This window comes from Benincasa hispida, chromosome 12, assembly GCF_009727055.1.
Source record: "Benincasa hispida cultivar B227 chromosome 12, ASM972705v1, whole genome shotgun sequence".
Lineage (NCBI taxonomy): Eukaryota > Viridiplantae > Streptophyta > Magnoliopsida > Cucurbitales > Cucurbitaceae > Benincasa > Benincasa hispida.
Window position 1 is genome coordinate 50,871,146 of NC_052360.1, and position 72,089 is coordinate 50,943,234.

The 72,089-nt window shown below is 34.4% G+C and overlaps 4 protein-coding genes across 4 annotated transcripts; 2 read left to right on the plus strand and 2 right to left on the minus strand.

Annotated features, from left to right (window-relative positions):
- The first annotated feature begins 20,322 nt into the window (after window positions 1–20,322).
- LOC120092493 (60S ribosomal protein L23) lies at window positions 20,323–22,378 on the plus strand. Its single transcript, XM_039050591.1, has 4 exons — window positions 20,323–20,481; window positions 20,754–21,038; window positions 21,958–21,999; window positions 22,094–22,378. Exons 1-4 carry the CDS (start codon window positions 20,469–20,471, stop codon window positions 22,174–22,176), a joined length of 423 nt encoding a protein of 140 aa, XP_038906519.1. The 5' UTR covers window positions 20,323–20,468; the 3' UTR covers window positions 22,177–22,378.
- Window positions 22,379–23,319: 941 nt separating this feature from the next.
- LOC120068493 (peroxygenase-like) lies at window positions 23,320–25,967 on the minus strand. Its single transcript, XM_039020278.1, has 6 exons — window positions 25,859–25,967; window positions 25,616–25,765; window positions 24,275–24,360; window positions 24,093–24,187; window positions 23,712–23,837; window positions 23,320–23,618 (listed from the first exon to the last, which is right to left on the minus strand). Exons 1-6 carry the CDS (start codon window positions 25,965–25,967, stop codon window positions 23,465–23,467), a joined length of 720 nt encoding a protein of 239 aa, XP_038876206.1. The 3' UTR covers window positions 23,320–23,464.
- A 1,869-nt stretch (window positions 25,968–27,836) lies between these two features.
- LOC120068216 (eukaryotic translation initiation factor) lies at window positions 27,837–30,010 on the plus strand. The gene is made up of 5 exons (XM_039019924.1): window positions 27,837–28,131; window positions 28,418–28,586; window positions 28,689–28,814; window positions 29,617–29,682; window positions 29,774–30,010. The coding sequence occupies exons 1-5, from the start codon at window positions 27,935–27,937 to the stop codon at window positions 29,819–29,821; spliced, it is 606 nt and encodes a 201-aa protein (XP_038875852.1). The 5' UTR covers window positions 27,837–27,934; the 3' UTR covers window positions 29,822–30,010.
- A 143-nt stretch (window positions 30,011–30,153) lies between these two features.
- LOC120068217 (protein PROTON GRADIENT REGULATION 5, chloroplastic-like) lies at window positions 30,154–31,534 on the minus strand. Its single transcript, XM_039019925.1, has 2 exons — window positions 31,075–31,534; window positions 30,154–30,393 (listed from the first exon to the last, which is right to left on the minus strand). Exons 1-2 carry the CDS (start codon window positions 31,351–31,353, stop codon window positions 30,289–30,291), a joined length of 384 nt encoding a protein of 127 aa, XP_038875853.1. The 5' UTR covers window positions 31,354–31,534; the 3' UTR covers window positions 30,154–30,288.
- Between the last annotated feature and the right edge of the window lie 40,555 nt (window positions 31,535–72,089).

Here is a 72,089-nt window from a genome sequence, read left to right on the forward strand (position 1 = left end):
CCTCCGAGATTACCTCTTGTTTCTTAAGTCTCATTGATCCTCTAATGAACAATTGGTTTGTGATCCGATCAACAAACCGAATGCCTCTCGAGCCAATGAGAGGGTGGAGCCCCTTGTTCAAGACCCAAAGTCAGCACTTAAGGGAACAACCTCTCTACTATCCATAAAAGCGGGTAGGAGTGAATTCCATCTTGCACCCTATGTCCTTAGCTATCTACCCATTCTTACCCCTGAAATGGAGGTTTATTGAGCTTGCGCTATTGAACCAACCCTCACCTATGCAAATCTAAGTACAATCCCAAATAAACAGGAGTTCATAGTTACTTAAGATTAATGTCAAGTTACCTAGGTCATCGCTTTGGAATAGTCAGGCTTAAATAGTAAACAGCGTTATAAAGTAAGAGTGACTGATTTCGCGGTCTAATCTTGTACATAGATTATCTCATCAAGATTACCATTCAAAAAGGTAGTCTTGACATCCCTTTTCCATATTTCATAGTTATAATATGTGGCACTGAACAAGAAAGGCTTGCCCATCACCCGAATGAGAGGGATCCTGAGGACATGAAAGTTGGATTTGGAAGTTGTTCCAAACATGACCTTTTCCATCATCCTTTATTGTGATAATAGAAATGTTGTAGCAAATCCCAAGGAGCCTCGAAATCACAAACGAGGAAAACATAATGAGCACAAATACCATCTCATTAGGGAGATTGTGCAACGAGGAGATGTGATTGTCACAAAGATCGCTTCGGAGCACAATATTGCTGATCCATTTATAAAGGTTCTCACGGCTAAAGTTTTTTAGAGTCACCTGGAAAGTTTGGGTCTACGGGACATAAGTCATCTAATCTAGGGCATGTTAGAAATGTCCTAGAACTCGCAGTTCGTAAATTTCGTGTTAAACATTCTATTTATCAATAAAATATTATTGAGTATCTTATTTGATAAAGTTGTTGATATTGCATTCTACTATGAAAATCCAATAAACATATTCATGGCTATAGTATGAATACTTTAACTCTATGTAGTGACATAAACAGGATCAAGTTAATAGTATATAGCCTAAATGGTTTAAAAGTATATGGATGAAATTGGATATCTCATCTTTGTAACACTATTGGATGCGGCCCATTTTGTGTAGGTAATGTAAATGATGTGATCCACAGATCATTCATGTAGAGACATGTGAGTGGGGGCATCCTATGCAATGAGTTTGCATAAAGACTAGACCACAAAATAGTCCCTTTTCTTTATAATGACCGTTTACTGTTAAAACTGACTATTTCATACTAAAGTAACCTAAGATAACACGATCTTAATCCTGAGCTAACTATGAACTCCTGTTTATTTAGGATTGTTCTTTGATTTGCATGGATGAAAGTAGTCCAACAACACTACTCAATAAACCTTCCATTTTGGGGATAAGACCAGATAGATAACTGGGGACATAGCCTTGCGAGATGAAATTCACTCCTACCCATCTTAGGGTTAGCAGATAAGTTGTTCTCTTAAGTGTTGAATCCTGATCTTGAACAATCGGGGCCCCGCCCTCTCATGATAGAGAGGGATATGATTCGTAAGTGGTATTATGAATCAGTTGTTCATTAGAAGGTCAGTGGGAGCTTAAGGAACAATATGTATTTTCAGGAGAAACGGTAATTTTGACCCAACTGTAAATATGAACAACATGTGAAGGATCGACTTACTGATTATGGTTAACATGGACAAAAATACATCTACAGTGAGGAGGGTGCAACTATCGAGTTATAGTGTGTGTCTTGATAGTTAATGAAAAGTAATTAATTCGGTTTAAATAGTTTAACTAATTGATTACAAATCGTTGGAGCTCATGATCTGTAGGTCCAGTAGGTCCCTCTTCTAGCTCATAAATTAGAATAATAAATTGAATAATTTAGTGGATGAATATTAAATTTAGGGTTATGAATTTGAAATGTTCAAATTCAGTTTTAGGGTTTTTCAATTGATTGTATATGATGCAATTAAAACATTTAATTTAATTAAAATTAAAACGAGATTGGAGAATCAATTAATATTTAAATTATGATTTAAATATTAATTACATGAATTTGAATCATATTGGTGGAATTGATGTTTTATTAATTTAATATTAAGATATTAAATTAGTTTTATTTAAATTAATTAATTTTGAATCAATTATATAAAACTAAATTTTAAATAAAATAGTTTTATTTAAATGAAAAATCAATTTTTAAATTGTTTTCGAGTTAGTGGGTTTTTCCCAAAAATTGAAAAAATCCACTAACTTCGTTTATAGTGTTTTATCACCAAAATCCACCATGAGTTCTTCAATTAATACTAAGTATGAGCTGCCCTATATTTACCCATCTTCTAATGCATGAATTAAGTCTATATAAAGAAGCTTCATGCATGGAATTTGTGAGAACTCTGAGTTCTTTATCTAAGTTGCTAAAAAACTGAAACCCTACTACACCCTCTCTCTAGTTCATCTTCAATTCAACTTGATTAGAGTGTTTCCACCACACATTCCTTCTTGATCATAGTGGAGAAGATCTTGTTGGTGGCTAGCTTAAATTTGTGGAGATTCTGCTGAAAACGTGAAGAGAACTACAAAGGTATTGTCATGTTCAAACCCTCTTATGAAAAGCTCATGAGTAGCATGTTTAAAATTCCAATTAAATGTAGTTTAAGTGCTTATTGATTATGAATTCTTCTGTTACATGTTATATTACTCCTTCAGGGAAAGTGGGAGCTTTTATTGGATATATTGCATGTCTTAGTTTATTGTATTGTATTTGATACTATACTTCTCACTCGCTTTAAGACAAGTGAGAGATTGTTAGATTTGGTGTCCTAAATCTCATATACCTTATAGTTTGTAAAAAAAAAAAAGTATATATTTAATAAAATAAGAGGTATTTTATTTGACATTTAGATTGCATTAATTCATCCAATAAACTAAGATCTGAGGTTATATGATGTCACTTGAACAGTTGTGATAGACATATAAGTGGTTCATGTTCAAGTTATAACATAAAAGGTTTGTAGTAATGGATAAGGTTGGGTACCTTATCCTGGTAATACTACAGATACGACCCACTTTGTAATTGTTACATGAGTTATAAATGTTACAGGCAATATGAATCATATTGTTCATGTAGAGACATGAGTGGAGGTATCCTGCATAAAGAGTTTATGCAAGATCGGACTACGAAATGATTGGTTTCTCTTTATAACACCGTTACTTGAAGAAACCAACATTTCACCCGGATGACCATAGGTGACTAGACCCTAATCATGAGTGAGTTGTGAACTCCTGTCTATGAGGGAAATCCTTTGATCAGTATGGGTGAAAGTGGCCAAGTTAGCCGACCTAACAAGCCTACCAATTTAGCGATTTGTCCGAGTAAGGAGCTAGAAACACACTTACACAAGAAGAAATTCACACCTTCTTGATCATAGAGAAAGTAGATAAATTGCTCCCTTAACAGCTGATTTCGGGTCTTAAACAATTAGGTCTCAACTTCTCACTAGCTTGAGAGGTGTTAGTTTATAGTTGGACTATAAACTGTTTGCTACGTGGTTTATGATCTTTCATGTGGTCTTCCTCTAAAAATGTAGCGTTTGTCGATAAAAAAAAAAAAAAAGACACACTCTATTTTCTTAAGGGCCACACACATTCTCTTGGCCTGAGAGGTGTTCACACATAGTTGGACTATGTTGTATTATTCATTAGAAGAATCAGTGGTACTTAAGGAGTGAGATGTAACTACAAGGGCAAAACGGTAAATTGGCCCATTTGTACTTACGAGCATCTGTGAAGGATCATCATATTCATAATTGGTTATATTCAATGGACACATAAATATATATGTGGTGAGAAGAGTTCAGCTATTGGTCTTTAATGGAATCATTGACAGTTAATGGATGGTGAATCTCATGGCTAAAGAGTTTAGTCAGCTATTCACGTACTGTTGGAGCTTCGAGCCACAGGTCCATTAGGTCACCTGGGTAGCTTGGATAAAGTCGAGGACCAGTGTTTGGATTAATTTGAAATGTTCAAATTGACAAGAGGAAGTACAATTATATATGATATAATTAGAATGGTTAATTATATATGATATAATTAGCTAAATGTATGAGATACATTATTTTGGAGGAAATTAGATATAAATATGATTTATATCAAGTAGAGGAAAAATACTATAGTAGATATATGATATCAAACTATAGGATATAAATATAATATGATTATATTTATTAAATAAATGAATTGATTAATTATTTAATAATTAACCAATTTTTTCACGTATAACGTGGGAACGTGGGCTGCGAAGGTTAAGGTAACCACGGGTTGAAATTTGAAAATCATTTTCATTTTAGTGAAGAATTCATTCGTGCAATTCGAAATCTCGCACCCCAAAAGAAACCGTGAAAGATCGATCGCCGAGAGCTTATATGATAGATTCTCTTTCGTCTAAACGATCATATAATTCACGCGTTCCCTAAACGATCGTATACTACTTTCCTAAACGATCGTCCAGTTTTCCCTAAATGATCATGTAGTTTTACTATACGATAAGCATCCCTGCAATACGATAGCAGCGTTCTTCTTGTGCGCGCTTGTCGTCTACACGATACCCTTTCCTCCATCCTCTACCAAACTCACCATAGCCCACACTTTGAGTTTTTGATGCCGAGGTTACCTGGCTTTCCCTGGTGGTGGTGTTGTCCCCGAATCCTTGTTTGTGTACATTTGGATCGTGTAGTAACAGTTGAGAGACTCATCGAGTGCTGGTAGATCGGTGGAGTTTTCCGCTGTTGTGGGTTCACACAAAAGAAGATCGTCTTCCTCTGGTATGAACCCTTTTCTCTATATTTTATCGTATTCTTAGCATGTTGTTTATAAGTTTATTATGCATAACTGTTAGTATATAATGTATATCGTTTATATTCCGGTCACTATGAAATCGAAGCGATCTAAGCCCGCTCATGGAACTCTCATATTGAGATCCTTCATAACCAACAAATTGGCACAACCTTGAACGAGGTTCCAACTTCTTAGGATTTGTCACTAAAAAATGTGTAGGACAACCCCAGATTTTGAAGTAATGTAAATTCAGTTTATGCCCCCTTCATAACTCAAAAGGTATTTCAGAAACACTCTTTGAAGGAACATTGTTCAAGATGTGAACTGCATATCCCCAAAACGAGTTAGGCAATTGAGCCTAGCTCATCATAGAATGAACCATATCTAATAAGGTTCTATTTCTTCTTTCTGATATACTGTTATGCATAGGTGTACCAGGTACTGAGAGTTGGGATTGAATTCCATGTTCTATCAAAGTCTTGAAATTCTAAATCTATGTACTCTCCGCCCCAATCAGATCAAAGTGTTTTGATTGTTTTACCTAATAGGTTTTCAACTTCAGCCTTATACTCTTTAAATTTTTCAAAAGCTTCAGACTTATGTTTCATTAGGTATAAGTAACCATACCTCAAATAATCATCTATAAAAGAGATGAAGTATTCTTACCCTCCTCTAGCCTTTACATTCATCGGACCACAAAGATCCAAATGTATGAGCTCTAAGGGCTTTTTGGCTCTGTAACCTTTTCCACTAAAAGACCTTTTAGTCATTTTTCCTTCGAGACAGGATTCATATGGAGGTAATAAATCATCTTCTAACTTGCTTAGAAGTCCATTTTTTTTTATCAATCTCCCGATCCTATCAAGATTTATCTGGCCTAATCTTAAATTTCAAAGGTACGTATCATTGTTACTTTGAGAAATTCTTCGCCTTTTAGTTTAAGTATTAGCAATTTTAAATATCTCATGATTTAAAAGTGCTTTTGATTCAGTTGGTCTCAACACATATAAGTTGTCTTATAATTTAATTGAACAAATAGTCACACCATTTTTCATAATGAATGCTTCATTTGAATTAAAAGAAACTAAGTATGATTATTCAATTAAACAAGAAATAGAAACAAGATTCTTTTTCATCTTGGGAACAATGTATAAGTTTTCTAAGAACAAAAATATATTTCCAAAAGACAACTTAGTAGCTCCCATTGCACAAGCTGAAATAACGTCTCCCATTCCAACTTTGAGTGTCATTTCACCATTTTCTAGCTTCTGGAAGGAACTAATTCCCTGTAAAGAAGAATACACGTGATTTGTGGCTCCTGAATCAAGTATCTAGGCATCATGGTCATTTTCCACTAAACGAGTTTCCAGAATTAGTAAATCATATTTACCTTCCTTCTCTTTCTTCTTCTCAGCAAGTTATTTGGGGCAATTGTGTTTCCAATAACCATCCACATTACAGTGGAAGTGTTTGTCCTTGTCAGCCTTAGCTTTTCCCTTACCTTTGCCAGCAGCGGGACCCTTCCCCTTCCCTTCTTTCTTTTTCTGGGTCTTCTTAGTACCAGAAGTCGAAGGAATGGACTTAGTTCTAGAGGATGAACCCTTATAGAACTTTTTGGAATAGGCAACATTTGCCTCTTCTTCTACTGGTCCCTTATCTTTCATAAGAGACTAAAAAGTTTGTAAATCATTTAGAAGGGTAGTCAGATTGTATTGTATTTTGTTCATTACTACATTGTTGTGGAACTGAAGAAAACTCTTAGAGAAAGATTCCAAAATAAAGTACACCTAACTTTGCTCGTCTATGACCGCACCATTCATTTCGACAACATTGAAATGGACCATTAGATCGAGAACATATTCTTACTGATTGGTTCTTTTAAATGTGCACAATATAAATGTACTTGAAAGCCTCGTGTCGGATCTAAGCAGACGGTTGTCCAAACATCTCTTGGAAGGACTCCATGATCTAACATGCAATCATCATGGCCTTATGCTTCTTGGTAAGAACGTCAAATTGACTTTCCAAGATGTAGAGTCAAGCCTTATCATTGGCCTTCGTCCAACGGTCATAAGTATCCTTCAATGTTTGAGATGCATTTCGAGCGGGGACTGAAGGATATTCCTGTTGGGTTTTATGTCCTAAAACTCGTAGTTTGTAAACATTAGAACTTATTTTGAGAATTAAATAAAGTTGTTGTTGAATATATTGTTTTTTAGAAATCCAATAAACCTAAGTCCCTTGACAATTATATGAGTACTTGAACTTTATGTGGAGACATACAAGTGGATCAGGTTCGAATAAATAGTCAAAATGATCTATAGTATATGAAAATGTTGGTTCCTTATTCTGGTAACACTATTGGATGCGACCTACTCTGTAGTTGTTACAAAGAGTTGTAAACTGCTACATACGAAGTGATCTTAATTCGTGTATATTGAGACATAAGAAGTGGGGGTGTCCTGTGCAAATGATTTTTGTGCAAGATCGAACCATGAAACTTGTCACTCTTACTTTATAATGTTGTTTACTGTTTAAGACTAACAATTTCAAAGCGATTACCTAGGTAACTTAACCTTAATCCTGAGCTAACTATGAACTTCTGTTTGTTCGGGATTATCCTTTGATCTGCAAATGGTGAGAGTAGACCAATTGCCTCTGCTCAATAAGCTTACCATTTTGGGGATAAGACCGGATGAATAGCTGGGAATATAGGGTGCAAGAGGGAATTCACTCCTAACCAATTAGGGTTAGTAGAGAGGTTGTTCCCTTTAAGTGCTGATTTTGGGTCTTACACAAGAGGCCTCGCCCTCTCATTGGCCTGAGAGGGATTCGATTTGTTGATTAGATCACAAATCAATTGTTCATTAGGGGATCAATGGTACTTAAGGAACAAGAGGTAATTTCGGGGGTAAAACAGATATTCGACCCAACCGTTATTATGAGTAACCTGTGAAGGGTTAACTTACTAATCATGGTTATATCGAGTAGACATAATATATCTACAATGAGGGGAGTTCAGCTATGGGCTTTATTGGAATCACCCATTAGTTAACGAATGTGGGTTAGATCGGTCTAATGAGTTTAGCCGATTAATCTCGGATCGTTGGAACCCATGATCTGTAGGTCTGCGAGTTCCCCCTACTAGCTCATAAATGGGTACGCTTTGGGGTAGCTTGAGAAATTAATTTGAAATGTTCAAATTAAACGGAACAAGAGAAAAAATATTTAAATATGATTTAAATATATAAAGATGATTATTGTGCAAAAAATAATTTAATATTTGATATTTAAATTAATTATTTTTAATTGATTTATGAAATTAATTTAAGAAAATCAAATTTTAAATTAAAATGATTTAAAAGTCATTTTGTATTTTAAAAATGAAATGGAAAAATCGTTTTTGCATGGCACATAATGGAAAAAGAGTATTTTCCATTATCATCATCTTTTATGCTCACACACAAATCATGATCTTCTCATTCTTGATTATCCAAGCATGAGCTGCAAGCCATACACTTAATCTCTTTACATGTTCATCTTGATATATATAGAAGTTTGGAGTTGTTGGAGAAGGAAAAAAAAAAGAGATGAATACAGAATTTTGAGAGAAAAATCGTGGTGAAGAAGAAGCTGTCTACTTCAACATGCTGCTGTGAGCTTCCATTGTTTCTCCACATCTACAAGCTGTTCTTGAGCCCCAAACTCTGCCTAAAGCTCCAAGAGCATAATAGGGAAGGTTTGAGGTGGTTCACGTTGATATCCAGTGAAGACAATAGCTGAACAACGATTTTCTTGAAGAGTTCTTCAAAGGTATGTTCTGAAAATCCATTTTTATGAACAACATGCTTTAGTTTTTGCCAAAATTAGTGAATTAGAATGTTTATGGATTCTTGATTCTTCCACTGCATGTTGTTTAACAGTAACAATTCCTTCATTAAGACAAACCCCAAATCATCAACATTCATAATCATATTCAGGTTAGATTTCCACGTGTATAGTTTTCACCAGTTAATTTCTCATTTTTAAGCAAAGATATGATTGTGGAAGACATACTGAAACATATAACAATTAATTGACCTTATTAGTTATCTTTATCATAACTCATTACTTAATTATACAATCAATTTAGCAAAAATACATGTAATAAAAAAACCATAATTAAACTATTGACTTCAGTTTTTGCAACAATACTTCAAAGATTTAGAGCAACAGCCACCGAAGGTTGATTAGCTACTCCTCCCCTAAATTGAAACAATCTCAGTCAATCACTAATACCAGAATAATTCTTATTCCTATAGTTTTTAGCTACCTTTGTTTCAGTCAATAATTCATTAACAGACTTAACTCCTCCCATAAGTGTAACCCTCCCATTTTTGGATCCCAGAAGTACGCTTCAATAGGTTGCCGAAGGGAAGACAACTGTTGAAGATTAACCTAAGAAACCCTATCCATTACTGAAGTTTGCATTGTTTCACCCCTATGATGAGGCCCTCCGAAGGGATGGTCGCTCTAGGAATGACACGCATGCGGACCATAGGAATCTCACGATGCAACCTAATGGTAGAGACCATGGGATACGTTGACACGCGTCCCTCTCCCACTTATTATGAATACTTTCCCCATTCACCTTGTTATTGACCCATGCAAATATTCTCCGAAGGAGGCTGCTCCCAAGGCGATACAAAGCCAAGCATGAATCTCACGGTATGAACTCTTGGGGACGGTGGTGCTGAAATTTGATATATTGTATATACCAACTTCCTCCCACTAAAGTATTCTAATAGTTTATTAGGATTTGATTATACTTAGTTAAAACCCTGGCTAATGAATTTTTCTAAGTCCTTTACATTTGCTCAATATAACATTTATATTGAATGGTTTAACAATACTTGATTTCATTTATTAAACTTTTTTGATAAAATCAATCATTTATTGCATGCTTATAAAATACTTGCCCAATTCACCTTCTAGGCCGGTTCCCAGGTGGAGGTATTCCATTTCCGTCAGCTTAAATACTCCCTCCTAGACAGAACCTTCCTTAGAGAAAGGTCCCTTATGGGAAATTATTTTATAAATTTAATCTTTTATTGAAATTCATTTTAATCCTATTAAAAAAATTTAAAGATTAACCAATTTTTAATCCCATTAGAAATAACATAAGCCAATTTTAAACAATTTAAAATAAATTGGACCTATGTTTGCATGCAATCTAGATTAAGATTTAATCAATTTCGTTAATACTATAACTATTTATAAATTAATTAATTATCAAATCTATAAAAATATTATGCATTCACATATATCATTCCATTATTTATTAGAACAGTTTTAATATATAGTATGATGCATGGACATGCTTAGGCTAATCATACATCATTAACATAACTCTTATATTATGATGCATGAGCATGCTAATTTAATCATACATCTAAAAAATATAACCTTTTATATTTAATCATGATGCATGTACAAGTTTATCCTAAGGTGGGTATTTTTAATTTATATGACATACATTATGTAATATGAATTCATATAATAAATAATTTAAAACATACATTTAATGCTTAATTAAATTAAATAGCAAAAATTGGACCGATTTTGGCACCCTAATGCAAAAAATAATTTATTAAATTAATATAATTATTATNGGACAGATTTTGGCATCCTAATACAAAATTAATTTATTAAATCAATCTATCTGTTATATTAATTTAATTAATTAATATAAAATAAAATTACAAAAAAGCAACTTAGGTTAAAAAATGCAGCAGCCAAAGGATGTCTCGCACGTGCCACAACTGCTTTGTCCATCTTTGGAGTGTTGCAACGTTGTAACGCTGCAATTGCAGTGTCGCGACGTTGTGCGATAGGTTGCTGCAATTGTCCTGTAAATTAAATTCTTAGCTCCATACACCAGCTTATAGTCCCTCGTTCTCCTAAGATACTTGAAGATGTTCTTAACCGCTGTCCAGTGGTCTAACCCTGGATTGGACTGGTACGTACTGACAATTCCCACTGCATAACAAATGTTTGATTAAAGGATTTGGAAAAGCAAATATTACTTTGCCTATAGGAACGAAATTTACAATTGACAATGCATTGTTCTCTAGTCAATCAAAGAGAAATCTACTTAGTTTTAAAGATATATATTGCAATGGTTATCATATTGAGACTGATAAAAAGAATAATATGGAGTATCTTTATATCATATTTACTCTCTCATATAAAAAACGTATATTGGAAGAGTTGTCTGCTTTATCTTCTAGATATTATACTCATGTACGAGTAATTGAAATATATGCAACAATGAACCTGAAGTTCATAAATCCAGATATATTTTCTATTTGGTATGATAGCTTAGGCCATTTAAGGTCTATAATGATAAGAAGAATTATTGAGAATTCAAATGGACATCTATTGAAGTGCCTAAAGATTCTTCAATCTAATGAATTATCATATGATGCTTGTTCTTAAAGAAAAATAATCATTAGACCATCACCAGTCAAAGTGGGGACTGAATCACCTATATTTTTAGAACGAATTCATGGTAATATATGTAGACCTATTAACCCACCAAGTGGACCATTTAAATATTTCATGGTATTAATAGACGTATCCAGCAGATACTCACACGTGTGGTTATTATCAAGTTGAAATTTTGTATTTGCAAGATTACTTGCTCAAATAATTAAGTTCATAATACAATTTTATGATTGTACAATTGAGACCATTCGTCTTAATGATGTTGGTGAATTTACATCTCAAGCTTTTGATAATTATTGTATGTTAATTGGAATAAGTATTGAACATCCTGTAGCTCATGTTCATACTAAAAATGGTTTAGCATAATCATTCATAAAATGTTTTCCATTAAATGCAAGACCATTACTTATGAGAGCTAAGCTTCCTACATCTATATGGAGACATGTTATTAAGAAGTTAGAAAAAGAAATTACATGGAATGCATCGTTATTGTCTCATTTAGATCCTCATACAGATCAATGTGAACTTGAAGTTTAGAAGATGATTCGTTTGCAAAATATAGCAAATCAGTTATCAGATGCATTTGTAGATGCAAAGAAAGTAACTAAGTCATATATACCAGTTGCAAAATTTCCATCGAAAATTGAGCGAGTTGTTACTAGTGAGTCCAGTGAAGGAAATCTTATTCAAGAGCACCGTTGAGCGGAAGCAAGATCTTTTCGAACCCATTGTGAAACAATAAACGCATTCACATACAACCACAGTTATGCATTATATAGAAAATTACAACATGCTTTCTTCTCAAATACAGAGGGAATCAAGTGACATAACTTTGAAAAACTCTTCTTCATGGATTCCCTCGATCTACACCGGTCACGCGTCCCAGCAAACTCTAAACGATCATGAATGCAACGAATAATCAGTGAAATCACGAACTGTCTGATCCTCGAACGGCAACCCACGATACTACCACTCGGTTACCTTGGTATTCTTAGAGTGGGAATCCAGGAGGTGTGGGCTCTATGTGAATTTGGTAGAGGGAATGAGGATGTATATGATCGAGTTAAACGATCGAGTAAGTGGGAGAAAGTGTAGTCTATCGTATAGACACCAGGTACTCGATCGTCTAGTAACGATGAGCAATCGTCTAACAAACTTGCTTGGTCATTTACTCTCTCAAAAGGGCTATCGTATAGCTTTCTTTCACTCGATCGATTGGTATGCAATAATGCTACGATTATTCAAAAAATGAAAACTCTTTTCATTTTATTCTTCAGTTATTAAAACTGAAAATAACCTCTCACTTGCACGGTTAATGGAGAAAAGAAAATAACCAACTAACAATTATCTCATAATTGTTTTTATTATAAATAAATATAATAACTAATTTATCATATTATATTTATAACCTATAGTTTTAATATCACATCATATGTAATATTTAAACCATAGTTCTTTTTTCCTTTATTTAATATAAATCATATTTATATTAATTCCTTCAATTAATGTATTTAATACATCAAATCAATTATATCACATATAATTGAACCAATTTAATTATATCATATATAATCAAATTCCCTCTTGTTAATTTGAACACTTCAAACTAACCTAAAAATTGATTCTCAACTTGAATCCATTGAGCTACCAAGGAGACCTTATGGACCTGTAGCTTCAAGCTCCAACGGTACGTGAATAACTGACTAAACACTTTAATCACGATATCCACCACCCGTTAATTGTCGGGCACTCCACTAAAGACTGACAGCTACACTCTTCGCACTATAGACATATTTCTATGTTCATTGGATATAACCAATCAACAGTACGATAATCCTTCACAGATCGCTCGTAAGTACAGTTGGGCCAATTTACCATTTTGCTCCTATAGTTACATCTAACTTCTTAAGTACTATTGATTCCTCTAATGAACAATACATCATAGTCCTACTATGAGTGAACACTTCTCGGGTCATGAGAAAATGTGTGACGCCACATGTTCAAGCCCCAGATCAGCCCTGAAGGGAGCAATCTATCTACTTACCCCTGCTTTGGAGAAGGAGTGAATTCCGTCTTGTGTAGCTGAGTTCCCAGCTCTCCAATAAGACGAATTCCTAAAGTGGTAGGTTTGAGTCGGTGATCTGGCCACTCGTACCCATGCAAATCAAAGGACCACTCTCATAGGCAAGAGTTCCCAACTCACTCAAGATTAAGGTCATGTTACCTATGGTCATTTCTAGTGAAATGAAAGTCTCTATCATGAATGACATTATATAACGAGACTAAACATTTCATGATCCAGTCTATACAAACTCCTTTGTATAGGATACCCCCACTCGCATGTCTCCACATGAATAATCAGGATCAGACTATTTGTAGCACTTTACAACACTTGTAACATCTACAAAGTAGGCAATATCTGTATTGTCACCAGGATAAGGTTTCCCTTCTTTATCCATATACTACAGACCATTTAGGTTATCACTTAAGGCATGATCCACTTGTATGTCTCCACATACATGCTTAAGTTATAACAATAACCAGGGATTTTAGTTTATTGGTTTGTGGTTAATGCAACTAAAATATCTCATATTTTATAGACAATAGTGAAGAAAATATCTCATATTATTACATCACAAATGTTTTTTCATACACGTGTTTACAAACTACAGGACTCTACGAGATTTAAGGCATCAACCCCAACATCTAAAATACGCCAGAAGCATGGTAGACCAACGAGTTCCAAAGATAAAAATCCTAGAAAATGAAAAATAATTAATAGTAAAAAAGACTTGGTTAAGTATATAAATACCCATGAAGAATCCTTGGCATGACTAGTGAGGAAAGTGAAATATGTAAAGATAATAATGAGATTTCAATAAACTATGTCATGACAGAAAAAAGATGGAATCAAACTAATGTAGTTATTGACAACGTTTTTGCGTATAATGTTGCTCTTAATATTATATTTGAAAGTGAGGATCTTGAACCAAAATCTGTTGAAAAATATCGACATAGAAAAGATTGGCTTCAATGGAAGGAAGTAATCGAGGCAAAATTAAACTCACTTTTAAATCGTTAAGTTTTTGGACCAACGGTCCGAACACTAGAAGTTGTCAAACTTGTGGGATACAAATGAGTATTTGTGAGAAAAAGAAATGAAAATAATCTGGTTACAAGATATAAAGTAAGACTAGTTGCACAAGGTTTCTCACAAAGACCTAATATTGATTATGAGGAGACATATTCTCCAATGGTGGATGCAATTTGTAACGATCTGACTTCTTAGGACTTATACTAGGCCGTTATTACATGAAAGCATGAATCTCAAAATGACTCTCTCATAAATTTTAACCAAAATCAAAATAATTTTATTAAATATATAGTTTTTTTAAAATCTAAACAACTGAAAATATTTGATCGAGGTCTCTTTGAAATAAAAGTTTAAAATAAATTTCATGAAACTTTATAAATAAAATTTTTAAACAATGGAACTCTAAGTTCAAACATCGAGATTGGAATTTAAAACATTAAAACATGAAAACATGAGCAAAAACATCTCTCTGATCCCAATGGAACGGTCACGGATTCCTTCTGTCACTCGCCAGTATGTCCTTTCTCTTACCTGAAAACATAACATAAGAAAGAATGAGTATAAAATACTCAGTAAGTAACCCCACTACCGGGGTCAGGTTAAGCATTTATGTCCAAAAAATGCAACATTTCTAGTGAGACATGCAAAAACCTCTACTTATCATGGTGACCATCTAGTGAATAATTTAACCCAGCCTGGTGAGATGTATACTTAAACCTCTGGTGAAATCTTGAAAGAGATCACTAACCTCTAGTGAAGTCTCGAAGAAGATCACTAACATCTGGTTAATCCCGAAGGAGAGACTAACCTCTGGGGAATCCCATAAGAAACACAAACCTCTAGTTAAATCCGGAAGGAGATTACTAACCTCTGGTAAAATCCCAAAGGAGATCACTAACCTCTAGTGTACTTAAAGGAAACATAAACCTCTAGTGAAATCTCGAAGAGATCACTAACCTCTGATGAATCTTGAAGGAAACACAAATCTCTGGTGAAATTTCAAAGGAGATCACAAACCTCTAGTGAATCCCGTAGGAAACACAAACCTCTAGGGAAATCCCGAAGGAGATCACAAACCTCTAGTGGGTACATGACTACGGATAGGAGCAACTATCACTAACATAACATAAATGTCATGCATCATAAAACATAGTCTTATACATGAATCATAACATAAATCTCATACATCCTCATACATGTCAAATAAGATCTAGCTCTTGCTCATACATTCTTGTAAAGTATCTTATAAAACAAGATCATGCTCATACTCATAACATACATCAAATAGAACAGTCATGTATTCATATATCTTCTCTAAACAGGCATCATGATTACTCAGTCTTAGAGCCATTAAAATTATCCTACTTGTAACGCCCGACACAAAGGCGGTTCTAGTAGTAAAATTACCTACCTTGGAATTAAGTCCAAAAAGCTAGCAATTTAACTTTGCAAAATCTTGAATCCTAAATAAATAAATAAAAACATAAACCAAAATTAAATCCAATGTTTAGGGCAAAATTCCAATCACAACTTAACACAAACGTCTCCATACAACTTACCCAACATGTAGTTTGACTCAAAACCACTTCGAAGTGTCAAAATCAACATGATCCAACAATTATATCACCATAATCAACCTTTTAATCTAATGGACAACAACTTTAGACCTTCTAATCCAACCTCCAAAAATTACAATTAAAACAAAAGTTAAGCCAATACTTAGTGGGTATCCAAAAAATCTCAACCAAGACCTCAAACCTTACAAAAAAGGACGCTGGACAACTTAAATCTTGTCGAAAAGCACCTTGAGAGTTTGTATAACCCAATTTCAATATCAAAATAATATAGATAAGCCAAAACTTAAACCAAAATTTGATGGGTATTCAAGATCTTCTAAGAAAACCTATAACAAACCAAATAACTTATCCAAAATATCAATTCTGGCGACAATGGCGCTAGCGACGGTGGTCAACCATAGACGGGCGATGGGCGCTACTATCGTACGACACAAATTGTTTAGGCTAGTGACTGGTAGTGAGGGTCTTGCATGAGGAGGGTTTGCGAGAGTGAGAGAGAATGAGGGTTTTCAGTTTTATTGATTCTATTTAGCAACGATTACGGACAAATCAGAGCTCTAAACAACGATCCAACATTCAAATGAGACTCTATATGTCCCAAATAAACTGACAAAATTTTAGCATGATCCAATGGTTCAAGCTCCAGAAATCGGCAATTTTATGGAAGTTGTCACTAAAAATCCGAACTATTATCTTTCTCTCTGATTTTCCCTCTCTTTTCACCCTTCTTTAATTTCAAATATCCCAATTTTTTTCATTTTTTTTTTCAGAATTTTAAAAGATAAATCAAATATTTTATCACAATATCTCCAAAATCTCCAAAGATTTTATCAAATTAATAAATCAATTAACTTCTCAAATTACCTTAATTTAGGCTCCAAAAATCAAAATTAAAGGGCATAAAATCCATAAATTTGATACAAATTAAATCCTTCCAAATATTTAAACCAATTTAAAACCACATAAAATTAATTATCTCCTTAATTGTTTTAAGTTGGCTCCAAAATCTAAAAATTGGAGGAAATTAAAGCCCAACAATTTAAGATAATTAACCCTAATTTATCTGGAACTCGGGATGTTACACAATTACAATAAGATATTTAATTGGTTTGATTGTGTATGAAAGTCTGGACATGCATCTTATGGATATAGTTGTAGCATATTATATGGATCCCTTGACAATGATATTTATATGAGAATCCCAGAAGAATTTAAGATACATGAATCATATAAATCAAATTCCCGGGAATTGTATTCAGTAAGTTATAGAGATCATTATATGGATTGAAATAATCAGGTCGAATGTGATACAATCGCCTGAGTGGATACTTGTTGAAAGAAGAATATTAAAATAATCCAATATACCTGTGTGTTTTTATATATAAAAAAAAAATCACAATCAGGATTTGCTATTATAACTATATATGTTGACGATTTAAATATAATTGGAACTCCTGAAGAGCTTTAAAAGGCAATAGAATATCTTAACAAAAAAATTTGAGATGAAAGATCTTGGAAAAACAAAATTTTGTCTTGGCTTGCAAATTGAGCATTTAGCAGATGAGATATTTGTTCATCAGTCAACTTATACAGGAAAAATTTTGAAAAGATTTTATATGGACAAAGTACATCAATTGAACATTCTAATGGAAGTTCGTTCACTATATGTGAAGAAATATATATTTCTACCTCAAGATGATAGTGAAGAACTTCTTGGTTCTATATCTTAGTGCAATTGGTGCACATATGTATCTTGCTAATAATACAAGACCATATATTACATTTTTAGTAAATTTATTAGCAAGATATAATTCTTTTCCAACAAAAAGATATTGGAACAAAATTAAGCGTATACTCCGTTATCTTCGAGGAACAATCGACATGAGTTTGTTTTATTCCTATAAATCAAATTTTGATCTAGTTGGTTATGCAGATTTTGGATATTTATCTGATCCACACAAAGTTAGATCTCAAATAGATTATCTATTCACATGTGGAGAAACTATTGTATCATGAAGATCAGTCAAATAAACCATAATAGCCATTTCTTCGAATCATGTTGAAATCCATATAATCCACGAGGCTAATTGAGAATGTGTAGGGCTAAGATCAATGACTCAGCATACTTGTGGAACATGTGGTTTATCTTCTAATAAAAAATCTTCCAACAATATTATACGAAGACAGCACATGTTGCATAGCCCAAATCAAATGAGGATATATTAAAGGAGATAGAACAAAACATATTTCACCGAAGCTTTTCTACACTCTTAATCTTGAAGAAAATGGCAACATCACCGTATAACAAATTTGTTCAAAAGAGAACCTGGCAGAATTATTTACAAAGGCATTACCTACTACAACTTTTGAAAAAATGGTGCACAACATTGGAATGCGGTGACTCAGAGATCTCAAGTGATGTTTCCATGAGCGAGAGTAAATATACTTTTTAAAAGTATAAATTATATGAAATACGTACTTTTTTTCCCTTCACTAGGATTTTTCCCCATGGGATTTTTTCCTAGTAAGGTTTTAGTGACATATTTTTTTATATATAATAGACATCTAAGAGGGAGTATTATAAATATTATAATAATAATAGATGTCCATTAGTGTCAGAGCTTCGTGTCCTAAAAGAACAAATGATATTCTCCTACTACTCGAATGTATGTTTGAACATGCAATCCATGTGTTATGAGCACACATTCTTAGGGCCTGTTTGGGGGCCAATATCCTATGGGTGGAGATGATATGGCCTCTATATCACCATTTGCCCCACTGATATACCATCTTCCATTTTCACTTCCTTCAACATGTGTACAGTAACCCCCATTTAACAAGTCTCTCAGCTTCTCCACCCTTACTTCCTATGTCTCCTCCCTCCTCATACTTGATCGTCACCCTCGTCATTCTCTCCTTCCTTCCTATGGCCCACATACGTTTTTATTTCTTTATTCTTTTCTTGAGTTTATTTCATTATACTTCAGGTGTAATTTTTTTCCACTATATCCATTTTATTAAGAAACCATGGTATTTCAATCTAATTTCATGCACCAATTTTTTTTTACCTTCAATTTACATACATCGTTTTTTCCTCAAACGTCCTGTGATAGAGTATATTAATAATTTATTATTTATAAATTATGTCATTCAAGTTTTCATTTTTATTTGCTTAGTATATCAATTATTTATCTATATAATGCCCATTAAAAAAATCACAATATTTTGGATTAAATCTTGTACCCAATTTCCCAAAAAAAAAAAAAAAAAATCTCTTCATATACAACATCAATATTCAAAATTTACTATTCAAAAGCTCATTAAAAAATCTCAATGGAAAACTCATCCGTGAATATATATGAGAAAAGCCTCAACGAAATCCATAAAATCAAACATAAGCAAATTTTTTTTTTTTTAAATGCCTCACTAAAATAATTAATTGACCATTCATAACCCTTAAGTTCTTATAGTTTTTAAAAATTAAATCTATAAATACTACTTTCACTAGTTTATTTTTATTTTTTATTTGTCTTACTTTTAAAAACTCTTTTCAAAGTTCAAGTCATGATTGAAAATTATGTATATATATTTAGTATTAAAAAAGTGGAAAATTTTTTTAGAAATAAAGTTGGTACATTCATCCCTGAATTAGAATTAAATTTCGTTGACTAATTACGATTAATATTAAATTTTGACTAAGTTTTTTTAAATAACAATAATAAAGAATTATTTAAAAGACAATGATTGAATACAAAAAACTAAATTATATAATAATTGAATTATAAGATTAAAAAAAACATTGTTCATATAAGCAAATAAACATATGAATTCAGACATAACAACTCTGCACACCCAACACACAAACATATGAAGTCAGACAACACAACTCTGCACCCAAACATCAGAACTCCCCAAACATCATAATTCTTAGACATCTTATATCATCTCCTCCAAACAGCCTCTTACTGTCTAACTAATTTAATCTCCTACTTACCAATTCTCCTATTACGGGTCATTTTATGGATTTTATAAGGTGGTGGAGATTGGTGAGAAATTCCAATTGTTTAGAAAGAAAATTAGAAAAAATTACATAATTTCATGATTTTCTTATTTTCTTTAAGTTATTTATTTATATCATTTTATTAGTTATTTATATTATATGTTATTATTATATTATATTATATTTTATTGATATCTGTGTTTCAACTGTGTCCCCATTCACAACAACTTCCATATTCTCGTCGAGATTTTTTTTCCCCGAAAGCATCGACATTAATAATTTAAGCTTTGAATTTACCCAAAAATTAAAAATAATCATAATTTATTCGAATTTGGGCCCTAGGAAAGAAGAGATCTAACAAACCCTAGATATCCCGTCTGTATATAAATGCCCACAAAACCCTAAATTTCTCTCAGTTTCTCGTTTCAGCCGGCAAAAATGTCGAAGCGAGGTAAGCACACCCTTACGCCCTTCTTCTTCTTTCTTCGCAGTTTCACCATCTAGGTTTTAGGTTTTCGTTTTCGTTTATCTCGTGTTCTCGCCGACATATCATGTACTACTTTCATTTACTTCGGAAGTATCCGTCTCTGGGCTTTTTTTAATTGAATCTGCATCGAACCCACAATTTCTAACGGAGATTTGTTAAACTTTGGGGAAAATTGATCGATTTGCTATTTGTGAAATCTGGAATTTATTTGATCGATTTGTTTCTTGTTGGTGCAGGGCGCGGAGGATCTGCAGGTAACAAGTTTAGGATGTCACTGGGTCTACCGGTGGCGGCGACGGTGAATTGTGCCGACAACACTGGAGCCAAGAACTTGTACATTATCTCAGTGAAGGGTATCAAGGGACGTTTGAACAGATTGCCATCGGCTTGTGTGGGAGACATGGTTATGGCCACTGTCAAAAAGGGAAAGCCCGATCTCAGGAAGAAGGTCCTTCCTGCTGTCATTGTCAGGCAGCGCAAGCCATGGCGCCGAAAGGATGGGGTTTTCATGTACTTCGAAGGTATACCTTTTTTTCCTTTTGGTAGTTGACTCTGCTCGGTTTACTTTGTTTGTTTTAGAAAGCTTTATGATACACATGTTTGAACTTGATCCGGATATTTGACTGTTGACGTTTGCCATCCATGACCAGAGAGATGCAATGCATAGTTTTTGTCTTTGAACTCCTGTGTTACAGGATCATTCTGTCTAGTTAAGCTTTATTTGTGTCTTTAAAGCTTTTTGTTATTACTGGTTGCCTTCCTGAATTGTGGTTGCATGCACTTGTTCAAACCTGAGAATTCCATGATTAACATGTCTGTCAGCTAGATAGTTCTGGGTAGTCAATTTATTTTGCATATCTAGTTTGTTTCTGTGAAGAATAGATATCAAACATATCCAGGTTTGAGTTCCATAGGTATTTATTTACTTTCCACAGGTTATGCACTTTACGGTGGCCTATAGTATACTAGACTTCCTTGTTTTAGAATAATTATGAAGGATGGTGTTTTTTTTTGGGGAAAAACTTAAGTGGTAAAAGTAGCAAAAAAGTTCAAAGCAATCTGTTTTCTGTTAATTTGATTAATAAGTACCTAAGTTTTCCGTTTATCCTCATCTGTTTCCCAGGCATAAGTCAGGTATCCTCCTTATTGTAATGGTTGATACAGTTACGAGTCTGGTAAATTGACAGTGTTCATCGTTGTGGATGTGTTGAAGCTTTCGTGCTCATATCTGCTCCATGTGGACAGGACATTGTTTATTTAGAAATGCTTTCATCCTTGATCTCATTCTGCCCTTTAGTATCATCTGCTTTAAACAATGGATTTCATCCGCATGGAAATTTTGCTCTAAGACTTCTCTATGTCATTTTCAGTTCTTTGTTTTGGAATGGAGCTATTAGAGTACAATTTACTAATTTTGAAATATATATTGTGCCTATGCAGATAATGCAGGAGTAATTGTGAACCCTAAAGGTGAAATGAAAGGTATGGTCCACTCGTAGGAAAAAGATGAGAATGCTGCTTTTCTTTTAATTTCACATTTCCAGATTATGAAGTATGTTTGTTGCTAATGTTACAGGTTCTGCAATTACTGGTCCTATCGGAAAGGAGTGTGCGGATTTATGGCCTAGGATCGCCAGCGCAGCCAATGCTATTGTTTAGACTGTTATTCTAGAGTTCAAATCTTCTTGCTTCTGTGGTTATAACAGCTCGTCAGTTTTGATATCTCAGTGTTATAGTACTAATTTATTACTCTTTGATTGTGAGATCTGATGGAATATTTTTGGAACAATGAATTAGATTTTGAGTTGGAGGTATTTTCTCACTTTCATATCTCATGGATGTGTCTTGATTCAGTTTATAACTAACTAGCAATCATCTCAGGTAATTTGCTCTTTAATTGCCTGCGTTTGCTTTAGTTATAGGTTACGTTCCTTCTTTACTGTAGCCAACATTTGCAATGAAATCTTCTCTCTCATTCGTTATTTTTAAAGTCTAGCAGATCCCAGTTATATATTCCATTTATATCATACATCTCACTCGAACGTATCCCAGTTTTTTTGTCTCACTGGAATGCATCTTGATTTAAAATCAGTTGGAGTTGAGCTTGTTGATTTGTCTAATTATAGAGGGCTGGGATTAAATTGATATTTAGAATTCAAATTTATAGATATATAGGCGATTATCGATGTATTTTCAATTTGTAATGAGAGATTCAATATTTTTATAAAATGCAAAGTTAATATCATAAAAAATAGAAATTGACTTGTCAATTAAAGATTAGTGACTAAACAAGTTAGAGGCCTAAGAACCCTTTGATAACCCATTGAACTATTTAAAAACAATAACCAAACATATTTTTTGTTTTTGAAAAATAGAAAAACCATAAACAACAATCAAGATGACAATCTTAATAAAATGTTGCTGTGGTGCGAACTAAATCTGTGTTTGTGTGTTGGACTTTTTTCACCTAGGCTGTGTTAGTTTTTGAATTGCACACAATGCAGTACTGTATCCAAGATTTTCCCTTATGTTGAACTTTTGGTTATGTTGATTTTTTTTTGGTTGTGTTGAAGTTTTGTTTGTGCCCGAGGTCTTTCTTCATTTATTGAAATTAAATAGTAAAAAAATCATGTTACCCGATAGGAAAGAAGAAATAGAAAAATGTATGTAGAAAGCCAGAGAAACAACAAGCCCCGTAAAAGCATCTCATACGTAATAAATCCCTAAACTCAAGACATTAGACATACACGAATGACATGAAAAGGGCAACACACAACAACGAAAGACGACGTAACGCACCGCTTTACAATTACACAACCAAAGCAGCTCTTATTTTGGTTTTTCGTCTTTGGTTGCACAATCTTATATCAGTAATTTACAGAGGCAACATAAGTAGTACTAGTATATTGCCTGAGAGTTTTGAGTTGGAGACTAATTAATGTCTTTGTCAATACATCTTGTATTGAGCACTCATATTCATCTTTGCACAATACTCAAACAAGCTCCCATCATAACATCTCCTTATAGCCTCTTTCGACAGAAACCCGTCCTCGTCCCTAGCCAGGACATACAGCACGAACCATTCGAGTTTTGATGCGATCCTACACTCCAGATTCAACATGACATTGAGCTGAAATGAATTGTATTTATAAATGAAAGAGCAAAGATTAGTATAATGGGACCAATAACCATACCATCCGTAGGGATCGAAAGCTAGACGGTTGGCTTCAGTCATATCCCATAGCTCGCCAAGGGACAGCTTGTCTGGGTGCGTTCTTGCGTACTTGCTGAATATGTTCTCAAAATTTGCCGCCACATACCTACTCATTCATAAATTCGTGTTAAATAACTCAATTTTAACTTCCAGTCTCACAACTCTACACCTCAAACACAAGTCAGACTCGATAACTCTAGTGAACGCTCCAAACAACTCAAGAAGGTCTATTTAGTTAACAATCCCAAATAGTTGTGGAAGTTTCTATTTTTAGACTGCTTACCCTGAAAATATTAAAAATATTGAAAAAGAAGTAATTAATAATTAGAGATATTATAAGATGTAAAAATGCGTTAGATACCTTCCTTCAGTGTCATAAGTTCCAGTGTCGCTGCCATGTTTATCTTTGTGAATGTTGTAAATGTAGATTGGAAAGAAAGGTGATGGGATCCATCCCTACAAATTTAATCAAATTATCAAGTCTCTATTTGATTCCAATAATTTATAATTAAGTTAGATTAGTTACTTAAATTAATCACTTACTTGTTGAGTACGATAGCTCATGGCCATATTTATTATAACGGCCATAACTAGGGACATTATCATGTTGAATCCAATCGCTCTTAGCCCTGAAAAACAATTTCCATTTCGATTTTTTGATTTTAGAATGAAATTTTCTTTAGTCAAATTCTAAATACTCAAAAGTTCTTGTGGCTTTCACTTCTTTAAAAGATTAATTAATTTTGTAATAAAGGCCTTGGATAAGGTTTTGATTTTACTCTGCAAATTTGGGGTGATAAGGATAAATTGCAAAAACTACCCTGATGTATGGTAACAATGGTAATTACACCTTCAAACTTAAGGGTAAAAATTGACCCTCCAAACTTTCACCCTTTAATTTAAGTAGTTGCAAAAATTGGACCTCAAAATATTTAAGGATAAAAATGGAGCCCTTAAATTTATACCATTGTTAAAATTGGGCCTCCAAACTTGAAAACCTTTAGAATTTGACCCCTAAACAACATTTAATTTTAAAATAAAATAAAAATTACCCTTAAACTTATAGAAATATCAGAACGCCAAAAAAATTATCACAAGCAACTAACGCAATAGATACAAAAAAGAAAAGAGGAGGGGTGGGGGGGCCTGGGGGGGGGATCACAATTTATGTTTTTTCTGTGTGTATAATAGAGCTTATTTTATTTATTTTATTTTATTTTATTTATTTATTGCTCTTGATTTGTTTGTGTGAATTCCGCTTGATCATTTTGTGGAAGTTGTAGAAGTTGAAATTGGATTATGTGATAAGAAATCCCAATCAATTTTAACGAATCAATCGTAATTGGTCTGACCGCTCAAGTTTAATTTTTCAAATTAAATATTTAAAGGTCAAATTGCAAGTTCGGAACCCTAATTTTGAGGTTCAATTTTTATGGTCAACTTCTACAACTATCTAAGTTAGAGGGTCTAATTAACATTTAGATAAGTTTGAGGCTTAATTTACTAAATAAGAAGGTTAAAACATTCTCTCTATTTTTGACAATTTATTTACTACATTTGGACAAATTGCAATTTAGATAGTTTCAATAAATTTGGACAAATTTATTTACTACATTTTCAATAAAGTAACAAATTTTAAAATTAATCCCACTAGTTTATGTTCTTTTTTATTAGATGAAGGTTATTATTGATTAAAAAGTTTCAATACAACTTCATTTTAAGATTTTTATATAATATATATATATATATATATATATATTATATGCATGCAACACTCTCAATGTTCCATCTTCTTAAATTACCTATGGAGCCACCAGGAAAGAGTTTCTGATATCATCTTAAAACAAACTATACATATATATATTAGTGTCAGAAAAATTTTACCAACATAAGTCTCCCAAGGGTAAACGATGCCATTATCATCTTGGTCGAAGAAGGCGACATGTTGCTGAAGTACGGTCATTCCATAGTGCTTATGCCCCACCGTCCCCGTCGGGTGGCTCGAGTCCGGCGCCACCAACGCCCTCGCCAAATCTTACCATCGTCATCATCACCATTATTATTTCGAAACCAAAACCAATCTAGTAAAAACATGTTTTAAGAGTGATTTTGAAGATTGACACTCACATGGCTTGGAGATTGTGGTTTCGAGGTCGTTGCGAACCCTTCGCTCTCGAGTCACCGGTGCAAACCGAGCCTCGGTGGCGTTGACTTCGTTTTCCATTGATAAAGCCATGGCGGAGAGAGATTATATAATTGCAGAGTGGCTGCAGCAGCGGCGGCGGCGATGGATGAGAGTGTGGAGGTTGTAATGTTTTGGGAGATTTTATAAATAAAGAAGGATTGAGGTGGCTTTGTGGTGTGCCAACATATTATGTTTGGTGCAGCCTCATTTCGACACGACCCATCTTTCCTTCGCCGCTCCAGCTATTATTTATTTCTCTCTCTCTCTCTCTTTTTCGATAACATCCACACCATTCCTCAACAAATATATATATATATATATATATATTTATTAAATTTGAGATGGTTACACCTCCCCAGACTAGTATATTATAAAATCATTGTTGTTACTTATTACTTTCTGGCCTACTACAATATTTCTTATTTCTAATACGGGGTAGAGGTTGTGAGAGGTACCGGTGTGTCATCAGCATTCTGTATTCGAATTGGCTGACTTGTTTGTGAGCGGAAACAGAGATTATAGTCTTATTATAGTTGGGTTATAATAGTTTGTATTTGGGGCATAAGTTATTTTAGTTTTGATTATAATAGTATGTTTTTTAGGTGTAAACTATTTTAATTTGAGAAAGAAATAATAAATACTGTAGCAAAAAATAAAAAAATGATGAATGTAAAATAGTAACAAATAGTAAATACTATAGTAAATGAGAGTTTTGAAATAGTGTTAACTGTAGTTAATTGGAGAATAAAGAATATTTACTATAGTTAGAGATGATTATTATAATCTTAGGAGAGTTCTTGCTCCAAATGTGCTCTTAATTTTTAAATTTTGAATTTAATTTTAACTTAGTTCCGATTTGAGTTTTATTTCAACATGATCTATATGTTTCAAAATATTATATTTGAATCTCCAATTTTTTTTAATTAAATATTGACTTCAGCCTTTAATGTTAATGTCTATTAATTAATTTAAAATAATTATGAAATAAAATTTTAAAATTAATTTTAATAGTGATGAAAAAATTGTAAAATTTAATTAATTGTAATTCTTTTAAATTAATTGATAAATATTAACACTAAAGACTAAACGCGAGTTTTTAGTGAGAAAAAATAACGTTAAAAGGGTAAACTTGAAACATGGAACCAAATTGAAATAAAACTCTAATCTTAAAAAGGAAAAAAAATTAAATTTGTAACATTTTGGAATTTGTAGTAAAGTTGAAACCAAAATCAAAACTTGAAAGATTAGAAGAGTAACTTTTTGGAAAAAAAAAAAAAGAAGAAAATATTGTTAAATGAAAAGAAAATTAAAAAATTGTACTAAGTAAAAATATGTTATGTGATATTTTTTAAGATTAATTACTTTTTAACTCTTATTAAATAATCAATGTCAATAGTTAAGATCGACTAATTGTCAAAGAAACTTATAGACTATTTCAAATCATTCCTTAAATCTCAATGATTAGTACCTTTTGAAACTTAAGTATCAAATAGCTACTAACTTGAAAATTTAGACACCACCAATGTATCTTGTCGTTACTATTTATTTTTTGTTAAATATATCATGTATTATCAATGTCAATCGTCCTATTGTGAGTTAATTAACGGTCAAAGAAATTTATAGACTATTTAGAATCATTCCTTAAATCCCTGCAATTAAAATGTGAAATTTCAAGTACCAAATAGACATTGACTTCAAAATTTGGAGACAAATGCTGACTATTTTGTCATCGTTTATTTTTTATTTGTTCCTTTTTTTGGTAAAAATTTTACGGGCCATGGGCTTGGGTATAGGAGCTGGGTCCAAAGTTTTGGGCCTAGGGCTTTTGTCAAAAGCTGGGGTCAGTCTCCGCCTATCGAATCCGAGAAGACGAATTGCTGTACAGAAAAAAACCCAATCTACGAAGTTTGAACTTTAAAGCATAAAACTTCGTTTCTACTTTGTCCATTCATCGATAATTTCCCTTTTCTTACCCCCAATTTGTCCAAGGAAAAGGGGGTATTTTCAGCGCCCAAGATATGGCCGGTGAGGTAACGGTGGAGGGTGCTGCGGCGGCGGTCGCCACAGAATTAGCCGATTCCAATCAGCAGTCCCATAAATTGGAGAGAAAATGGACCTTTTGGTTTGATAACCAGTCCAGGCCGAAGCAAGGTGCTGCTTGGGGCACCTCTCTGCGCAAGGTCTATACCTTCGACACCGTCGAAGAATTTTGGTGGTAAGTTTTTCGATCCTCTTCTCCATCGATGTTTAAATTTGGAGGTAGGTGGCGCTAATCTATGTTTTGGTAGATTAGGGCATAGCTCCGTTGATGTTAATTTTGCCCTACTGGGTTTTGAGGAGATCTGTTTCATTCATATATATGTTTTTCTTTGAATTTTACGGTGTGGGTTGTGTTTTCGTTTTTCTTTGAAGTTGAACCCTGATTTAGTTCGAGTGAATTAGAAAAATCCCAGTAGACCAGATTCTTTATCTACGATTTGTGATTTCGGGCTTTTATGCAGTTTGTACGATCAGTTATTCAAGCCGAGCAAGTTGCCGGCTAATGCAGATTTTCACCTGTTCAAATCTGGAGTTGAACCGAAATGGGAAGATCCTGAGTGCGCTAATGGAGGAAAATGGACTGTCACCAGCAGTAGAAAGGCTAACCTCGATAGCATGTGGCTGGAAACGGTATAGAAACCTTAGATATTATTTTCATTCTATGCTGCTAAAGTTTATTGTTTGCCGCATGAACTAATTTGGTCTGAAACTGCATATCTTTGTTATGGATAGTTGATGGCTTTGATTGGGGAACAATTCGAGGAGTCTGATGAGATCTGCGGCGTAGTTGCCAGTGTGCGCCAGAGGCAGGACAAACTTGCCCTGTGGACCAAGACAGCAACAAATGAAGCTGCTCAGGTTTGGCCTTATTTCTTATTTGTACTGTGCTGCGTTTGCACATTTTGTTGATTTTGTATATAGTAGTATGTATGGCACCGTAAGCCCGCCATCGACGAGATTATTGCATCTTCTCAGCACAAACTTCATTCACTATCATCTTATCTCTGAGACTCTGGTTTGGTTCTTCTTGCCAACTATGATCCTTTATGAAATCCTATTTCATGTTCATGCATTTCTGAGATGATGTCCTGTTGTCTGCTTATATGAACTAATGAAAGTTATGGTTCTTGTCGTGAATCTTTTGATGTATGGATTACCAAATGTGATGTATGAATCTTTTATTTTAGCACCGTTTTGGGCTGTCTTTTTTGGATTGGCTTTCTTTGTTTATTCTGAAATTTGGCTTCTCTAAACATAAAGTTTTGCTCAATTTCGTACATGTGTTAAGGATTACTGTACTTAATGTTAATGCACTTTTTCTTGTTTTTTTTCGTATCGTTCATCTATTTCCTTAGATGGAGAGTCATTGCATGAATAATATGTTGCGTTTATCTTCTCAAATAATTTTATTACATGACATTTAGAACCCAAGTTTAACCTCAATCAGTAAGGGACTAGAGGGAGAATGTTCTAGGCTTTGGCTGATTCACTTTACCAGTGGTATTCCGTCTTTTTGTTGTTTTGCAAGTCGAATTTTTAAGCAGAGATGACTTCAGGAAATAGGAAATAACTAGCTTTGCTCCTTTTCTTCAGCATTTTATAACTTGTTTTAAGTAAATATCAGACACTCTGTGACTCATTCTATTACTATTCGGTGCAGATGAGCATCGGTAGGAAATGGAAGGAGATTATCGACGTCACCGACAAGATTTCCTTCAGCTTTCACGTAAGCTTTCAGTTTGATGGTCGTTGACAAATTTCTCTTCCATTCTTCCCATTTCTTCAATTAAATCTGTATTTGTTTTGCTTGGTTACAGGAGGATTTGAGAAGGGAAAAGTCAGCAAAAGCTCGATACAGTGTTTGATCAATTGATCATGTTGAGCTGCTAAATTTTGAGGAAGATGCTAAACATTATATTTTGACATACTCGTCATTGTTACATTTCTTTTTTTTGGGTTTGTTTTTTATTCCAAGACAAATCAATTAAGATCTTCCATGTTTTGAATGTTCAGATTTTTCCTTCAATGTAGTAGCCTTGTCAATTTATTATTTAGATCCATTCCTATTGAGAAATGAAGCAATATACTAATATTATGTATAATTGTATTGTATGTTTCCATAATCATCTTAAGAGAGCAGCAGCTTGTGATGGGTGTTTCATTTTGAATATTGATTACAGAAAAATGAAGCATCTCCTGTGTCTAAATGGGTGTTTCATTCTAAAGTGTGTTTTAAGAAAATAATATTACAGCTGATGAACTGAATGGAATAGAAAGCAGGAGAGGAGATAAGAAGAAGGGAAGAGATTGAAATTCCAGTTGTGATGAAATCTCAGGCAAGGAACCCAAGTCTTTCTCCATTCTTCTTGGCCAGCCTGATTAGCCCTTGTCTTTGCTTTCCATCTGCTCCAATTGATTTGCAAAATTCTGTGATTACCTGAGAAACAACACCACTTCCACATCACTACATTTAAGTTCATGTTTACCCCAAAGGTAAAGTAATAAATGAAAGGTAATCTAAAAAGTAGGATCTAATGTATTATGTTTATTGTTGTTTACCATGTTTTTGTACTTATAATGATATGTGAGGTTCATCATCCAATATGTAATAAAATATGCAAATTGATTAACTAATGGAGGGTGATCAATCAATTTGTGTTTTAAAACTATGTTAGCATTGCTGTCAGTACAAGAATGAATCTACCATATTTACTGATATCTTTATCATTAATGGTCAAATGGTAACGATAAATGTGGTACATTCATAATTGTAACCAACTACTTTCGCGATTTAAATCCATTTCGATTCCGATGAAATTCTATAACACCAATTTTTATTATGGATTGGTAAATGTGTCCTAAGAGTAATCTTAACTATGTTACTCTACTCTCAAGTTTTGGATGTGTTTTATGAAATCGTAAGACTCCAGGAGGAGTTTAACGACTCCGAATGATAGAATGGTGCGGTAGTGATCTAGAATTAATTTGTGTTCTTGTTTTTTTTCTCTTTGGGTAGGGAAATATTCTTGTAGGTTATTTAGCTTGTTGGATTTAGGCAAATAAAAAGCTAGAAAACTAACAAATTGAGCTATAGGGGGGAAAAAAAACAAAAAAGTACCTGGGAATGCAAGGCAATTGCTTTGCCTCTAAGCTGATTGAAGCGCTTCTTACCGATGATATTCCGAGTAACCACAACCAATGGCGCAAAAACCCCTTTCCCTTCATTCACGTTCTTCATCATCGGCCGGAATCTCACCGGTTTCCCCATTCCCACTTGCACCGGCCCCTGCTTAGCCACCAGCGCCGCGTAGTCCTCTCCAGCCACCGCAGACCCCCATCCTCCAAAGAAAGAAGAGGAACAGCACAATCCCGTTGCAGAAATGGAAGTCGCCGCCATTGAAACAGCTTCTTCCTCGACGTACAATTGAGTTCCAACTCCTCCTCCCTCTGTATGCTTCTCTATTTGTTATTTGGATGCGAATTGTGGGTAATGGAAATTGGAGATTGAGAGAGAAGGTTATGAGCCACACATTTGGTTAGGGTTTTGGCGTTTAGTTTCAAAAGCAGAGATGTGAATCGAATTGAATTGAAAATTGAATATGTTCGTGTAATTGATTGCTTCCTACGGTCCATAATTACTAAGAAAGAAAACCAGCGTTGTTGAATTGTATTCGAAAAGGGGCCCTGTCTTCTGGTAATCTTATCGCCGTGGCTCTTTCTCCGCCGCGAAGAAGATGACACGGCCCCATTTCAGGATTTTATTTTTATTAATTTTATTTTTAAGGTGTTCATAAATTTGAGATGGATTCTTCTATTTTGATACCTAGGTTTGGAAATTGACTCTCTCCTTAAAAAAAAAAAAAAAAAAGTATAGCTCCATATATTTCGAATACAAAATTGTAATTATTATTAAAATAAAAATAATAATGAGAATTTATCATAAAAGTTGTATACAATATACATACACTATTTTTCAAAGATATATATACACTATTTAAAAAAAAAAATGTATATATACGTGGCCATTTGGCCTATCAACTTCTTAAATTGGTGTAGACAACTCAACTTTTATAGTAAACACTATTGAAGTTTACATAGTTATCGCGTAGTTTTTTTTTTTTTTGCTACTTTTCGTATTTATCGATAAACTCTATATTCCCTTCTATTTTTATTTTTTATATTTATTGAATAACTCCATATTTTCAACAATATTTATGTACAACCTATGTTACACCTAAGTCTCATACTCTCTATTCCTCTCCACACTAAAAAATAGTATTCTATTAATTTTTTTAAAAAATAAATTGTCGCATGACATTTTTAATTGGGTGAAGTTGGGGCTTCACAATAAATGGGTACATCTTAAGCTGGCTACTTTTCACAGTTATCAAGTAACTTCATCTTAATAACTCTACACCTCAAACATAAAATTACTAACTCCAATATATTAATTTCACTCGTTGGACCAAACGACCTTTAAACATGTTTTTTAACATTGTTTTTTAATAGGTTAAAAAAAGTATCCATAAACTTTTATGAAAACAATAAATTAGTCTCTAAATTTCAATGGGTGAAAATTTAGTACTTTTACTTAAAAGTTGTAATGATATAGTTTTAATTGTGGAAAATTTGATTTTTTTTAAGATTTGATGAAATATAGATCGATAAATGGGTTATAAAGAGATGATGTTTATCAATTTTCTTTACTATGTCAAAATGACTTAGTGTGTTCTATAAATCTTGAAGTCAAATGTTCAATTTCTTCACCTCACATATCGCGGAAAAAAATATATATATATCTTTACTATAATTTGACATATAATTTTGAAGATTTTTCTTTTTAAATTGGAGAAAAAATGTTATAAATTTGGAGGTGTAGAGACTCAATTATTCCATGCTAAAATTTAAGGATCAAATTGTTCCAAACTAAAGTTAAGAAATTAAGACTTTGTTTTTTTATTATTTGGTTTTTGAAAATTAAATTTATAGGCATATTTTTTTTGTGCTTTATTATATGTTTTTCATCAATATTTTAAAAAATCAAACAAAGTTTTGAAAACTAGAAAAAAAAAGTAATTTTTAGAAACATGTGTTTTTAAATTTGAAATTTGGCTAAAATTTTAAGTGGCAGATGAAAACCATAGTAGATTAAAGAAACAAATAATTAAAACAAATAGCAAACGAGCCTAAATTACTAAAATTGAGAATTTTTTGTGTTGGATTTATGATGCCCATAATTTTGGGAAAAAAAATTGAATTTTGTACTTATATACATAGGGAATTTGAATTTGAATGGGATTGTTTGTGTTGGCTCATTAACATGGCTTTATCTCTAATAAGTGGGGAGCATATATTGCGTAACCTATAATCAGAAAAGATCACATCTTAAATTTGTGTTATTCAAGTGTTTCGCTGTGGACGTGGCTTTATCTCTAATATGTAGAGAGCGTATATTGAGTAACCTACAATGAGAAAAGAACACGTCTCAAATTTGTGTTATTCAAGTGTTTCGTTGTTTTTTCCACATCTCCATTTAATGCTTCATTTTTTTTGGGACAAATTGTAAATGTTGAGAGTAATGATCATATATAAGAATTAAATACACTAGCAACCTAATTACACTTCAACTAGAAACAATGCATTCAAATATATAATATTCAAACTCAAATGTAAATCATATGGTCTAATAAAGCTTTGATATAGAAATAACCAAAGACTTGAAAAAAATATTTAAAATCTTTGGGGATTCAAAAATGTAATCAAGACACGCTTTTGATGAATGTTGTTCTGAAGATAATTATTCGCTCTGTATGGGCTATAAGTAAACTATAATGATCATCTCAATAAGATACAATGACTAACTCCGGTAGAACTCTGGTAAAACTGTAACCTTGAATTACTTGGATCTGACAGAATCTTGAATACTTACTCTCAACTCAACTCAACTCAAGATCAAAAGAAAGAAAGAATGAAATTTAATTTGGAATGAAATGCTACAAATGAAGAAACAAGTTGCTATTTATAGGCTAATAACTTAGGCCCCATTTGATAACGTTCTCGCTTCTTGTTTCTTGTTTCTGTTTCTCATTTTTTTAAGAAACTGATTTAACTGTATTCATTTCTATTTTTTTATAATTTCATAAATGTTTCTAAAAATTGGATAAAATTTGATAAACTACAAAAAGTAGTTTCTCTTATTTTGTTTCTATTTTATTTAAAGTTGTTTTTAAAATATATTAAATTGTAGACTTGGTTAATTGGTGACGAAACTTGCTCCAAATATTTTATAACTTCATGTTATTTTATTTTTCTCTTTCTTTTATATTTCATTTTTTTCTCTCTATATATATTTTATATTTCTTTTATACTTGTTTCTTTCTTTTATTTTTATTTATTTCCTTCATTATTTTATATCTATATGTTAATTTAATTTTTAATTTTTAATTTTTAAATATTTAGATTTATATATTATTTAGATTTTTTTTTTTTCAAATTTTCAAATGAGTTGTTTTCAAATATAGGAAAATGAACTAAGTATTTATAAATATAGCAAATTTAATTTTGACTTTTTAAGTATTTAGATTTATACATTATTTTGATTTTCAAAAGGGTTGTTTTCAAATATAAGAAGATGAACCAAAATATTTACAAATATAACACAATTATATTGTTTATCTGCGATAAACCGCGATAAACTAATATGTGTGTCTATCTGTGTCAGTCACAAATAATAATCTATCGCAGATAGACTATGATATTTTACTATTATTTGTAAATATTTTCAGCTGTTTTGTCGTTCAAAATAATTTCCCTTTTCAATATGTATATATAACTATTTCTTGAATTTTAAATTTTAAATTTGCAATATGAATTTATATATATATATATATATATATATATATATATATTTAAATTTTATTTTTAAAAATTTCTTATATATGAAACCAATTATAATTCTACATTATCTAAATTTTGTTTATTAAGATATTCATTTAGGTTCATTTAAATATTTTTACATAATACTATAATTGAGTTAGATTTGAGACTACATCATTTAAAATTTAAAACAAATAACTTGACTGAGAAATAATATTGTAAACCAAATTTTAGCAACATATGAATGATAAACAATTGTATTATAGTTATTAATTTTACATCGGGACTTATGTATATTTGATAATTATTTTTTTATATTTTGATGCATGCTATATATATTTTATTTTATATAATTAGATTATATTTAAACTATAAAATATGAGAAAAAATGTAAAGACAAAAAAATACAAGAAACGAGAAATAAGAATAGTTATCAAACAAGTTTCCGTTTTTTTTTTCCTTTCAAGAAACAGGAGACAAGAATAGTTATCAAACATATTTCTATTTATTATTCTAAAAAAGAAGGAAACGGGAAATAAGAAACGAGTAAATATACTTTTTAAAAGTATAAATTATATGAAAGATGTACTTTTTTCCCTCACTATGATTTTAGTTCAAGTGGGAGTTTGTTGAATTTTATGCCCTAAAACTCGTGGATAGTGAATGCAATTAAATGACCGTCATTAATAAATAGTTATTAATGTTGATATTTTATTTAATTTTGTCTTATGGACCCTAAAATCCAATAAACTAACATTCTAGGTTGTCTTATATGTCTTGAATATATGTAGAGACATATAGGAATCGATGTTCAAGATACAACCTAAAAAGTCTATAGTATAGGGGTAAGGTTGGGTACCTTATCCTGGTAATACTATGGATACGACCCACTTTGTATTTGATACAAATGCAGTGATTCAATGCGTACGTGTAGGAGACACGCGAGTGAAGGTATCTTGGGCAATGAGTTTGCACAAGACCAGACCATGAAATAGTAACCACTAGATGTAACTCCGTTGGCTAGTTAAGTTTCTATTTCAATAGGATGACCTACACAACTTAGTCTTACTCTTGGGTATATTATGAACTCTTGTTCACGAGGGATTGTCCTTTGATTTGAATAGGTGAGAGTGGCAAGTTTGCCGACTCAATAGGCCTACCATTTTGGGGATAAGACCGAGTGGGTAGCTGGGAACATAATCATACAAGATGGATTTTACTTCTTCCTGACTTTAGGGTAAGTAGACAAGTGTTCCCTTAAGTGCTGTCTCCGGACTTAAACAAAAGGCCCTACCCTTTCGCTGGCCCGAGAGGGATTTTTATTTAATGGTTGGACCATAAAAAGGTTGTTCATTAGAAGAGCATTGATACTTAAGGATGTAGAGGTAACCCAGGGGTAAAATAGTAATTTGACCTAGCTAGTGTTATGAACACTCATGAAAGACTAATTTGCTATTATATATCCGTGGACACAAAAGTATATCTGTAGTGAGAAGAGTATAGTTGTGGGTCTTTAGTGAAGTGTACCCACAGTTAATGAATATATGAGTTTAGCCAATTAATCTTACATCGTTAGAGCTTCTGATCTGCAGATCCATTAGATCCCCTTTCTAACTTGTAAATTAATCTTACATTGTTAGAGCTTCTGATTTGCAGATCCATTAGGTCCCCTTCCTAGCTTGCAAAGAGTATTGAGATAATTTGCCATTAAATTGAATTTGAAATGTTCAAATTCAATTTAATGGCAAATTATCTCAATACATGTTGATATATTTTAATATAAATTTTAATTTTAGACTTTATTATTAATTTTGGATATGATTCAAAATTAATAAATGAGAGAATGAAATATTAATTTAATATGAATAAGATTCATATTGAAAACTATAGGTTAAAAATAATATGCATTGGATACACATTAAAACTATAGGTTAAATGAGAGAAATATATTTGAATATGATTCAAATGAGAAATTTATATTTAATTGGATAATTAATTAATTATTTTATTTAATTGAATTTTGAATTTAATTAAATTGATTAAATCAAAACTATAGGTTAAAATTAATGCATATTAGATGCGCATTAAAACTACAGGTTATGTGAGAAGGTACCATTTAAATATGATTTAAATGGTTATTGTTTTTATTTGTTTAATTAAACTAAATAAATAGTTTTATTTAATTAAACTAAATAAATAATTTTATTTAATCTTAATTAAATAAAATGTAACTCCCCACATAAAGGAGTTAATAGAGACATTAGATGAATTCCATGTTTCCTCACTTTCACCCTCTCTCTCCCATTCTCTTTGTATCAAACAAAAGAAAAAAAAGTAGAGAAGGTCACTTTGAAGATACAAACATTCTGACCACACTTGAAGATTGAAGTCATTTAAAGATACAAGCATTCTTCTAAGACTCCAAGCTCAAGAACATCCACATGCTCCGCTTCTATACATCAGGCGTACGCATTCAACTGAGAGAGAATCAGAGCATCAAGTCAACATCAACATCAACACCAACTCAAGTTCAACTCTACAAAACAAGTTTCTCGGAAAGCCTTGTGAGAACACTAATCCTCCAAGAAGATCATCAAACCCAAAGGTCGATCATCCAAGAAGATTAACAAGCCCAAAGGTCGATCATCCAAGAAGATCAACAAGCCAAAAGGTCGATCATCCAAGAAGATCATCAAGCCCAAAGGCCGATCATCCAAGAAAATCAACAAGCCTAAAGACCGATCATCCAACAAGATAAACCAACTTAAAAATTAAATTTTATTTTAAACGCATCAAAGAATTATATATTAGAGATTATACATGCTATACTGAAATCAAAACAAATACAAAAGTTCAATTTCCACGAAATAAGTTTCTCTGGAAGCCTCATGTGAACAAATTGGCACACCTGATATGACCTCTCTACCTTTCATTTGTCTCTCAACATCCAAACAAATCAATGGCACCAAAGAAAGGTGCATCTAAGGTAACTGCTGCAAGCGACTCCTACACGGGACCTGCCACCCGTAATCGTTCAAAGGAGGTGATGTAAAAGCAAAAGCAAAGTTCTGTCATCACGCACAACATCCTGAGGCAGATGACAAAATTTCCTAAAGGCAAGATTGTCATCAAGGAGAATCCCCTGTTTGACAACTCTACTTCTGCCTCCAGCAAGTAAAAAAGGAAATCATACCCAGATGTGATTTCTATCATGATGGTGGATGTAAAAACCGAGGTGGCCATAAGGTGACCATGAAAGAAATGAAGAAAAAAAAGATAAATTTTCTAATGAAGGTCGTTGAAGAGCGAGATCATGAGATTGCTGCCTTAAAAGAACAGATGCAGTCTTGAAAAGCTACTGAATTAAGCCAAGCTCTTACTGTTAAAGCAAATAACAAAGGAAAGACCATGCTATAGGAGAATCAATTGCAACAATCAGCTTTTGTTGGTTCTCTGTCAATCCAACAACTGCAGGATATGATCTTGACCTTCATAAGGGCTCAGTATGGAGGCCCGTCTTAGACATCTTTCATGTATTCCAAGTCATACACTCAGAAAATTGACATCTTGTGAATGCCTGCTAGTTATCAACCCTCGAAGTTCCAGCAATTCGATGGAAAGGGCAACCCAAAACAACACATTGCCTACTTTGTGGAAATATGCGAGAACGCAAGAACCAGGGGAAATCTGCTAGTTAAGCAGTTTGTCAGAACCATCGAAGGAAATGCTTCGGCTGGTACACTGACTTGAAGCTTGAGACGATTGACAGCTGGGAGTAGCTTGAAAGGGAATTCATGAACTGTTTCTACAACACTAGACACATTGTCAACATGATGGAGTTGACAAACTCCAAGTTACAGAAAGGGGAACCAGTCATCGACTACATCAACCGATGGAGAGCTTTGAGTCTGGATTGCAAAGACCGACTCATCAAACTTTCTACTGTAGAAATATGCACCCAAGGTATGCACTGGGGACTTCTCTATATTCTGTAGGGATTAAAGCCTCGTCCATTTGAAGAATGGTGACTCATGGCCATGACATAGAACTGAGCATCGAGGGGAATGAAGGATTTTTTTTATCCCTGAGGTGAAGAAGAATAAGAAAGAGATAAAGGGTGCTGAGAAGATTGTGAAAGGTGCCATGAAGGAATCAATGGTCGTTAATGTGACCCAGCTGAAGTTTTCCTTGAAAGGGAAGGAGAAGAAAATTGAAAAGATAGACGAGGTGAAAGACGTCGTCTAACTTTGAAGGAGAGGCAGGAAAAAGTTTATCCATTTCTTGACTCCGATGTTGCAGATCTGCTTGAGCAACTACTGGAAAAGCAACTTATCCAGTACCGGAATGTAAACGATCGGAATAAGAAGGGAAGGTAAACGATCCTAATTACTACAAGTATCACAGGATCATTAGCCACCCGATCGAAAAATGATTCGTGTTAAAGAGCTGATCCTGAGGTTGGCTCGGGAAAGGAAGATTGAGTTAAACCTGGACGAGGTTGCTCAAACAAATCATGCCGTGGTGGCAGTAACTCCGAGCGCTCTAACATCAATTATACGTTATGATAAAAAAGAGAGTTTGGTCCAGTTTGGGACCTTTGAGCCTATGGTTGTACGATTTCAGCAAGAGGTCAAAATCTCAAATTTTCAAAACAGAGAAGAACACGTTAACAGTGATGATGACGAAGGCTGGATTCTTGTAATGCGCCGAAGGAAGAGAAATTCGAGTCCTATCCAAAAAGATTCACGCTTCTATCAGAGTTATAGAAGAGGGAGCAAAACTCAGAAAAGGAAAGGGAAAAAAGGCTCGGAAACCCAAGCTTGTTAAGGAGGAAGAGGAGGACCTCCCTTAACCCAGGCGACAGATGACATTAGCATATTTCCTTTCGGAGAACTTCCATGGCCGTAATTCGAGGAAAGTGCCAAAGGTTGTCGCATGTCACATTGTCAGCATGATAGAAGAAGATGATACACCTCTAAGTTCATAAAAAATTAGGGAAGAATCAGAAGACTTATCGTCGTTCAGCATGAATGACTTATTGTCACTCCCTCAAGTGGCCAACACGACCCTCATCGACGCATTGTTAGAATCCAATGCATCTGATGTATCGACCTCTACAACACACGTGTATGCCTCATGTTGTACATCCATAGGTTTCTCAGATGAAGATCTGTTGGGATCAAAACTACACAACAGGCCTTTGTACATCTCGGGATACATTCGAGAACAGAGAGTTGGTCGAACTCTCATCGACAACGAATCAACTGTTAATATAATGCCTAGGACGACCATGAAACAATTGGGCATCCTCATGGAAGAATTGTCAAATAGCAAGTTCGTGATTCAAGGTTTTAACCAAGGTAGTCAAAGGGCGATAGGCATGATACACTCAGAATTCCTCATTGGCGATCTGAAGGCTGACACGTTGTTTCATGTTATAGACTCGCAGACCACCTATAAGGTGCTACTAGGACGTCCTTGGATTCATGGAAATGGTGTGATAATGTCAACGTTGCATCAATATTTCAAAGTCACTAGTAGATACAGGGAAAGAAGCGGGCGACAAGGCACGAGCCTCCAGCTCAAAAGAAAACGAGACATCCACCAACATTAGAGAGACACCTATTTTAAAGGATGAAAAGGTTCCAAGCCCTCTGATTTTGCACTATGTCCCTTTGTCGAGACTATGAAGAGTGAGTCACCTTTTACGAAATGCTCAAAATTTTTGTAGAGCGAAAATATTGAAATCTTAAAGAAGAGTTCCGTTACATCATTCACGTCGATAACGAAGCAGGAAATCCACAAACGAAAGGGGGACTTGACAAAGGTGATCTACCCGAAAAACAAACAAAAGATGGATTCAATCCTAAAGCGTACAAACTGCTGGAGAGGGCGAGTTATGACTTCAAGACCCACACCAAGTTTAAGAGCTTGAAGATTTATGAGTGACCCGAGCTTTCTTTAACCTAGAAGAAGCTTTTGCAAGAGGGGCACCTATACCTGCGTCAAGGAAGGGGCTTGGATATAAGTCGTCAGAGCCAGTTCGCATAACCAAAAAGGTGAAGGAAAAGATGGTTGACAACCATCATATAACTGCAGAGCAAGTTGACGATGTAGGAGAAAATGAGGGCAAGGATAAAAGAACCTCATCCTTTGACCGTATCAGGTCGTCTGTTGCGTGTGCTTTGGTCTTTGAGAGATTAAGCATGACAGAAGCAGAGAGAAAGTCTATGCACGACCCTCAGACCTACCCTCCGCTTGACCTTTCGAAGGTTGACTTTGCCTGATGAAGGAGAAGAGAAAATCGTCCGTCAATCTCCAGTGGTGGCGTGTGTTACTGAGGTATAGTGTATGCCCTAGTTTATTATATTTTGTACTTTATTTGTATTGTACATTAGGCTTCCTAAGTTTTAGGACAAGTGGGAGATTGTTAGGATTGGTATCCTAAATCTCTTATATTCTCATAGTTTGTAAACATTATATAAATATGTTTTTTTTATGAGCATACACTCAATCCAATAAACTAAAATCCCAGGTTATTTTATGTAATTTAAACAAGTATGTAGAGACATACAGATGGATCTTGTTTAAATAATAACCTAAACGGTCTGTAGTAAATGGATAAGGGTGGGTACCTTATCCTAGTAACACTATGGATACGACTCGCTTTGTAGATGTTACAAGTGTTATAAAGTGCTACAAATGATCTGATCCTGATCATTCATGTAGAGACATGTGAGCAAGTTATCCTATACAAAGAGTTTGTATAAGACCGAACCACAAAACAGTTAGTCTCATTATAACACCGTTAATAGTAGAACTTACATTTTACCAGGATGACCATAGGTGACATGACCTGAATCCTAAGTGAGCTGTAAACTCCTGCTCATGAAGTTGGTCCTTTGAAGAACACTTCTTCAAGTTTCCCTCGAACTAGGTCACGAAGGCTTCTCCGGTCACGACACCACCACAAAACGAACCCTTTGTATTCTTTTGAGTTGAGAATTGGTAGGAGTTGTGGGCTCTGCCAAAAAATTGGAAGAGGGAAGAAGAGATGAGAGGTGTGATTTTTCTGTAGAGAGATTTTTTCAGATCCTCAATTGGAAGAGGAAGACGATTGAACTCCACACACTGCACGTCTTTTCCTGAGAGAAATTATAGGGAGGGAGTTGACTCCCTCCCTTTAATTAAAGTAAAAAATAAAAATAATTTTTTTATATATATATATATATATATAATAACTACCGTATTATATATACATATTATATGTTGTATCAAATATAACATACAACCTATAGTTTTATATTGTATCAAATACAATATAACCTATAGTTTTATTTTCTCTCAACATGCATGGTATTTAATATAAATCATATTTATACTAAATTCAATTATATGAATCTCATCCATATAATTAATATTCGAATCATATTCAAATATTTAATTTCTCTCGACTATTTATGGTATTTAATATAAATCATATTTATATTAAATTTAATTATATGAATCTCATTCATATTATTAGTATTTAAATCATATTCAAATTCCTTTTATAATACTTTATAATATAATGTATCAAATACATTATATTAATTATATCACATATATAATTAATTTAATTAATTATGTCATATATAAATAATTCCCCCAATTAATTTGAACACTTCAAATCAATCCAAAATTAATTCTCAATTAAATCTCTATTGAGCTATAGAGGGGACTTCATGGAGCTGTAGATTGAAGCTCTAGTGGTACTTGGATAATTAATTAAACTCTTTAATTAAATTACCCTATTAACTATCGGTCACTCCACTAAAGACCGACAATTGCACTCTTCACACTATAGATATATTTCTGTGTCCATTGGATATAACCAACCAACAGTGCGATGACCATTCACAAATTGCTCATAAGTACAGCTAGGTCAAAATTACCTTTTTGCCCATGTAGTTACATTTAATTCCTTAAGTACCAATGATTCCTCTAACGAACAATAAGTCATAGTCCAACTATGACCAAGTCCCTCTCGAGCCAAGAGAGGATGTGACCACATTGTTCAAGCCCCGGAATCAGCCCTCAATGGAGAAATTTATCTACTTAGCCTGACATCAGATAAGGAGTGAATTTCGTCTTGTGTAGTTGTGTTCTCAACTCCCCAATCAGACGAATCCCCAAAATGGTAGGCTTATTGAGTTGGCAATCTGGCCATTCTCACCCATATAAATCAAAGGACAACCTTCATGAGCAAGAGTTCACAGCTCACTCAGGATTCAGGTCATGTCACTATGGTCATCCTAGTGAAATGTAAGTCTCTACTATTAATGTTATATAATGAGACTACCCGTTTCGTGGTCCGATCTAATACAAACTCTTTGTATAGGATACCTCGGCACATGTCTCCACATAAATGATCAGGATCAAATCATTTGTAGCACTCTACAACACTTGTAACATCTACAAAGCATGTCGTATTCGTAGTGTCACCAAGATAAGGTACCCAGTCTTATCCATCTACTATAGATCGCTTAGGTTATTATTTAAACAAGATCCACCTGTATGTCTCTACATACTTGTTTAAATTACATAAATTAACCTAGGATCTTAGTTTATTAGATTGAGTGTATGCTCATAAAATAACAATTAGTCTTTGCCCACATCTCGTATACATCATGAACATTTTGTGTTGCATCAGGGGTTGGGACTTGAGGACAATCCTCAATCATGATAATGTTTAGGTTGTTAACCACAAAATAGGTTTTAAGTGATTCTTTCCATGTCGTATAATTAAAGTCGGTCAAACTAGAAAAGGAAACTAACGGAAAAGTACTGTTTGACATTTTTACTGAAAAATAAACAAATTGATCTACATTAGATTTTAGCATAACTCTTAAACATCCAATCAAGTTTAGCAAAATCTAAATGAACCCCAATAACATTTAATTTTACAATGATGCTTCTGTGATTTAGGACAAAAACCACCAAAGTGTAGTTAGTTGTCCTTTTATTGAATTGAGACACTCTCAACCAATCATTACATCAGAATAACTCTTATTTCTATAACAATCAGTCATCATTTATTTGGTCAAAAAATCATTAACTAGTTTAACAGTTTCCCTTTAGTGTGACCCTTCATTTTAGACCCTAGAGTTTCGCCCCAATGAGCCAACCGAAAGAAAAAATCGATTGGGGCAAAAACTAAAGTGATCCTATCCATTTCTGAAGCTTGCCTTGATATCGACCTACTGCACAAACCATCCAAAGGGGGATGCTCTTAGGACGCCTCGAGGCCATGCAAGAATTGTTTGGATTGGTGTCCTAGATCTTCTTGTAATCTCGTAGTTTGTAAACTTTGTATAACCAAATTATTGTTAATAAAATAAGTGTTATTTTATAAGCATATACTCAATCCAATAACTAAGATCATAGGTTATTTTATGTAATTTAAACAAGCATGTAGAGACATACAAGTGGATCTTGTTTAAATAATAACCTAAACGGTCTGTAGTAGATGGATAAGGTTGGGTACCTTATCCTGGTGACACTATGGATATGGTCCGCTTTGTAGGTGTTACAAGTGTTGTAAAGTGCTACAAATGATCTGATCCTGATCATTCATGTAGAGTCATGTGAGCGAGGATATCCTATACAAAGAGTTTGTATAAGACCGGACCACGAAATGGTTAGCCTCTTTATATAACGCCGTTAATAATAGAGACTTACATTTCACTAGGATGACCATAGGTGACATGAACTGAATCCTGAGTTGTGAACTCCTACTCATGAAGGCGGTCCTTTGATTTGTATGGGTGAGAGTGGCCAGATTACCAACTTAACAGGTCTACCATTTTGGGCGTTCGTCTGATTGAGGAGCTAGGAACATAACTACACGAGATGGAACTTACTCCTTCCCCGATGCAGGGGTAAGTAGATAAATTGCTCCCTTAAGGACTGATTTCGAGGCTTGAACATAGTAACCACACCCTCTCCTGGCCTGAGAGAGACTTGGTCATAGTTCCACTATGACATTGTTTATTAGAGTGATCAATGGTACTTAAGAAGTTAGATGTAATTATAGGGGTAAAACGGTAATTTTGCTCAAGTTGTAATTACGAGCAATTTGTGAAGGGTCATCACACTGTAGATTGGTTATATCCAATGGACACAAAAATTTATCTGTAGTGCGTAGAGTGCAGTTGTCGGTCTTTAGTGGAATGACCAACAATTAATGAATGTTGGGTAATTTAATTAAAGAGCTTAATTAATTATCCAAGTATCGTTGGAGCTTCAATCTACAGATCCATAAGGTCCCCTCTATAGCTCAACATGGCTTTAATTTAGAATTGTTTTTGGATTAATTTGAAGTGTTCAAATTAATTGAGGAAATTAATTATATTTGATATAATTAATTAAATTAATTATATATGTGATGTAATTAATATAATGTATTTGATACATTACAATATAAGGTAATATGAGAGAAATCTTAATATGATTCAAATACTAATTATTTGAATGAGATTCATGTAATTAAATTTAATATAAATATGATTTATATTAAATACCATAAATAAGTTGAGAGGAATTAAATATTTGGATATGATTCAAATATCAATTATATGAATGAGATTATTATAAATGTGATTTAGTTTAAATTCCATGTATGGTTGAGAAAAAATACATCTATAGATTATATTGTATTTGATACAATATGTAACTATAGATTATGTGTTATATGGGATATGACATATAGTTTATATACATATAATAAGATTGTTAATATATGTCTGTCTCTTATACACATCTAGATGTGTATAAGAGACAGAGAATAGTTCTCTCTGAAAGAAACGAAAAGAGAAGAAAAGTTCTTCTCCTCTCCATCTCTTTCCCTCTTCCAAAACCCTCAGGCAGAGCCCACACCTCCTGTCATTCTCATTCCCTAAGGAGAATACAGTAGGCTCCATTTAGTGGTGTCTTTTTTGGAGAAGGATATTTGTTCATGGCTTGTTCGATGGATTCTTGAAGAATAATCTTCAAAAGTAAGTGTTTATGAAACCCTAAGTTTTCCTTTATTAAAGCATGCTGTAATTTATGTAAATGCATATCTTGTTCTTGATTTACTGTAAAACTTACATTCAATGAAAAATGGATTTGGAACGATTTTACTTCCACTCAAGGTTCTCTCCTCATAAAGTTCCTTCAATTGGTATCAGAGCCGGGCTACTGGTTTTCTGATCCCAAATTCCATTTTTTTATTGAATCATTTTTACAGTGTTTGTGGGTTTACTGCATTCTGTTTAAAGTTCACACAATGAATGGTTTCAATATGAATGTGGTTTTGTTGATGGATGTTTGGGATAAGATACTTAATTTTAAGGCTTTATTTGGTTTATAAATTTGGTTTGTAAAGGCCCCTGTTTTGGGCGTAATTTTTTTGCTATAGAGTATGTATTCATTGTTTGAGTCACTCATGTTGTTCTCGATAAGCTTCAAAGACGTTTTTCAGAGCATTACTTCAATGAAGAAGAGGAAGTAGTTCTGCACGATCGTGTAGCATTTACTAGAAGATCATGTAGATTTTGCTACACGATCGTATAACAAGTTTGCTATACGATCACTGCAAAGAGTTCGTTGAAGGGTGGTTCAATTTGAGCGGTTCAAGGCTTGGTTTACCTGTTTCATACTGGATGACTCTTATGCTGTAATAGTTAGCCTTTTAAATTCCTTTAAGGTGACCTATCCCTGTCCATTAACTGTTTATTTTAAATATATATATGATGTATGTTCTATATTATATGTCATATAGTTTAAAAACCCACCATAGGTTATGCATTTATATTCATGCATCATATTATATTATAAGTGTTATAATATATGTATGTGCATGATTTAAATTATAAAGCATACTCATGCATCATATAGTATAAATGTTATAGTATATGTATTCATGCATTATAGCATTTCCATGCATCATTTATATTATAATTGTTATAATATATGGTTAAATGTATGTATGGAAAGTATGCTATAATATGATTTATTACCTAGTTATATAATTGTTATATATATTAGTAATGAATGGAGATTGCATGAAGCATGACGATACCTTAGGTCAATATAAATGTTATGATTAACTGAAGTATGTCAAGCATGCAATGGATGTTTTAGTTGCTTCATTTATTTATAATAATTATAACTAAATGAAATTAGAATTAAAATCAATAATTAAGAGTTGCATGCAAACCTTAGGTTATAATCATTTTTTAGAGTTGTTTTAAAATATGATTGAGATGGATTTAAGTTCACAAATTTCTAATGAGATTAGAAATTAGATTAATCTTTTTTATCAGTTTAATAGGATTAAATTGATTTCAATAAAAGATTAAATTTGTAGCAAATGTATCTATAAGGGACCTTTTGGCTAAGGCAGGTTCTGGCTAGGTTATACTTAAGATGATGGAAATGTCACACCCCTACTTGGGAACCTACCTAGAAAGGTGAATTAGATAGATTTGCTGCAAGTATGCAATTGTTGATTATCATTTGTTAAAGTGTTTAACGAATATTAATCAAAATTGTTTAATTTTCCAAAGTAAGTGTTACTTTTGAGCAAACTTAAACAATAACTTAGTAAAAATAATTAGCCGTATTTTTCCTAAGTAAATTAAACCCTACGTTGTTAAAATACTCAGTGGGAAGAAAAGATGTATATGATACGTCATTTTTTTTCACTCACGTTTCTCCCTTAATATTTACACTGTGAGACTCATGCTTGGCCTCGAGGTGTCCTAGGAGCATCCCCCTTTGGATGTGTTTGCATGGGTCAATATCAAGGTGAATGGAGAGAGTATTTATAGTAAGTGGGAGAAGGATGTGTGTCAACATGTCCTACGGTCTCTTTCACTGGTTTGCACTATGAGATCTTCTTGCATGACCTCGAGGCACCCTGGGAGTGTCCCCCTTCAGATGGTTTGTGCAGTAGGTCAATATCAAGGGAAACTCCAGAAATGGATAGGATCGCTTTAGTTTTTGCTCCAATTGGGTTTTTCCTTCGATTGGCTCATTGGGGCGGAACTCTAGAAGTCTAAAATAGAGTGTCACACTTATGGGAAATTATTAAGCAAGTTAATGATTTCTTGACCAAATAAATAATGACTGATTGTTATAAGAATATGAGGTATTCTAGTGTAATTATTGGTTGAGAGTGTCTCAATTCAGTGAAGGAACAGCTGACTACTCTTTGGGGAATTTTGTTCTATATCACTGAAGCGTCATTGCAAAATTAATTGTTAAATGGGGTTTATTTAGATTTTGCTAAAACTGATTGGATTTTTTAAGAGTTATGCTAAAATCTAATGTAGATCAATGTGTTTATTTTCCAGCAAATATGTCAAATAGCGTTTTCCCGTTAGTTTCCTTTTCTAGTTTGATTAATTTTAATTACACGACGTGAAAAGAATCCATTAAAACATTTTTCGTGGTAAACGACCTTGAAATCATCATGACTGAGGATTGTCCTCAAGTCCCAACCCCTGATGCACCAAATGTTCGTGATACATATGAGGTGTGAACGAAGGCTAATTAACGCTCGAATTCATATTTTAGCAAGCATACCTGATGCGTTGACCAAAAGGTTTGAGAACATGGTTATTGCATATGAGATCATGGAATCAATGCGAAAATTGTTTGAACGAAAGTTTTCACAATTCAAGCAAAACGGGATTGATGACGATGAAACCAGTAGTGTCAGTTCCCAAGATAATCTCCAGTCCATATTGAATGTCAAGGGACTAATAGAGAAAGCAATTGTTGCCAACTCTGATGAAGTTGATCGACGAAGATTGTCCTCTGAAATAAAACTTGGAGTTTATGACTTGGGTTGTGGAGCTGATCCCATTACTCTCAAGAAAAGGAAGAACTCTAAAGAAAATAAATTTGATTTATTTGTTTTGGAGACGTGTGATAATGGGCAGAAATGCACGTTATCATAGTGCTAAATCCTTAAACAATGTTGGATTGTGTTGATGAAATATGTTAAATTGCGTCCATTAAGCATAAATTCTATAATATTGCAGTCGCATGCGTCCAACACATTAGAGCAGTTGATCTTTATATTTTTGCGCAGAATAATGCGTTAACGCAATGCAAAGAATGCGATCATAGGAATACATTGGTCGAGCGCAACTTCACCGCAAGACTTTGCGTTGATCGTGCTCGCAAACATTCACCCAAGAAGAATCACCGCAACATGGTGAGCGCATCTGGATGAAAGGACAATTAAGATCGATGGGATAGAAAGCTGACGGCAGTCGGATCCAAATTAAGTTGACAGTCGATAACAGTCACAAAATACATCCAGCTTTATCGGTGACAATTATCCGGCGCATCAGTCAGGAATTAAAGCCGTCCTATCTGAACAACCAGAAGAGAGAAACCGCATTTCACCTTGGATGCCCTATAAATACCAAGTACATTCTTCAGAGAAGGGGTTAAGCAGTCGATTACCTCACCACCATTACAAGTTCATACCTCTGTTCATAGTTTTCTTTTCCATTTTACGGCGGAGCAAGAGAAGAGTGGTGACGCCGAAGATCGTCCAAGGCAGCTTGAGAGAGAACCTTAGGGCGTAAGAGCAAAGAGCGGGCTGACTCTCGCGAAAACGAGAATATCTTTAGAGCACAAGTAGAAACAGTGTAACGCCTGGCAGTAAGAAATTGTTCCAGGCTCTTTCATATACTTGTATTGTTATTCTATACTTCATCTTATATTTATTCAATGGAAGTTCTATTTCTACATCTGCTTACTCTCTTAATACGCATGAGTAGCTAAACTAGCTGAATGGGTTGAGAAGAACTAAGCTAACATAATCTAGGAAGTTCATTGCTTGCGATTGTCTTGTTTTATGTTGTGCAAAATACCCTTTAGAGTTACTCGAGAGAGAATCTAAAGAAAGAACCTAATATCTCGAGAGAGCTAGGTTAGAATCTATACTCGAAAGAGCAAGATTAGGCTTGCATAAACAAGATATGGGGACTTAGAGATAAGCTCTATTTTTCAACTTGCATTGCATGCATCCTAGGAATAGGAATGATATTATGTGGTCGCATATTTGTGTGAATATCGTGTTTTCATCGCATAAATAGAAATAGAGGTTTATGTGTAAACCCTGTAGACCTATCACATATTTATCGCATGCGTTCTAGCCTTAGAAGTCGTGGCATACACGCCGAGAGGTGGTTTACTATTGTATGCATGTTGCATGATCGCAAGGCATGAACGCATCCTAGGGAGTGTTAGCCGAACCCCTTCTCAACCCGTTCATCGCATATTCATCGTATTTCCCATTTACCAACTCTTTTCGAACTCTATTGCATTCGTTATTATTTTCATTAATGCAACAACAACCCAACAGTTATTTTTTCAACTGGTTACTGCAAGTGTTCATAAAAATCTCCAACGCAACTATTTTCACAAGTCCCTGTGTTCGACCCTGGACTTACCAGAAAACTCAGAGGAATTTACACTTGGATTCCTCTGAGGAAACTTGAGTGCACAACGCAATCCATCAACGCATATCATCCATAATTTCCACATCATAAAATTCAAGCATCAACGTGCTTAGTATAGAATGATGATTCTACCTGGATAGTTGATTCAGAAGCTACTAACCACGTATGTTCTTCCCATCAAAGATTTAATTCCTGGAAATAGTTGGAAGCTGGAGAGATGACTCTTAGATCTGTACTAGTGAGGGCGTTTCAGTTGTTGCTGTAGGCAAGCTTAAGTTATTTTTGCACAAGAAATAATATATATGTTATTAGATGATGTGACGTATATGTAGTTCCTCATATCAAGAGGAACCTAATTTTTGTTTCCTATCTAATTGAAAAAAAAAAATCATATGCTTCTCTGAGAATAAAGTATTTATTTTTAAGAACGGAATGGAGTTAGGTCTTGATTCAATGAAAAATAACTGTCGTTAGTCATAAAAGTCGTGCTCAATACTTAAATGTTCAAAACGTCAACAACTGTAAAAAGATCGAGAATTTATCCTAAAGAAAATGCTCATCTTTGGCATCTAAGGTTAGGTCACATCAATCTCAATAGGATTGAGAGGTTAGTGAAAAGTGGGCTTCTAAATGGTTTAGAAGAAATTTTTTTACCAATATGTGAGACATGCCTTGGAGGCAAAATGACCAAACGAACTTTTACTGGAAAAGGTTATAGAGCCAAAGAAACCTTGAAGCTTATACATTCAGACCTCTGTGGTTCGATGAATGTAAGAGCACGAGGAGGGTACAAATATTTCATCTCTTTCATAGATGATTATTCAAGATATGAATATCTATACCTAATGCAACATAAGTTTGTAGCTCTTGAAAAGTTCAAGGAGTACAAGACTGAAGTTGAAAACTTGTTAGGTAAAAAGATAAAAACACTATGATCTGATCGTGGTGGAGAGTATATGCACTTAAGATTCTAAAACTATATGATAGAACACGGAATCACATCCCAACTCTCAGCCCTAGGTACATCTCAACAAAATGGTGTATCAGAAAGGAGAAACAAAACCTTATTAGACATGGTTCGGTCTATGATGAGCCATGCTTATCTTCCTAACTCGTTTTGGGGATATGCAGTAGTGACCACAGTTTATATTTTGAACAATGTTCCCTCTGTTTGAATTGGTGTCCTAATTCTCCAAGAGTCTCGTTGTTTTGTAAAGATACACATTGTTTAATGAATAAAATAATTGTTATTTTATTTTGGAATTTACTCATATCCAATAAACAAAGCTCGTTGGTTATCTTATGTGAACTTAAACATGTATATGTGATATACATGTGGATCATGCCTTATGTGATAACCTAAATAGGTCAGTAGTATAAGAATTAAGGTGGGATACCTGATCTTGGTGACACTATGGATATGGCCCGCTTTGTAGAGGTTTGCAAGTGTTATAAACTACTACAAATGGTAGATCCTAACCATTCATGTGAAGACGTGCGAGCTGGGGTGTCCTATTCAAAGAGTTTGTATAAGATCTGAACCACGAGATGACTAGACTCTGTATATAACGTCATTGATACTAGATACTTATAACTCACCTAAACGCCATAGGTGACATGACCTCAATCCTAAGTATTTTGGGAACTCTTGCCTTTGAGGGCGGTCCTTTGATTAGTATGGTGAGAGTGGCCAGATTGCGAACTCAACATGCCTACCTTTTTGGGGACTTGTCTTATCTGGGAGCTGGGAACGCAATCCACATGATGGAATTCACTCCTTTCTCGAAGCATGGATAAGTAGAGAGATTGCTCCCTTAGGGCTGATTTCGGGGCTTGAACATAGTGGCCATAGCTTCTCTTTGGAAGAGAGGACTCAATCATAGTAGAACCATGACTTATGTTCATTAGAGGGATCAATGGTACTTGAGGAGTTAGATGTAACTTCAAGGGCATAACTGTTATTGGCCCAACTGTACTTACGAGCAATCTGTGAAGGGTTGTTGCACTGCTGATTGGTTAAGATGGACACATAATATATCTGTGGTAAGGAGAGTTCAGTTGTCGGTCTTTAGTGGAGTGCTTGACAGTTAATGGATGGTGGATCCCGTGACTAAAGAGTTTAGTCAATCATTCACGTACCATTGGAGCTTCGAGCTACAGACCCATAATGTCCCCTTGATAGCTACAGGTTCATAACCTGTCTCTTATACACATCTAGATGTGTATAAGAGACAGGACCATTGGAGCTTCGAGCTACAGACCCATAATGTCCCCTTGGTAGCTCAATGGATTCAGTTGAGGATCACTTCTTGGTGTTGATTTGAAATATTCAAATTGACAAGAGGTATTTTGTTTATATATGATATGATCAGTATGATGTATGAGATACATCTAATGGAGGATTAATGTAAATGAGATTTACATTAAGTACCATGGAATAGAAAAAGAGCTATGGTTTATATGTTTCATGAGATGAAATATTAAAACTATAGGTTATAAATATAGTATGATAAGTTGGTTATCATTTATATTTATAATAATATTAATTATTGGATAATTAAATCATTTTCTCTAATAACCAGTTGAGTGGGAGGTTATTGGTGGTTCATGGTAACCATGAGATAAAAGGAAATTTTTTCCCCTAATTTTAGTAAGTTTTTGTCAAAAATTGATTTTGAGATTTCTCTCTCGGAAAAAGAATCTCACGGTGTTGAGTAATCACGGATTTACTAAGCGATAGCTTGAAAAAGGTAAACGATCGTGTAGTGTTTGTAAGCGATAGACACAGAACTAAGCGATGAGCTAAACAATTGCTTAGCTTTTGCTAGACAATCACTTAGCTTTTGCTAAACAATTGGACATCGACCTATACGATAGGTTCTGTCTTCTCCCACTTGCTCATTCATTTACATGATTGTTGATTCCTCCATTCTTCTGCCTCAATCCAAGTTCACATAGAGTCCACCCTCTGTATTCTCACATCGAGAATACCAAGGTAACCTTCTTGGTGGTGTCATATTCAACTCGACACCTTCGAGGTTTTGTGGAGGCCGTTCATGCTGTTGGGGTGTTAGCGACCGAGGCGATTGCTGAGATCGAGTGCGCGGTGTTCATGCAATGTTGCGTTCGTGTTTTTTGAGCTTTCGAGGTTGCTGTGTTCGAGCGTTCGTGAGCAAGGAGCGTGAAGACGAGTCTACAAACATGCATAGAGATTTTTCCTTGATTTCTTATTGTAAATTGTAATTTCTATAATGAATGCATAACCATTTGTTTCTATTTTGACTGTAATTTATAATGTTCATACATGATTGTAATTTGGAATGATCTTTCCGCTACTCATGGAAATCCTCGTGATCGATTTCCTTCACCCTGAAAGAGTGTTTCTGAAACATCTTTTGAGTTATAGAGAGGTCGTAAATGAAGTTTACGCCATTTCAGAATTTAGGGATGTTCAGCCCATGTGCTATTGAAAAATCCCAAAAAGTTGAAACCTTGTTCAAAAGTATGCCTATTTGTAGGTTACCCCCAAGGAAATGAGAGGTGGATACTTCTATGATCCAAGTGAGAATAAAGTGTTTGTATCGACAAACGCTACCTTCTTGGAAGAAGACCACATGAGGGCTCATAAGCCACAAAGCAAAATTGTTTTAAGTGAAATTTCTAATGAATTTACTAAGACTTCAACAAGAGTTGTTGATGGGGTTGATACATGAACAGGAGTTTTTGATGTCAGTTCATCTAATCATCCATTTCAAGAGTTGAGATTGCCTCGACGTAGTGGGAGGTTTATGAACCCATCTGTACACTACATGGGTTTAACAAAAGCCCAAAACTTCATAACTGATGATGGAGTTGAGGATCCATTATCTTATAAACAAGCAATGGAAGATATTGACAAAGATGAATGGATTAAAGCTATGAATCAAGAAATGGAGTCCATGTACTTCAATTCTGTCTGAGAGCTTAAAATCAACCTAATGAGGTAAAACCTATAGGTTGTAAATGAATCTATAAGAGGAAAAGAGGTGTGGATGGAAAGGTACAGACCTTTAAAGCTAGACTTGTGGCAAAGGGTTATACCCAGGTTGAGGGAGTGGATTATGAAGAAACTTTCTCACCTGTTGTCATGTTAATCAGGATTCTCTTGTCCATAGCTACATATTATGACTATGAAATATGGCAAATGGACGTCAAGACTGCCTTTTTTTAATGTTAATCTTGAAGAGACCATCTACATGAATCAACCAGAAGGATTCATTGAACAAGATCAAGAGCAAAATATTTGCAAGCTTAATCGGTCCATTTATAGACTGAAACAAGCATCTCGATCTTAGAATATAAGATTTGATGCTATGATCAAATCTTATAGCTTTGATCAGAATTTAGATGAGCCTTGTGTTTACAAGAAAATCATCAACAGCTCAGGAGCTTTCCTCGTGCTGTATATGGATGATATCATACTCATTGGGAATGATGTAGGTTTTCTGACTGATGTAAACAAATGACTAATCGCCCAATTCCAAATGAAAGATTTGGGAGAGGCGCAGTTTGTTCTAGGGATCCAAATTATAAGGGATCGTAAGAACAAAAGGTTGGCCTTGTCTCATGCATCATATATTGACAAGATTCTTGTTAGATATTCGATGCACAATTCTTAAAAGGGTTTATTACCTTTAAGGCATTAAATTATATTGTCTAACGAACAGTGTCCTAAGACACCTAAAAAAGTTTAGGAAATATGACAAATTCCTTATGCATCGGCTGTTGGCAACCTTATGTATGCAATGTTATGTACTAGATCTGACATTTACTATGCAGTAGGGATTGTCAGTCGATATCAGTCCAATCTAGGATTAGATCACTAGACAATGGTCAAAAGGATCCTCAAGTATCTTTGGAAAACGAGAGACTATATGCTCGTATGTGGAGATAAGGATTTGATTCTTACATGATACACTGATTCTGACTTTCAGACTGATCGGGATTCTCAAAAATCCATATCAGAATCAGTGTTTACTCTGAATGGAGGAGCTATAGTATGAAAAAGCATGAGAACTCAGGAGTCGTGGGCTCTGACTATTTTGGTTAAGAGGGGAAGGTTAATGTGGAGGAAGAAGAAGATTGAGAACTTTTCACACGAACACTCAAAGATACAAAACACTTATGTTTTTTCTCAATCGTCCAACACCAATGTCAATCGTGAAGAAGAAAACATTTTTCTTTTTAACTTCTTGCCATAAAATATAACCTCCACCCAAAAAGATGGGGAAAGGAGTTGTAACTCCCTTCCTTATTATCAAAATAATAATAATAATAATAATAATAATAATATAAATATGATATATATTATATTATATGGCATATCAAATATAACATATAACCTATAATTTTGATATTATATCACATACAATATAAACTATAGTTTCTTTTCTCTTTTATATGACATTTAATATAAATCAATTTTATATTAAATTTAACAACTATGAATCCAATTCATAGAAAATATATTTGAATCTCATTCAAATATTTATTTCTTCCCATTAAGCTATAATGTATCAAATACATTATGACAATTATACCACATATAATTGAAATAACTTAATTATATCATATATAATTAAATCCCCCTATTAATTTGAACAATTCAAATGAATCCAAAAATTGATTCTCAACTAAATCCTATTGAGCTACAAGGGGACCTCATGAACCTATAGCTTGATGCTCCAACGGTACATGAATAATTAATTGAACTCTTTAATTACATTATTCTGTTGGATTCAAGAAGCATGCAGAACAGGATCATTAAACATTCTGATTCATTAATTTTGGCTTCAAACTAAGCATGCTCATAAACTAAAACCAGAGTTTCAACACTAACCTTTTGAAGTACCTTTGATTCACGATCTTCAACTGCAACCTCCTTGATTTTTGCTTGAACCACCACAAGGCCTTCCCTACTATCCTCTTGGTGCCTTGGATTGAGTTGTGAGAATCAAAATAAGCTTGGAATAAGGGAATAAGAAGAGGAGGACTAGTTTATGGGCTGGTTGAAGAATGGTTCTTCAAACACTATTTTTCAGCAAATTTTCAACTGATTGCATGCTCAATTTCCACTCAGATTTCAAGCTTATATTGCATGACTTTCATGCAAAGAGAAAGCATGCATGGATTACAACAGCTGCTTGAGAATCTGAGCTAAAATAAAATGGAATTATGTGTGAGCTACTTTGAAAGAAAGTGGGAAAACCCCTCTTTTGGGATTTTTCAATTTTCTTAATTCTTCCAATTTTGAAACAAATTTCAAAAATACTATAATTTCAATTTTTAGTTTTACATTTAAAATTGAAATTATATTAATTTTACAAAAATTCTTTCAAAATTATTTTTTCTAATAAAATTAATAATTAATTAAACAATTTAATTAATTCTAATTAATTTAATATCAAATATTAAATTAATTAATTACCCAAAATTCCAACTACGATCATACATCGAATCCTATCATGAATATTTAATATTTAAATATTAATTGATTCTCCAATTATTTATAATTACAAAATTAAACATGTAATTATATCAACATATAATACTAATTCCCTTTAATTCTAATTTGAACGTTTCAAATCAATTTATCACGCTACTCTAAGTAATCCATTTATGAGCAGTAGGGGGACCTAGTGGACCTAGATCATGGGCTCCAAATGATCCGAGATTAAATTGGCTAAACTCTTTACACTGAATTAACCGCATTCGTTAACTACTGGGTCACTCTACTAAAGCCAGTAGTTGTACTCCCCTCACTGTAGATATATTGTGTCCACTCGATATGACTATGATTTAGTAAGTTAACCCTTCACTGGTTGTTCGTATAAATGGCTGGGTCAAAAGGCTGGTTACCCCGAAATTACTCTTGTTCCTTAAGTTCCACTGATCCTCTAATGAACAATTGGTTTGTGTCCGATCATCAAATCAAGTCACTCTCAGGCCAATGAGAGGGTGGGCCCCTTGTTCAAGACCCTAAGTCAGTACTTAAGGTAGGGATGGCAACGGGGTCGGGCAGGCAGAGATGCATTCCCTATCCCCCATCCCCTGAGGATTTTTAATCCCCGTCTTTCGCCTCATTCCCTATTTTGGGGGGCGAGGTCGGTCGAGGATTTGGGTCCCGCTGGGAAAAATCCCCATTTTTTGTTTTTTATATTAAAATTAACTTAAATTAGTATTTATATTGAAATTGTGAATTTTTAGATAAATAATTAATATTTTTAGATATATTTATTTAAATTAACATTAAAAAAGTATTTTAATTTTTTTTATTAAAAAAATTTAAAAAAACTAACTAATAATATAGCTTGAAGCTACTGTTTAGTGGTTTAAATATATATATATATATATATAATAATTAAATTAAGAAAAATTATAATTAAAAGTAGCTTTTATATTGTTTCAATTTTTTATTACTTAATTAATTATTATTAATAATTATATATTATATAGATGTTAGTAATTAAAAAAAATCAGGGTGGGGGTGGGGATCGGGTTCGGGGTTGGGGACGGGGCGGGGATCTCTCCCCGCCCGTCCCCGACTGGGGATCCAATTTAAATCCCCAGTTTGACCCCCATAATCGATCAAATCGGGATTTCGCACCCCTACTTAAGGGAACAACCTCTCTACTATCCTTGAAAGTGGGTAGGAGTGGATTCCATCTTGCACCCTATTCACCGAGCTTCTACCTAGTCTTACCCCTGACATGGGAGGCTTATTGAGCCGATGCTGTTGAGCCAACCCTCACCTATGCAAATCTAAGGATCCCGGATAAATAGGAGTTCATAGTTAGCTCAGGATTAAGGTCAAGTTACTTAGGCCATCGCTTTGAAATAGTCAGTCTTAAATAGTAAACATCATTGTAAAGTAAGAGTGACTGATTTTGTAGTCCGATCTTGTACAAACCCATTGAACAGGACACCCACACTCTTCATGTCATAACATGTACGAATTAGGATCACATTGTCTGTAGCACTTCATAACTCTTTGTAACAACTACAGAGTGGGCCGTATCCGATAATGTTACCAGAATAAAGCACCCAACCTCATTCATATACTATAGATCATTTTGACTATGTACTCGAACCTGATACAATTTTATGTCTCCACATAAAGTTCAAGTACTCATGTAATAGTCATGGATCTTTTAATTTATTGGATTTATTTCTAAAACAAAATAAGCAATTCATATATTCAATAACAACTTATTGAATTTTCAGAATAAGTTTATTGTTTACAAACCATGAGTTTTAGGACATAAAACCCAATATATTCACCATCCGTTAACTGTCGGACACTCTACTAAAGACTTATAGCTGCACTATTCGCACTACAAATATATTTCTGTGTCCATTGGATATAACCAATCAACAATATGATGACTCTTCACAAATCGCTCGTAATTACAGCTGGACCAAATGACCATTTTCTCCCTGTAGTTACATCTAACTCCTTAAGTACCACTGATCCCTCTAATGAACAATAGATCATAGTCTTACTATGACTAAACCCCTCTCGGGCCAAGAGATAGTGTGTCGACATATTATTCAAAACCCGGAATCAGCCCTTAAGGAAACATCATCTACTTAACCCTGCCTTGGGGAAGAAGTAAATTCCATCTTGTGTAGTTGTGTTCTCAACTCCCCAATTAGACGAATCCCCAAAATGATAGGCTTGTTGAGTCGATGATCTGGCCACTCTCACCCACACAAATCAAAGAACCGTCCTCACAAGCAAAAGTTCACAACTTACACAAGATTCGGGTCATGTTACCTATGGTCATCCTGGTGAAATGTAAGTCTCTATTATGAACGACGTTATATAATGAGACTAAACATTTCGTGGTCCGGTCTTATACAAACTTCTTTGTATAGAATATCCCCACTCGCATGTCTATTCATGAATGATCAGGATCAGATCATTTGTAGCACTTTATAACAATTGTAACACCTACAAAACGGGTCATACTCGTAGTGTCACTAGGATAAGGCACCCAGCCTTATCCATCTTATAGGAGTATATCAGCATGCAGCGGAAGCAACAAGGATCAATAAGCATTCTAATTCATTAATTTTGACTATAAATACAGCATGCTCATACAATAATAAAAGACTTTCAAGATATACCTTTGTAGAACCTCTTGAAACTCGAATTCAGCTGTAAATCTTCTCCAAATCTTCTTGTGAACCACCTCAAGGCCTTCCCTACTATTCTCTTGGAGCCTTAGATTGAGTTGAGGGACTCAAAATAAGCTTGAATAAAGGGAATTTGGAGAAGAAGCTCATTGATGCACCATGGAAGAACACCTTCTTCAACCTCACAAGTTTTCAACAAAACTTTAGCAAGTTCATCAAATTTTGTATACCCGATTTCCACTTCAATCTTCTCTATTTATTGTAGGACAATCATGCAATGAAGAAGGCTTCATGAAGAGCACCTCATACTTGGAAGATTGAATCAAGATTCAAGTGAGCATTGAGTGAGCTACTAAGTTGTGAAAGTGGATTTCTCCCACTTTTCGTTTGTTGTGTTTTTCAATTTTTTTCCAATTTCAAAATGATTTCCAAAATCAATTTTGATTTCACAATTTAAAACTTTATTATTTTACAAAATTAATTTCATAAATTAATTTTCTAATAAAATTAATAATATATAATTAATTAAACAATTTAATTCATTCTAATTAATTTAATATCAAATATTAAATTAATTTTACACAAATTCCACCTCATGAATCCATATTCATGAATTTAATATTTAAATCATATTTAAATATTAATTAATTCTCCAATTCCGTTTAATTCTAAAATTAAACACGTAATTATAACACATATAATTATTAGTTCCCTTAATTCTAATTTGACCGTTTCAAATTAACTTATCACGCTACTCTAAGGCTAATCCATTTACGAGCTAGTAGGGGGACCTCGTGGACTTGCAGATCATGGGCTCCAACAATCCGAGATTTATTGGCTAAACTCTTTACACCAAATTAACCCCCTTCGTTAACTAATGGGTCGTTCCACTAAAGCCCATAGTTGCACTCCCCTCACTGTAGATATATTATGTCCACTCGATGTAACCATGATTAGTAAGTTAACCCTTCACAGGTTGTTCGTAATAACGGTTGAGTCAAATGTCTATTTTACCCCTGAGATTACCTTTTGTTCCTTAAGTCTCACTAATCCTCTAATGAACAATTGGTTTGTGATCCAATCAACAAACTGAGTCCCTCTCGAGCCAATGAGAGGGGTGGGACCCCTTGTTCAAGACCTGGAGTCAGCACTTAAGGGAACAACCTCTCTACTATTCCTGAAAGCGGGTAGGAGCAAATTTCATCTTACACCCTATGTCCCCAGCTATCTACCCAGTCTTACCCTTGGAATGGAGGTTTATTGAGCCAACGATGTTGAGTCAACCCTCACCTATGCAAATCTAAGGATAATCTCAAATAAATAGGAGTTCACAGGTAGCTCAGAATTAAGGTCAAGTTACCTAGGTCATCACTGTGAAATAGTTAGTCTTAAACAGTAAACAACGCTATAAAGTAAGAATGCTAATTTCGTGGTTCGATCTTGTACAAACTCATTGCACAAGACGCCCCCACTCCTCATGTCATAACATGTACGAATTAGAATCACATCGTCTATAGCACTTTACAACTCTTTGTAACAACTACAGATTAGGTCGCATCCAATAGTGTACGAGAATAAGATACCCAACCTTATCCATATACTATAGATCATTTTGACTATTTACTCAAACCTGATCCACTTTTATGTCTCTACATGAAGTTCAAGTACTCATGTAATAATCATGGATCTATTTGGTTTATTGGATTTATTTCTAAAACGAAATAAGCAATTCATATATTCAATAACAACTTATGGAATTTTCAGAATAAGTTTGACTATTTACAAACCACGAGTTTTAGGACATAAAACCGAACACATTTACCACAGACCATTTAGGTTATCACTTAAACATGATCCACCCGTATGTCTCCACATACATGTTTAAGTTACAAAGATAACCTTGGATGTTAGTTTATTGGGTTATGGTTAATGCAACTAAAATATCATATATTTTATAGACAATGAATAAAATATCAAATATTTTATTAATTACATAAAGAGTTTGTTCAACAATGTTTATAAACTATAGGACCCTACGAGATTTAGGGCATCAACCCCAACAAAGAGAAAATACATCTATAGGTTATATTGTATTTGATACAATATGTAACTATAGATTATGTGTTACATGTGATATAACATATAGTTTATATACATATAATAAGGTTGTTATTATATGTATAATTATTATTAGTTTATTTTTATTAAATTAATATTAATTAATTAAACTCCCTCCCTCTAATTTCTCTCAACCAAATATGTGATAAGAGAGGTCAGAGAGAGGGATGGTGCTAATTCATCTTCCTCTAGGAAATACCGAGAGAATAGTTCTCTCTGAAAAAAATGAAAAGAGAAGAAAAGTTCTTCTCCTCCCTCTCCCCCTCTCCCTCTCCTTCCCTCTTCCAAAACCTTAAGGAGGAGCCCACACCTCTTGCCATTCTTAATCTCTAAGGAGAATACAGGAGGCTCCGTTTGGTGGTTTACATTTTGTAGAAGGAGATCTGTTCGTGACTTATTCGAGGGATTCTTGAAGAATAGCCTTCAAAGGTAAGGGTTTCTAAAACCCCAAGTTTTTCTTTATTAAAGCATGCTGTAATTTATGTAAATGCATGTCTTATACTTGATTTACTGTAAAACTTACATTCAATGAAAAATGGATTTGGGACAATCTTGCTTCCACTCAAGGTTCTCTCCTCATAGAGTTCCTTCAAGAAGATCTCATGGTGCAAACCACGAAGGAGACCATAGGACATGTTGACACATATCCCCCTCCCATTTACTATAAATACTCTCTACATTCACCTTGATATTGACTCATGCAAATACCATCCAAAGGGGGATGCTCACAGGACGCCTTAAGACCAAGCATGAGTCTCACGGTGTGAACATTAAAGGAGAAATGTGAGTGAAAAAATTGACGTATCATATAGATCTTCTTCCTCCCACTGATTATTTCAATAACCTAGGGTTTATTTTACTTAGCAAAAATACGACTAATTATTTTTAATAAGTGATTGTTTAAGTTTGCCAAAAAGTAATATTTACTTTGGGTAGTTAAATAATTTTGTTTAATGTTTGTTAAACACTTTAACAAATCTTAATTAGTAATTGCATGCTTGTAGCAAATCTCTCTAATTCACCTTTCTAGTTTAGTTCTCAAGTAAGGGTGTTACGTTTTCATCAACTTAAATACCCCAGCCTCGACAGAACTAGCCTTAGATAAAAGGTCCCTTATAGATACATTTGCTACAAATTTAGTCTTTTATTAAAACCAATTTAATCCTATTAAACTGATTAGAAAGATTAATCTAATTTCTAATCTCATTAGATCTTTGTGAACTTAGGTCTATGTGAATCAAATTTTAAAACTATTTTAAAAAATGATTTTACCTAAGCTTCAATGCAATTCTAAATTATTGATTTTAATTTTTTATTTCATTTCGTCATAAAGATTATAAAATGAAACAAATTAAAACCAAAATTTGCATTGAATGACATACTTTTTAAAATTGTAATGTTTATAAAATTATTTAAAATAATATCATGCATCATGCAATTCCCATTTCATTACTATATACATATAACACTTATATTCTAAAGTAATGAAATAAATAACATACATTGCATCCATACATCCAAACTATATATTATAACTATTATAATATAAATGATGCACGACTATGTTATTTATGCACGCAAGAATATAGTATAACACTTATATTATATGATACATGTGTTAGGATTGGTGTCCTAATTCTCCCGAAGACTCGTAGTTTGTAAATTATACACATTGTTATGAATAAAATAAGAGTTACTTAATTTGGCATTACTCATATCCAATAAACAAAGCTCCATGGTTATTATATGTAAACTTAAGCATGTATATGAGATATACAAGTGGATCATGCCTTAAGTGATAACCTAAATAGGTATGTAGTATAAGGATTAAGGGATACCTGATCCTGATGATACTATGGATACGACCCGCTTTTTAGAGTTTTGCAAGTATTGTGAACTATTACAGATGGTAGATCTTGACCATTCATGTGGAGACATATGAGCGGGGGTGTCCTATACAAAGAGTTTGTATAAGATTGGACCACGAGATGACTAGTCTCTTTATATAACACCGTTGATACTTGAGACTTGCATCTCACCTAAACAACCATAGGTGACATGACCTCAATCTTGAGTGTTTTAGAAACTCCTGCCTTTGAGAGCAGCCCTTTGATTAGTATGGGTGAGAGTGGCCAGATTGCCAACTCAACATGCCTACCTTTTTGGAGATTTATCTGATTTGGGAGCTGGGAACTCAGTTACACAAGATGAAATTCACTCTTTCCTTGAAGCAGGGGTAAGTAGATAGATTGCTCCCTTAAGGGCTGATTTCGGGTCTTGAACATAGTGGCCACAACTTCTCTTTGGAAGAGAGGTCATAGTAGAACTATGACTTATGTTCATTAGAGGGATCAGTGGTATTTAAAGAGTTAAATGTAACTATAGAGGCATAACTGTCATTGGCTCAATTATACTTACGAGCGATCTGTGAAGGGTTATCGCACTATTGATTGGTTGATATAGACACAAAATATATCTATAGTAAGAAGAGTTCATCTGTCTGTTTTTTGTGGAGTGCCTGGTAGTTAACGGATGGTGGATCTCGTGTCTAAAGAGTTTACTCAGTTATTCACGTACCGTTGGAGCTTCAAGCTACAGGTCTATAAGGTCCCCTTAGTAGCTCAATGGATTCAAGTTAAGAATCAGTTCTTGGTGTTGATTTGAATTGTTCAAATTCATGAGAGGAAATTCGATTATATTTGATATGATCGGTGTGATGTATGATATACATCAAGTGGAGGATTAATGTACATGAGATTTACATTAAGTACCATGAAATAGAAAAAGAACTATGGTTTATATGTTTCATGAGATGAAATATTAAAACTATAGGTTATAAATATAATATGGTAAGTTGGTTAGCATATTTATTATAATAGTATTAATTATTGGATAATTATATTTTTTTCTCTTAAAACCAATTTAATGGGAGGTTTTTGGTGGTTTTCATGGTAACCATGAGATAAAAGGAAAAATATTTTCCTAAATTAAGTAAGATTTGAGATTTGTAAGAGTTTCCAATCTCGGAAAAACTCATGGAATTGTTGTCAAGTGAATTGGATTCACTAAATGATAGCTAAAGAGGGACTAAACGATTATGAAGTGACACTACAGGATAGTTCACTCAGCTGGTCATCATCTAAACAATCGTGGGGCTTTTATTAGATGATAACTTTCCTTCTTCTAAACGTTGAGCATCGTCTATACGATAAACTCTTCTTATCTCCCACTTTCTCAATCGTCTACACGATTGTTATTCCTTCAGTCTCTTCCTCTAACCAAGTCCACACAGAGCCCACACTTCTGGATTCTCACACCGAGAATACCAAGGTAGCCATTGTGGTGGTGTCTTACTTAACTCGACTGAGATCGAGGTTTTTGGAGGTCGTTCACTGTGTTCGTGATCTTGGAGATCGTTGAGTTCGTGTTTATTAATCGATCGTGTTGTGTTGCGGTCGTAGTGTTCGAGCGTTCGTGTGTTTCTGTCTTGAAGGCTGAACAAGTGTTCATGATCAAGGGATTTTGAAGATGAGTCCTCAAATGTATGTATAATCTTACCCTTGATCTTATTGAAAAACATGTTGTAATTTCGTATTGTGCGTGGCCTGTAAGTTTCCGTTTCTTGACTGTAATTGTCAAAGTTCAATTTTGAATGGAATTTGGAACGATCATTCCGCTACTCATGGAAATCCTCATGTCTGATTTCCTTCAATTAGTATCCGACCCAGGTTGTTCTGATATTCCAAATTTCACTTCTGTTTTGAACTTCTTTTACAGACGTGGTGGATTTTCTGTATTGCATTTAATTGTTAAATGCGTTTATGGATGGCGTTGATGAATGTTTATGAGTTAATTGCCTATGTTTAAAGCTTTCTTTGGATTAAAAAGTGTTAATTTGTGAGGGCCCCTATGTTTTTAGGCATAATTAAAATGCAATCGAGTCTGCAATTCAAAGTGTATGAGTTTTTCGAGTCGTTCGTGATGAAGTTTCAAAGCATGAAGATGCGGTTCTCAACGAGGAAGAAAACCAAGAGTTGGTCGTATTGTGTAACCTCAGGTAAACGATCGTTGGGATTTGGCTAAACGATTGTGTAGATTTTTCTATACGAACGTGTAGTATTTACTAAACGATCGTTTAGCTAGTACTAAATGATGGGGAAAAGTGTTTGCTCTATCGCGTAGTGTTGGTTGCCTGATCGCGTAGACACTAGAGGTAAACGATCGAGTGGGAGCATATAATGCTCATCATTTAATAAAAGACGCGCGCACTAAATGATCATGTAGTTAGCAGGCCTCATCATATAGTCACTAACTACACGATCACGCAGTATACGACAATTAGGCACTTGCTCAGCAATCGTTTAGACGATTGTGCTTCACTGCAGCGTTGTCGTTTAGATGATCATTTAAGGTTTACGTTGTGCGTTGCGCGCTGCACGATCACGTACCTTATGCTTCATCGCATAGTAAAAGGTACACGATCATTGCTAAATAATCGTTTAGCTCTGGAAGCATTGGTAAACGATTGAGTAAAGTGTTTACTCTTCCACGTTGACGATCGCATGGGTTTGGTACAGAATCAGTGGAGACACGGACTTCGATCGGATGGTTCAAGACCCAGTTCTCCTGTTTGAACCGAAGACTCTTTGTTTTTGTAATAGTTAGCTATAGTTTTGAGGATTTGAGGCAAATTATCCCAGTTCATCAATTTTTTTTTAATATACATGAGATGTATGCAGTTTATATGGCATAATATATGACATATAGATTTGAAACCCACTCTAGATTGTGCAATTTGCATCATGTATTATAAGTGTTATAATATAGCATGATGAAATTAAAAGAGAGCATGCGCATGATCATGAAATATAAGAGTTATATTTATGCATGTAGTGAGCATATTCATGCATCATCTTTATATTATAAGCATTATAATATAAGGGTGAATGGAAGCATGTTTTGCTTGGTTCGTTGCTTATTTGTATAAGTGTTATATATAAAAGTAGCAATGAATGAACAATGCATGGAGCATGACACTTAGGTTGTTTGTAAAAGTTATGAATGCCTTGTATGTTTTTGCTTTGCATTGTGAATGGTTTGGTTGTTTCTGTTATAAACGTTAAAATAAAAATTAGAACTAAAATCGATAAGAAAGAGTTGCATGCGAACTTAGGCGAACTCATGTTTTAAAAAGGTTTTAAAATTGGATTGAGATAGACCTAAGTTCAAGGTTCTAATGGGATTAGCAACCTAGTTTAATCTTTTTAAATCGGTTTAATGGGATTAAATTGATTGGCATAAAAGATTAAAATTGTATTAAATTTATCTATAAGTGACCTTTTGTCTAAGGTGGGTTTTGTCTAGGCTGGGGTACTTAAGCTGACGAAAACGGAACACCCCTACTCGAGAACCTACCTAGAAAGGTGAATTAGATAGATTTTTTGCAAGCATGCGACAGTTGGTCAAATACTTCGTTAAAGAGTTTAATAGATGATGATCAAAAGTTGTTCAATTATCCAAGGTAAAAGTTATTCTTTGGCAAACCTAATAAGTCACTTAGTTAAAATTCTTAGCCATATTTTTTCTAAGTAAACTAAACCTTAGGTTATAAAATATTCACTATGAGCAAGAGATATATATGATATGTCAACGATTCCAATCACGTTTCTCCCTGAATGTTGTGAAGCGTGATTTGTATGTATGATATTCAATGCTCATGATGATGCGATACTACTACTATTTATGCGTTAATTAGAGATGCTCAAGTAGTATGCCCTGCGTTGTCACAAGTTTCCTTACGATGGAACGAAGTGTAATTCCACCATAAGTTTCTCGATGTCCGAGGTCGAACACGGGGAAGTGGTGCCGGTTATTGCGGTATGTTCATTGTATATGCGACCAGGTTTTTCAATTCTTTATAAAAGTGTGTACAGTATGTAAATTACAGTAAAATAAAGGAAAGCAGTGGAATGCGATAAAACATGGAAATACAATAAACCTAAACTAAATGTTACAAGATACAGGCTTTATGTGCAAGATACTAGGATTGGCTGTGAAGATTGTGCAAAGATGCGGAATGTGACGACAAGTCTTGTGAAAAGATTAGAAAAAGAAAGATAAGTATTACAAACAATACAAGTTCTTAATTGAATTGAAGGTATAAATATTGTTCTGCTCTTCTCTTGACATACACCTTTCAATGATCGGCAGCGTTTCCCACATATCTATGGTGAAATAGAGTTTAACGTAACGAATGCAAGGTTGCTTCCATGTCTAGAAGTACTACTCGCTTTAGTTAACGCACTCTTCTGACCTTCTCTCGATAGATCAGAATGACATCTTCACTTCTGCTCTCACAGGTGAAGATGTCGTCTAGCATGCTTTAGCTAAATGTATTCTATAACTTTAATACATATTAAGTTCTTGGTGATTCATATTGCTCATCAAGGGATTAAGAAAACATCATGAAGAAAATTGGGTGAACGGAAACAGACAGAGAATGGTAAATGAAATCTATCGAAACATTCATATTTGTACTAAGTGTTTGATACATGATGTGTGAATGAAGAGATAAAGAAAATATGGAATACAATGAAAGAGAGATAGAACAAATACAATTCAGTGCCAATGTCTTGGCACAGATTCAATGGAGATCTGCTTGCCGGATCGGATGGTTTCAATGACAGGAAGAGCTTCCTTTCGTTATATGCCAGTTTATTTTCCTCTCTTCCTACCTCAAGTTGACGAGATTAATTTATCCAACATTTACAAAAACATGTGCCCAATGCTACTACATGTAATGTAAGGAAACATATGCGACATGAAACTCTTAGAGCATTAACGACTACTTCTACTAAATAACAATTACAACATGAAAAAAATGATAAAAGAAAGCTGTAAAGAAGGCAAGTAAACATAGATGGGAAGGCTGACTGAAAGAAGTTCTCAGAGTTACCGCAATCACTTTCCCTGCAGGCATTTTAATCCTGCTTTCCCAAATCAATGGTGTCCATGCGCCGATCGAAGTCACCTCCATAATAGGGTTTGATCCGCTGACCATTGACTTTGAATGCATTGCTCCCATCTAAAGTTGTTAATTCCACTGCGCCATGGGGAAAGATGGTCTTGATCTAGAATGGCTCGGACCAATGAGACTTCAGCTTCCCAGGAAATAGTCGCAGACATGCATTGAATAGCACTACCTGCTGACCTTCGGTGAATGTCCGGTCGTTGATCTGTTTATCATGCCATTTCTTCATTTTCTCCTTATATATCTTGGCATTCTCATAGGCATCCCTTCGCCATTCGATCAACTGATTCAATTGTAACTTCCGGATTTCCCCCGCACTAGCTAAATCGAACTTCGGCTTCTTGCATGCCCACATTGCCTTGTGTTCTAACTCAAGCGGCAGATGACAAGCTTTTCCAAAGACCAAGGCGTACGGGGACATGCCATTGGTGTTTTGTAGGTAGTCCGGTAAGCCCATAATGCTTCGTCAAGCTTGGTTGACCAATCCCTCCTGGTAGTATTAACTACCTTCTCCAAGATAGTTTTGATCTCTATGTTGGAAATTTCTGCCTGCCCATTAGTCTGTGGGTGGTATGTGGTTGCCACTCGATGGCTAATGTTGAATTTAGTCAGTAGGTTAGCAATTATACGATTGATGAAATGAGAGCCCTCATCACTGATTAAGGCACGTGGCGTTCCATAGCACACAAAAATATTCTTCTTCAAAAACTTTGCCACAGTGGTTGCGTTGTTCTTGGCACATGCGATGGCCTCAACCCATTTTGAAACATAGTCAACTGCAACCAGAATATATTGATGACCTTCAGATGGTAGAAACGGGCCCATGAAGTTAATTCCGCATATGTCAAATAATTCAACTTCTAAGATTGACGTCAATGACATTTCATTTCTTTTGGACAAATTCCCTGTCCTTTGGCACTTATCGCATTTTATAACATGGGCATGGGCATCTTTGAACAGAGTTGGCTAAAAGTAGCCGCACTGTAAGACTTTTGTTGCAGTCCTTTGCCCCCCAAAATGTCCTCCATGTGGGGACTCATGACAGAGTTCTAAAATGCTCTTGGCTTCGTGCTCAGGGACACATCGACGTATGATATGATCAGGTCCTTGTCGATACAGGAATGGATCATCCCAAAAATAGAATTTTACATCATGTCTTAGCTTCTTCTTCTGCCGGTAGGTATAATCATCCGATAATTGACCGTAAACTATAAAGTTTACTATGCCCGCATACCAAGGGACATTAATGCCTACTGCCATCAGCAGCTCATCAGGGAATCTTTCCTCAATGTCTTTTTCTGTCCCTTAAACCTCGCCGTTTTCTAGTCTTGACAAATGATCTGTGACTTGGTTCTCGGTGCCCTTCCTATATTTAATTTCCAGGTCAAACTCTTGCAGGAGCAACACCCACCGTATCAATCTTGGTTTTGCATCCTTCTTCATCATTAAATACTTAATTTCAGAGTGATCTGTATACACCACCACATTTGTTTCGATCAGGTACTGTCGAAACTTCTCCAGTGCAAATACCACTGCAAGCATTCTTTTTCTGTGGTCGTATAGTTCTCTTGTGCGTCGTTCAGTGTTTTACTCGCATAATAAATGGGATGCAAAACCTTCTCCCGGCGCTGACTTAAAACGTTGCCCACAGCATATCCGTAGCATCACACATCAATGCAAAGGGTTACGTCCATATCTGGGGCAATCAAATTTGGAGTGGAGATAAGTGCATCTTTTAATGTGTTAAATGCTTTAGTGCAGGCAGCATCAAACTTATACTCGCGGTCAACTTCAAGAAGTGCACTAAGGGGTCTTACGATCTGAGAGAAGTTGCGAATAAATCTTCTATAAAATCCCGCGTGGTCCAGAAAGCTCCTTAGTGTCTTTACATTCACTGGTGGGGGTAATTTAGAAATTGCGTCGATTTTTGCTTGATCAACTTCCAATCCTGCCTTGGAGATTTTGGTGACCCAGAACTATTCCTTCCTCCACAATGAAGTGGCATTTTTCCCAATTCAGTACAAGAATTTTTTCTACGCATCTCTTCAAGACTTTTTCAAGGTTGGTCAAATAGGAGTCATAGTTACTGCCAAAACTGAGAATCATCCATGAAAACTTCGACTGACTCTTCCAAGTAATCCGAAATATTGCATCATGCATCTTTGAAAAGTGTGGTGCATTACAGATCCAAGTGGCATGCTCGAAATGCGAACGTACAAATGGGCACGTGAAAGTTGTCTTATATCCTGATCCTCCGGCGCAATTACTATTTGGTTATACCCTGAATAGCCATCAAGAAAGCAGAAAAATTCGTTCCCCGCAAGTCTGTCCAACATTTGGGCAATGAACGGGAGTGGAAAGTGGTCCTTTTTAGTGGCCAAATTTAGCTTGCAATAGTCCATGCAGATTATCCACCCCGTAGTTGTGGGAACCTATTCATTCTTGACATTGGTGATGACTGTCATCCCCCCTTTCTTTGGAACACACTGCACTAGGCTTACCCAGCTGCTATCGGATATTGGGTAGATGACACCAGCGTCCAGCCACTTCATTATTTCTTTTTTTACAACCTCCTTCATGGAAGGGTTTAAGCGACGCTGCCTTTCTACTGATCCATTCTTTCCTTCCTTTAGACGAATCTTGTGCATGAAATTCGAGGGGCTGATTCCTCGAATATTTGCCAAGGTCCATCCTAAGGCTTTTGCGTTGTTTATTAGGATCCGTATGAGAGCATTTTCTTTCTCTTTACTTAGTGATGTAGAGATGATAACAGGTAACATGTCGTTACTTCCTAAGTAAGCATACTTTAAATGTACGGGCAACGGCTTTAACTCTAACACAGGAGGCTCTTCTAATGATGGCTTAATACACTACAAAGTCCGTTTAGATAACTTGAGTGGTTTGAAATTAGATTCAGCATGAATTGCGGCGCAATCTTCCTTCACTAATGCGTCATCTTCAAAATCTTCCTCCTCCATTTCTTTTAGGGGTTCATGCAGCTGTTCTCCCTATAGTTCCTTGATGTATTGGCAGTTTTCTATATCTCCTAGATATTTCAACGCACCGAGTACGTTGAACTTTACCTCTTGATCATCAACCCGAATGGTCAGTTCTCCCTTCTATACATCAATCAATGCTCGCCCTATGGCGAGAAATGGGCGTCCCAGGATGATAGGGATTTCTCTATCTACCTCATAGTCCAATATAACAAAATCTGCGGGGAAGATAAACTTGTCTACCTGCACGAGAACATCTTCTATCTTGCCCTCTAGAAGCTTTATTGATCTATCGGCTAACTGTAATGTAATTGTGGTTGGTCTGGCTTTGTCGATGTCTAGCTTCTTAAAGATTGACAAAGGCATCAAATTTATGCTCGCCCCCAAATCACACAATGCGTTCCCGACCATCTTCCCTCTTATGGTGCAG

Bases quoted from the DNA above. Each gene is read 5' to 3' on its own strand.
- LOC120092493 (XM_039050591.1), top strand. The intron at 21,039-21,957 runs GTATACCTTTTT...GTGCCTATGCAG, and splicing joins GGTTTTCATGTACTTCGAAG to ATAATGCAGGAGTAATTGTG. The intron at 22,000-22,093 runs GTATGGTCCACT...CTAATGTTACAG, and splicing joins CCCTAAAGGTGAAATGAAAG to GTTCTGCAATTACTGGTCCT.
- LOC120068493 (XM_039020278.1), bottom strand. From the start codon at position 25,967: ATGGCTTTATCAATGGAAAACGAAGTCAACGCCACCGAGGCTCGGTTT. The intron at 25,766-25,858 runs GTGAGTGTCAAT...GACGATGGTAAG, and splicing joins AACCACAATCTCCAAGCCAT to ATTTGGCGAGGGCGTTGGTG. The intron at 23,838-24,092 runs GTATCTAACGCA...ATGAATGAGTAG, and splicing joins ACTTATGACACTGAAGGAAG to GTATGTGGCGGCAAATTTTG.
- LOC120068216 (XM_039019924.1), top strand. From the start codon at position 27,935: ATGGCCGGTGAGGTAACGGTGGAGGGTGCTGCGGCGGCGGTCGCCACA. The intron at 28,815-29,616 runs GTTTGGCCTTAT...TATTCGGTGCAG, and splicing joins CAACAAATGAAGCTGCTCAG to ATGAGCATCGGTAGGAAATG. The intron at 29,683-29,773 runs GTAAGCTTTCAG...GCTTGGTTACAG, and splicing joins AGATTTCCTTCAGCTTTCAC to GAGGATTTGAGAAGGGAAAA.
- LOC120068217 (XM_039019925.1), bottom strand. From the start codon at position 31,353: ATGGCGGCGACTTCCATTTCTGCAACGGGATTGTGCTGTTCCTCTTCT. The intron at 30,394-31,074 runs GTACTTTTTTGT...GTTGTTTCTCAG, and splicing joins CAATTGCCTTGCATTCCCAG to GTAATCACAGAATTTTGCAA.